The 72,089-nt window shown below is 35.7% G+C and overlaps 2 protein-coding genes across 4 annotated transcripts in view; one reads left to right on the plus strand and one right to left on the minus strand.

The window, feature by feature from the left end:
• Positions 1–2,468: 2,468 nt before the first annotated feature.
• On the minus strand, positions 2,469–44,788 carry rasef (RAS and EF-hand domain containing). 2 transcript variants are annotated; one of them, XM_056463059.1, is made up of 17 exons: positions 44,719–44,788; positions 36,550–36,696; positions 33,402–33,492; positions 29,333–29,428; positions 27,590–27,667; positions 27,383–27,498; positions 26,377–26,445; positions 23,143–23,224; positions 22,889–22,959; positions 21,341–21,605; positions 18,708–18,842; positions 15,954–16,101; positions 15,790–15,871; positions 11,860–11,974; positions 10,786–10,905; positions 6,983–7,059; positions 2,469–6,385 (listed from the first exon to the last, which is right to left on the minus strand). In XM_056463059.1, the coding sequence occupies exons 2-17, from the start codon at positions 36,642–36,644 to the stop codon at positions 6,280–6,282; spliced, it is 1,746 nt and encodes a 581-aa protein (XP_056319034.1). In that variant the 5' UTR covers positions 36,645–36,696; positions 44,719–44,788; the 3' UTR covers positions 2,469–6,279. The 2 variants fall into 2 exon arrangements, with proteins under 2 accessions (XP_056319034.1, XP_056319033.1); XM_056463058.1 differs by lacking the exon at positions 44,719–44,788 and adding an exon at positions 42,719–43,115.
• A 7,275-nt stretch (positions 44,789–52,063) lies between these two features.
• The window catches only part of opn7d (opsin 7, group member d), a 114,342-nt gene continuing 94,316 nt past the window's right edge, over positions 52,064–72,089 (plus strand). For both annotated transcript variants that reach the window (XM_056463060.1, XM_056463061.1), the window contains exon 1: positions 52,064–52,254. The gene's annotated coding sequence lies outside the window, so the exon portion shown is untranslated. The remainder of the gene's footprint in view (positions 52,255–72,089) is intronic.

Consider the following 72,089-nt stretch of genomic DNA (forward strand, 5'->3'; position numbering starts at 1 on the left):
CAGGCTAATGGCTGCCTCTGCGCTGAATCTCCGAAATTATAAATATTTTAAAATAGGCACTATCCTTATAAATAAACTGCATAGTCGCAATCTAAACAACTACAGTCATACCTTAAAAAGCCTCAAAAGTACATTATGTTGTCAAACAGCTGCAATATTTGGCAAACTGTAGTCCTCTGCTTGCCCATCATGTGAGCGAAGTAATACACAAGGGTGAAGAGGCTGTACGAGTGCTGATATTACTTTAATATCTCACGGTTATCAGCCAATCAGATTTTAGAACCAGACAGAACCATTGTATAAATTATATATAAATGTATAAATACACACATTTGAAGACAAAATTATTAGCATGCTGTAAAATTGTAATTCTTTTTTTACATATTTCCCAAAGGCTTTTTAACAGAGCAAGGATATTTTCACAGGATTTTAAAAATGTACACAGTATTTAATTAAAATAAAATGAAAATTATTATTTTAATCTAAAGAAAGTGTGTCTTAGTTTGACTAAAAGTATTTATAATTTTTTTTTATATATAATTATATTAAATATATATATATAAAATGTAAAAACTGCTACGGTCAATATAATTAGCCCTCTTAAGACTTTATTTATTTTTTTGATTGAATGACTTGGTTGACTATAGTTAACTCAATTAACTAGTAAAATATTACGCACTGTCATCACTGCGACCGCGAAATATATTCTTTATTAAAAATTATTTACTGAAAAGGGGCAGCACGGTGGCTCAGTGGTTAGCACTGTCACCTCACAGCAAGAAGGTGGCTGGTTCGAGCCTCGGCTGAGCCAGTTGGCATTTCTGTGTGGAGTTTCTCCCTGTGTTGTCGAGGGTTTCCTCCGGGTGCTCCGGTTTCCCCCACAAGTCCAAAGACATGCGGTACAGATGAATTGGGTAGGCTAAACTGTCCGTAGTGTATGAGTGTGAATGAGTGATGGGTTGCAGCTGGAAGGTCATCCGCTGCGTAAAACTTATGCTGGATAAATTGGCGGTTCATTCCGCTGTGACGACCCCAGATTAATAAAGGGACTAAGCTGAAAATAAAATAAATGAATGAGTTTACTGGAAAAGGTGGCACGGTGGCTCAGTGGTTTTCACTGTCTCCTCACAGCAAGATGGTTGCTGGTTTGAGTCCTGGCGGGGTCAGCTGGCATTTCTGTGTGGAGTTTGCATGTTCTCCCTGTGTTTGCGTTGGTTTCCATGCTCCGGTTTCCCCCACAGTCCAAACACATGCGCTATATAGGTGAATTGGATGAACTAAATTGGCCGTAGTGTATGGGTGTGCGTGAATGAGAGAGTGTATGGGTGTTTCCCAGTACTGGGTTGCGACTGGAAGGTCATCCGCTGCGTAAAACATATGCTGGAATAGTTGGCGGTTCATTCTGCTGTGGTGACCTCTGAGGAATAAGGGACTAAGGGAAATGAATGAATGAATTTACTGAAAAAACCTTTCTCTGTTAAATAAACAGCAGTTGGGAAATATTACAGTAGGTTGGGTTATTTTCATTTAATTATTAACCAACAAAATGACACCGAATGAATTATGTGTGATTAAAAAGCAAGCATATTGCCTTCAGACAAAATGATTTTTATTTGTTCTCTTAATTACAGTAATACCAATTTAATGAGCATCACAAACATGCGGATGCATTACAGCAGTGTTTCCCAACCCTGTTCCTGGAGGCACACCAACAGTACATATTTTGGATGTCTCCCTTACCTGACTAATTAACTTCAGGTTTTGGAGTCTCTTCTGATGTTCTAATTAGGTGATTCAGGTGTGTTTGATTAGGGAGACATTGAAAATGTGTACTGTTGGTGTGCCTTCAGGAACAGTGTTGAGAAACACTGCATTACAGTAATGAGGATTTGAGAGGGAAATGTCCTTCATTATCATGAGAATAACGCCACGATAAGCAAAGAAACACATCAATGGTTCTATAAATATAATATTTGATTTTCTCTTTGATATTTTTTCTGTATGAAACAACCTGGAAATATGAAATTCCCAACGATCTTGTAGCAAAAACAACTGAAAAGTTTAACCCAGATGTTTCTTGCATTGATAAACATTGTCCTCTAGAAATCCACATGTAATTATTCTGTAAAACAGGAGCATATGCAAATGAACCGATCATCTGGACAAAAAAAAAGCTTGTACATGTTTTTATTTCTTTCTTATTAGAGGTTTGAAATCTTTTAGGAGTGTTTGGTGATTTCACAGCGTGTGTGAAACGTGTTCATGCATGTTTAGCAGCTTTATAAATGAGTTTAAAACGGTCTGTCACTTCATTTGGAAAGACAACTCTGGGAGTATCAGAAGAAAAAAAAATCACGTCCCGGATTCACTGGGAATCGCCTTATTCAATTTGTAAAGTGATTTTTGATTGTTTATATGTTCCGAAAATAAAACCAATTGTTTTATATGTTAGTACTGCCACAATAAAGTTGGAGTGAAAACATTTGCCATCTTTATTTGTGCATATTCAGAGTTCAACACAGTCTTGCTGTAAATGAAAGTAAGATTTTCAGAGAAACACATTTTTGACATGGAAATAAACTTCAAGCTTGACATTAATTCTGAATAGATTTAACAAAACAGACTGCACTATATATTATTACAGCTATGCTTGGTACGAAAAAAGCCATGAAATTCAAAAAGCAATGAAAAATGCATCCGAAGGTTGTCAATCATCTCTAATCATTTTTGAAGTGTCTACTATGGTGGCTAGAGCTGCACGATTAATCGAAAAAAGATGGCGATCTCGATTTGACCCCTTCACACGATCTCAGTTCAGCATCTCTATGATTCAGCATATTATGTTTTCAAGTGGAAGCTTAAAGGCGGTATCGCAAGTCTTTGTTTTATATACGTTACTCAGCAACATGGGCACCTCCAAATGCTGTTCACCTCTTAAGGCCCAAGCTGTATTTTTACATGCATTTTTTTATTTCTCTTTGCTATTTGGGCTTATTAGAACCTAATTAGAATAAACATCTAAGTATCATCTTTTGATATGATGTACTTTTAGAGAAAAATGATGTCCATATATGTGGACTTGTGGTCCGAATTTAAATAAAACACCTTTTCCTGAAATTTTTTAATGCATATTTGATAGAGAATTTTTTGTTTTGAACTTGCTTTGACTATCAGAGAGTAAAAAACATTTTTTATTTCCATTTTGGACAGTTAAAAATAAGGTTTGGGACATTTTATATGCTGCAAAACAGTTGCAGGATGAAACTGTGTGTGTGTGTAACAAAATATAAAACAAAGTATTTTAAATAGCCACTTAAGAGCTAAAAAGTGCAGTCCACATATGTGGACGCTCAAGCCCTAGGAGGTTAAGTGTTACACTGTATTTATAAAGAATAATTCACCCAAAAATATCATTTCTGCTTAATGTAATGATGTATTCGCGGCCACGAAAATCACACACGAGCTGAAGCATTGTTTGTTTACTACCATGAGAACGAGTGCGTGCCCGCCAATGATGTCTACTTTATTGAACAGAACCTACATACATCAGGCTGTGAATAACAGGTAATAATGTTATAAATAACAGTAAAGCCCAGTATTTTTAATGGGGTTTTTTTGCGCCAACCTGTTGCTAATGACGGAGCCTGCGCCTTGCTTTAACAACCAAATGAATGCTTAAGTCTATTTAACTGAATGTATTGTAATTACATTACAACATCGATACTGAAAAAGGAACCTAATGAAATTGAAAATGGTCACCGGAACCTTTCACCAGAAGTTCATCATTGGCTGAAAAAGCTGTGCATATAACCCAGTCAGGGACACTGAATGAACTTCTAAGATTCAATCCAACCATTTGGCTCTCCATCTGATCAGCTGCTCTTCAAGAGTTTACTTGTACTTGACAAACAGAACTTTCTTTGGATTTTTTTTTCTATCATAAAAACAATTAGTAACTTAATTGTCGTCTCTCAATTCAGCCATTTCAAAATTCAGAAAGTCCGAATTTTAAAAAAGAAGACATAAAGAACCCAGATATGAATTCAGAATTCAAAGAAAGACAGAATTGATAGAAATATAAACTTAGAATTTAAAGGGCACCTATTTTACCCCTTTCATTTGTGTCTCCAGAATGTGTCTGTAAAGTTTCAGCTCAGAACACTAATCGGATTATTTATTATACCTTACAGAATGTTGTAATTTACTGCTCTGAACAGCATGTAGCTGTTTTTGTGGCCTGTGCTTTTAATGCTGGTTCTCCCCGCCCACCGTTCCCACGTGCCTATCAGAGTGTGCCTCAATCTCCACCCTCGGCTGCCTCAGATAAACAGCACAGCGACAGACGCAGAAGCAGATCTCCCTTAACGTTTGTGAGAAATACTACAGCAAGAACTTTCCCAATGAGTATTTGATGTATTTGTTGTGGAGTTAATTCAAGGCTTTCTGCAATGATGAGTCACATACAACGTCGTTACAAAGTTCACACACACACAGCGTGCACGTTTAGCTTTGCACTGTTGTCGCACGGCAAATGTGACAGGATACAGGTTAATCTCCACTGCTATATGGATATCTGTTATGTTAATGTACAAAATAAACCTGATTTAACGTCCACAAACCGGGATTGAGGCGACTTCTCTTGTACGGACACGCGGCTGTGCTGATAAAGACAGTAAGATCGCTGTAATTTATTAAAAACATGTACTGTTTTAAAAAACTTTTAAACTTGTAAAACTCACTCTTGATCACATTTAATGATGGCTGATGATCACAGAGAGCTCAACAGATCTTTTAATCCCGGTTGCTTTGCGCACGTCCTGTCTTATTGATATGATTATGCGTGTCACTATGGAGTCATGTTAATACACAGCTGTCAATCAATTCGGTGGGCGGGGAAACCGCACTCCTACATCAAGTTGTGGTGGGCATCAAAATGGGAGGGATTTGGGTCCTATTTTAACGTCAGGAAATTTTAAAAAAGAGACTTTTAAAAGAAGAGACACTCCAATATGACTGTGGACACACTTTACCTACACACAGTTCTGTCCAAACAGCGAATAAAAGATGATTTTCATCATAGGTGCCATTTAAAGTAAAAAAGGTGAGTAAAATGATAAAAGTCAGGATTGTAAGAAACTAAGAAATAAGATAATTCAAAGAAAATAAAGATTTTGGCCCTGAATTCAAACAAAAAAGACGAGTTCAGCCATAGGCGGGGGTGAACAAACTCCAGGGTAAGGCTAATATATGAGCTGCCCTTTAATGCATTTAAGATTTGCGACCGACCAAGAAGAGGTTTCCACAAAAGCACCGCCTATCAACAAATGTCTATTATATTCAACACGCACATTAAATTATTTTATCAAACTCACCCACTGATCTACACTACCGGTCAGAAGTTTGGGGTCAGTTTATTTATTTTTGTTATTACTTTCAGAATCAGAATAGCCCGCTGGCCAGCACTTTTGGTTTGGTTTTCAGAGCAGCTGCTAACTCCAGTAATAACGTGCGATGTTGGACAGTTTCATTTTTGTGCGGAGGCGGACTTTAAATTTGATTGACAAACTTACAATAGCTAAAGTGTTGTGTTAATTATCAACAATAAATTACATTCATATTACGCCTTACATGTTTACATGTCTTCAATGCAGTTTTTTTTCTTTGCTGCTATCTCCGTGGTCTCTGGCCGTCCCCCTGGCTCCGCTTATGAGTTCAGCGTAATATAAAAGGAAAAACTCACAGGAACAGACAGAACTGAGATATAAACTAAGAATTACAAGAAAAAGGAAATTGCAAGATATAAAAGTAAAAACAATCTGAACTAGTAAGACAAAAATCTGAATTGAGGCAAAAAATAATTAAATAAAAATCAGAAATGCAAGATGTAAACACACTATTTAAGAAAAAAAAAGTCAGCAATTATTTTCATCTCATGGCAGAAATTAGCTCACATTATTTAAACCTTCACATACAACAGAAACACAAATACACACACTTCCTAGATCCTGTAACACACATTACAGAACTACAACAACATCCTCTTCGTTTTACACACAATAAATAAAGGTAAGGTGCAGCACAGTAAACTCTGGGCTAATAATCAGCTGCAGTATAAAAGGTATAAGGGCTATTTAGGGCAACAATTCTCAAGACAATACTTGAAGATATTTAGCACGGTAAAAATTCTCGAACTTGGTTTCCTACATGACGCGATGAATAAATAGTTAAACAGTTAAATACTTGATCAGCTCTTTGTGAAGAAGTTGACGGGTTTATCCATCAGCCCATGCAGCAGTTTGGACTGGACATCTTCTTGGTATGATTTCCTGACAGTTTGGCCACTGATACGGGCTCTTTGTAATCGTCAGCGTGTTTGGTCACCTCTCTTTAACGTACAAGAAGAAAAAACACAGTGAAAATAATACAAGAGCTATGACTCTGCTGCCCTCTTGTGCTTTGTATTATTATTACAAATGACTCTGTATGGATCTAAAATCTGAAATTTTTTATTTTTCCTCCCGCAAAGTGCCTTTTAACGGAGCCACATTTATTTTTATTTTACAAATTTAAGGGGATTGAACAATTAAGCAAATATGTGCACCCCCCCCCCCAAAAAAAAGCTCAAGAATTGTGTTGTTTCAGCTCATTTTAATATATAATGTGAACAAGCAGTTATAAGAAGCTACTGTATATTGTCTTTCTATGCAACTGACTGTTCAACAAATGAAATACAATGTAGTTTTGTGTGTGTGTGTGTGTGAGTGTGTGTGTGTGTGTGTGTGTGTGTGTGTCTGTGTGTGTGTGTGTGTGTGTGTGTGTGTGTGTGTGTGTGCGTGTGTGTGCGTGTGCACTATTCGTTTAAATTCACATCCATTTTATGAAGAACATACATTCATCCTCTGTCTATTGCTAATTGTTTTTGCTAATCATCAGAATTATTGACTCAACACAATGTGTTTTTTTAATCAGGAGCAGGACTTACCGGGCTAAATGAAGAACAGCTTCAATGATGTTGGAGCCATCCTTTGCACTCGTCTCACAGAATAAGGCACTGTATGTCTGAATATAATGATGAGACACAGTTTAGCACACACACACACACACACAGACACACACAAATGAACTAGCCGAGTTTAGAGTAAGCATTTAAAGGGATAGTTCACCAAAAAAGAAACATGTACACACTATTTCCTCATCCTCAAGTGGTTCCAAACCTTTTCGAGTTTCTTTCTACTGTTGAACACAAAAGAAGATAGTTTGAGGAAAGCTGAAATCCGGTAACCATTGACTTCCATAGTAGGAACAACAAATACAATGGAAAGCAGGTTACAGGTTTCCAACATTCTTCAAAATATCTTCTTTTGTGTTTAACAGAAAAAAGAAGCACATAAAGGTTTGGAAACACTTGAGTGTGAGTAAATGGTTAGTAAATTTGTCATTTTTGGGTGAACTATCATTTTAACTGAGAGTATAGCTTTGGATAACTCAAGATTAAAAATAAAATCAACACCTACAGGAAATAAATATTAATAAAAGCACAGAAAAGCTTACAAAGAATGCAAGATCATCATTTACAAGAGCGGTGATGGGAATAACGGCGCTTTTAATAAACAGCGTTACTAACGTGATTTTTTTTCAATTTCAAGAGTTCCCACTTAGATATGCTTGGCGTATAAAGCAGGTTTGGCATGCTGTCCCAGGAGAGAACCCTGAGCTCGGAGATATTTGAGCCCAGGGCTCCCGCCTGGTCGATAAGCATATCAGGAGATCCGAGATCAGGTAGGTCTCGAGAGCTCCCCCTTTAGAAAAGGGAGGAAAAGGAGGAGATGGGGTGGAAGGGGGGATTCTTCCAAACGAAGATAGAAACAGTAGGGAGAAAATGATCCATTTATAGTAAACTAGGATCACTCTGATTGGATTATTACTGATTACAGATGAGCGGCCAGACGTGCTCAATCATATCACGTGCTCCTCTCGAAATTAGTTTATGAAACTTCACAACGAGTAATCAACTGAACTACTATTTCCCCCGTTACAATTTACGTTATAATTACTGACAAAAAAAATGTGCGTTATACTATAATTGAGAACAGTGAAGCGCTTTTTTAATGTGAGCAGCGTCTCTCAGCCATAGGACCTCTTTTTCATTTTCATAGGACTGCTATATAAACACGCATTACTTACAGAATTTTAAAGCAGTTTATTGATTTAAATGCTTTTTATTGGATATAACGCTATCATTCAATGTGACTACGCATGACTTTACGGAGAGCTTACGACCTACCTACCTTGGAGAGAACTGCGATTTACTTCAAATATTGACGATAATATCAAAAATAATGTAACAAGAGCTTAATTTGCTTAAAAACTGGTAAACTGAGACTGAGATAGACTATCTTCAATGATTATGCTTTGCACCATTTATTTAAAAGGACTGTCAAATGAAGTGTTTTCTTCTAAACAATAACAAGTGCTCAAAGTGCTAAAGAGCTGAACTGCTAAACTGAATATTAGAAGTGAAATCAAGGCCATTGTCATTTATTTTTTCTGGGTTGTAAGCAAAGTCCTGCAAACTCTTTCTTTATAAAGCATTTAGACCAGAAAATAGAGCAGGTCCAGCGGAGGAGGCGGAGGGTCTGCTGTTTGTCCAATCATGTTTTTTCTTCCGTCAAATAAAAATATCAGGCTACCTCAAATCGATCGCTTCACATTAAATATACATTTAAATAAAGCTCGGCTGTTATTATTGTTTCACAAAACCTGTCAACATTTTAAATTAAAAGTCATTGGATTAAAGATTATGATTATGACTTATTTCCTCTGTCTCACCAACACAATCTCACGGCAATTCATAACTTTTTGAGTTAGTGGCTAATTCGTACGAATTCGTACGATCTAATTCGTACAATTTAGTACGATTTGCTCATCCACCAATGACGGTTGGGTTTAGGGGTGGGGTTAGGTGCCACGCCTCCTTTTAAAAATCGTACAATTTCCTTCGACTGAACTCGTACGAATTCGTACGAATTAGCCACTAAACTGTTAAAACGTAAAATACTTACGTTTTCTCGTGAGATCAGGCTGGTCTCACTCACGGTTTATTTGTGCGTGCGTGCTGCATGTGATGAAAGAAAATTAAAAATACCCTCAAGGCTCATATGTTGACTTTTTGTATAACGATTTTGTTGTTTACATATGATATTGCATTAATTTGAATACATGTTTTATAAGCTGTAAACTGAAAGCCTCTAATCATTGGATCTGTTTGATTCGTAGATTATGTAGGCTATTTTAAAAACTGATATTATACTATTAATAACTGTAATTTATTAATAACTGTGTTCATAAGTATTAATAACTGTAATTTATTAATAACTGTGTTCATAAGTATTAATAACTGTAATTTATAAATAACTGTATTTATAACTATTAATAACTGTATTTTCCAAATGGAAAAAAGGTTGGTTTGTTGGTTGTACACTAAATCATCAATAGCCTGTTTGTTAAGACGCGGCTCCATGCAGTACAGAGGCCATTAGCATCAGCGCTGGTTTATGTCAACTCATCTGTGTCAAACTGACCAGAAATATCCTTCTTTCACTTTGCTTCTTTGTAGACACATGTGTTTGCACGTGTTACTGTCCTGCGAGTAACAAATATTTGTTGCACATTTAGGGGCCGATCACAAAGAGCGCGCCTTTCCGTTCCAAAAACGCGAGGCGCACCACACTGCCTTTTATGTTGACAAGAAAGCAGCGCGGTGCTCTTTTATATGTGACTATAAACGACTGAATCAGCTGACCCGTATTGTGCGCGAGTCGTGTTGCTGTATTTGTAGCTTTTAATAATATTGTGATATTCTAGATCTGTAAAGTCATACAGCTCTGGATAACTTGAAACAGCGACCACAAGTCTCTCCTCCATCATTAAAAGTTTGCCGTAGTCGCCTTGAAAACACAAACTCTGCTGTCACCTCAACGGAAACTCTGCTCTGCTTTCATTAAATTGAAGAATGAAAAAGACGCGACTGACTTAACACGCTTTTTCTGCTTGAGCACACAGCGCACAACGGCAAAACGTGAGGAGCCCGGAAGCGCGGAAAACACTCGCGGACGTTAATAAACCATTCAACAGATGCCCCCTTCAACAGATGCAAAAAGCGTGTTCGCTGTGATCGGCCCCTTATGCAGCCAAACCTTTAAAATATATTAAATAATATTTTTTTATCGTTTAACTGATACCATTAATCGGTTACAAACACAACCTTTTGGTTAATGGTTAATCAATTATTTTGAGCATCCCTAATTAAACCGCATGCGCAGGCGAAATTTTTACATTTTTTTCCCTCACGGCCGCAGTCCAGAGATCCGGCACGGTGCCGGAATACTTGTTTTCATGCCGTTTTCATTTTCAAGTACCTGTAAAAAGCAGAAAGCAAGAGCAAAGACTCGGCGAATGCAGCCACGCCTACGAGTACAGGAGCCAATCAGTGATTGCTATAGACTGAGGATTCTCAGAGAAAGAGGCTCGGACCAGATGTGCATTTCTGCTGATTTTGTGTGATTCGAACGTTTAGAAATTAAACTAAAGAGACAGTTATTGTTTAACTTTATTAGTGATTCCTTATATGACATTTAATCCTAAGCTTGACAAGCAATTTTGTAGAATTTGATGTTTCCCCATTCAAACAGAATGCCCGAGAGGCATTTCAAAGATGGCCGTCGAGTGAAATGACTTGCCTTGAAGGGACTTCGGCAAGAGTAAATGTCAGAGAAAATCACAAACCATAGCCAGTTTCTCTCCATAGCTGGTTGGAATGCAGGTGACTCCGTCATGAAGAGCCTCCTTCCTCAGGTCTGTCTTATTGCCCACGAGCATGATGGGAATGTCATCCTGAGAAACGTCCTGTCAACACAGCAACAAAATGACGATGTATGGGTGTGTGACCCTTTATTGGGTGCATGAGGAACCATGTATGCTAACTTAGTTGACTGACAAATAATGTTTTATAACTCTTTGGAGCTTTGATCCTAATTGTGTCATTTTGGTGACTGTCGCTTTAAATTCAAATGAGATTGTGCTCTTTTCAAAAGAGGGCGGAGCTACAAATGCATGTGTGTCAGCATAGTGGCAGATTCAAAAACAAGACTAACGTCCTATGCTAACGAAGGAGAGATGGTCACTAGTGGGTGGGGCTTTCCCCATTTGATGACATGTACAAAGGGAGAACATCAATCAAAGTGTTTCTCCAGACTGTTTTTATCAAGTGTGATTATAAAAAATACAATTAATTAATGTTTCCCAGTAGATGCTAGTTATATTCCCACACAGTTACCAAACAACTGTGATTAAACCCCTTATAAAAGTGATAATTGCATAATAGGTCCCCTTTAACATTCTACGGAAGAAGAAAAAAGTCGCCTACATCTTACATGCCCTCTGGGTAAGTAAATGAACAAGACGTTTTCATTTTTGTGTGAACTATCCCTTTAAGAGACAGTTACTGTTAAACTTTCAATGGTGCTTGGCAGTTTGGGAGAATTTAAAGATGGCCACCGAGTGAAATGACCCGCCTTAAAGGGACATATTCATATACATATGCAGTCACAAGATGGCGCCAAACAGTCAAGAACAGCGGCGTGAAAGATAAGTATGATCATAATGTATTTACTAAATGTAAATATGATGATTCAAAGTAGTTTCAGCGGTTATTATCTCAGAAAAACATACATTGCAATGTTGTGATTGACCAATCAGTGTCAAGTATTCCAGAAAAACATGTAACAATGTTCATTATCCCTTATGTATCGCGAGCACTATGAAAGCCAGTATTTAAATCAGACCCTGTGGAGGAAATACCTCAATGATGTCGACCCATTCTCGCACATTCAGAAAGCTCTTCTCACAGGTGACGTCATAGAGCAGAAGAACTCCATCCGCTCTCCTGAAGTATGACTTAGCAATGCTCCGAAACCTGCAAAAAGACAACAGAGGGTCCAACATTTACCTCATAGTGTACTTCAGTTAAAAATGACCTTTATAAATGATTATTCATATTTTGCTGTGTGTGTGTGTGTGTGTGTGTGTGTGTGTGTGTGTGCGTGCGTGCATGCGTGCGTGCGTGCGTGTGTGTATGTGTGTGTTTGTGTGTTTTTGTGCTGGTACCTTGTTTAGGCCTAACAAAGTTAAATAAATATAACACAATAACCTGCTTGATTTAGTATCATATTTGTTTGTTTATAATAAAACAACAAGTAATCATGTTGGTTTAAATTCAAATTGTCATTTTTTAATCATAAAGTTAACAGGACAAGTATATATTAGATTACGCAATACATTTATTTAAAAAGGGATATCGCAGTGGGAGCATTTCCACATTGGTAAAAGTGCACAAACAGCAGTTAAAAGTGTGTGTTTTACTGTGCAAATTTACTGTGTGTGTTTTATTTTTTTGTCAATTTGTTAGTAAATGTGAAAAATTTTCACTTAATGCGAATTCTGGTGTAAGCGCAACTTTTTGGTTCAGATTCATAAGATTATGAGCAGTGTTGAGTAAGTTATTTAAAACAAGTCATTATATCATTAGAATTTATTTAAATTTATTTTCTGATGAATTATTCTGAAAACTAATTACCTAACTTAAAATCCAGATAAATCTCCCTAGAAATAAAACTATATTATAATTATTTCAATTTAAAACAAAACGGAGGCTTTTAGCTTTATTAATGAAATTACTACTTAAAGAGCCCCTATTATGGGTTTTGGAAAATGACCTTCCATGTAGTGTGTAACACAACTCTAAGTGAATAAAAACATCCAGCTGAGGTGTAAATCTAAAAGTGCAGCATGTTTTAAACTTGATTCTTTAGCGAAATATTTGACTCAGAGTCTAATAAATGAATCTAGTTGGGTTCGGATCTTTTGTTTGATCACATCGACGTCGATATGGTACATCACCAAATATGTACTTCCAGTTCAACATGTGCACGCGCTTTCCCTCCACACACTAGCGGATGCACGGGGATCACAGGACTGATCATGACGCGAAGATGACGATCACCAGTGTTGCCCAATTGCGTGGTTTTGAATTTATTTTTGTGTGTGAAAATGGACATAGGCGGGTAGTGAAAATTGGCCAGGTTTGGGCTCCCCCCCCACTTAGCGTGATTCTGGCTACTGTCAATCCCCCCCACCACCACCACCACCATCACAGAGTGTGATTTTGGCCACCATCACAACCCCTCTGATGACTGGGGGGGTAGCTTTTGGGCAGCTACATCTGGCAACACTGACGATCACTGACAGATGGAGATTCGGCTGCATGGAATATAAAGTTCATTTTCACAACAGCACCACAGTATAGCCAACCAAGCGCTGTGTTTGTTCCTGTCATTTTTCTGATTTTTGATACTATAACCTACGCTGTAACGCGGGATTCGTCAGCCGTTTGCTATTGAAGGAGCAGCAGAGACTATGGGATTTGTCAGACTTTGACAGGGAGTTTGTCAGTAACTTTTACAGTTCATATGGACCAGTTTCTTCCTGTTTCGGATAATAACATGTAAGTGTCATTAAAATTGTTGCTTCATTTCCTGTTGTTTGTAATATGTGTTTAATTGTGTGTTGTGAGTTAAGTTGTAATCGCCCAGCGTGGCTTGTAATCATGTATTGTTTATAGATCAGTGCTTGTACTGTATCTCTCAGGTTAAATCTGTATGGGGCTGTTCACATATCACGTCCAAAACCACGTTACAAATTTGACACATGCTTCTTCCTTTACCGATTTTTTTATGAATACATTTTTTAAGGGGTTTTCACCTTTATTAGACAGGACAGTAGAGAGTATTGACAGGAAAGCATGGGGAGCAGATAGAGGGGAAGGATCGGCATAGGACAGGGAGGCGGGAATCAAACTCGGATCGCCGTGAGCACCAGAGTGCATGTGTCCACGCACTAACCACTACACCACTAGCGCCGACCCTATACCGATTTTAAGTGCGTTTCTGAAATGCCGATCTTCTGCTGTTTGCCTTTGCTATGTCCACCATCAGCTGTTCCTTACACACGCAGCGCGGTCAGTTTTCCAAATAGTTCAGCTGTTGCCACTGTGTGGATTAATACTGAATGTGTGTCATTGTTATTACTGGGGTTAGGGTTAAGAGTAGAGTATATGCTGGTGTTTAACTGCATTGCTTTATTGCATTCCTGCATTGGGCTCTCACATACTCTCTGGCTGCTATTTCATAGCCGTGGTGGGCTTTTCTCTCTGTCTCATGATGAACGCAGTTGTCTAATCACAACAGACTTCGTCATGAGATCAGTCATCACAGATTAGCTTTGCGCTAAGGAGGGGTTTGGGAATACATGAATCACTGAACAAATCATATGGGAGTCGCTGGGATAATTAGGTAAAAATAAATGCATATTATAAGACAATGAAAGTGTTTTTTGACCTTGCAAACATATCAGGAGATTGTTGGAGACCCCTAAAACCAAAGTATTGCCATTTTTAAAGCAAAATAGGGGCTCTTTAAGAAAACCTAGACATCATATGTATCAAAACATGATGTGTTAAAGGAATGATGCAATATTTTATGTATACTATATTTTGTCATTCATTAATTATGCTTGATGAATGTAAACTTCTTCAGTCTTTTTAGGTTCTCCTGTGATTTTTTTGTTTTCTTTTTTTTAAATATTTCCCAAATGATGTTTAACAGAGCAAGGAGTTTTTCACAGTATTTCCTATATTATTTTTGCTTCTGGGGAAAGTCTTATTTGTTTTATTTCAGCTAGAAGAAGAGCAGTTTTTAGTTTTTTAAAAACCATTTTAAGGTAAATATTATTAGCACCCTTATATTTATTTTTCGGTTGTCTACAGAACAAACCATTTTTATACAATGACTTGCCTAATTAGCCGAAATATTTGTATGCGTTTTTTTGTTTTTTTAAATATTTGTTTCGTCTGCCGATTTCTCTCTTTAATTGAATTTATCCACTACGTTTGTCATAAAGGGCCCTATCATACACTGCGCAATAAGGCGCAAGACGTGTTTGGCACGATTTGTTGCTATTTTCAGACCAGCGCAGCCCTAATTTTCATGTTGTGCGCCACGTTGTTTGAATAGCAAATCCATTTGTGCCACTCTGTGGACTCATAGGTGTGTCGGTCTAGAAAGGAGGTGTGTTAAGGCGCATTGCTATTTTGAAGAACTGAAATAGACAGCACCATTGACCAACTAAAAGCAGGTCTAAAGTCCAGTGCAGAGCGTGTTAGTTATGTGCCTATGCTGGTCCAAACGCTTACACATTGCTTAATACACAAAGGATGTACAGCAATACATAAATAACTTTACACATGAAAAAAACTAAAGGATTAAAATGTTACAAAAATTCTTATTTTCAACATAAATTTAAAATATGCAAATTTAAAATTAACCATCTTTATACAATGACTTGCCTAATTACTCTAACTTGCCTAATTAACCTAGTTAAGCCTTTGAATGTCACTTTAAGCTGTATAGAAGTGTTATAAAAATATCTAGTCAAATATTATGTGCTGTTATAATGGCAAAGATAAAATAAATCAGTTATTATAAATGAGTTATTGAAACTATTATGTTTAGAAATGTGTTAAAAAAATTATTTCCGTTAAACAGAAATTTGGGGAAAAATAAACAGGAGGGCTAATAATTCAGACTTCAACTGTATATTTGTATAATAAAATAATGCAATTTCTCTGCATTTTAATTTGTTTGCACAGAACTTTAGTCAACGCAGTGACTTTACCTTTCCTGTCCAGCCGTGTCCCATAACTGCAGCACTGTTGGAACACCATCCACAACCAGAGTTTTCATCTGGAAATCAACACCTATGGCAAACACACACACAAATGGCGTCATGTAATCTCTGTGCCAGTTAGAGATTAACTTCAAGTGTTTTAAAAGTCTCACCCAGTGTGGCGCTGGTGTTGCCTTTGAACTCATTCTTACAGAGACGGAGAAGAAAGCTGGACTTTCCCACCGCAGCGTCTCCTGCCAGCACGATCCTGTAAGCCTTCTCAGATGGAGACTGAGACACGGCCAGCTCATCCTGCTCTCTCTGCACACACACAGATCGACTTTACACTCCAGTTTCAGCACTGGGATTTGTTTGATTCAGGATTGCGAATGGAGCGGGTCAGATTTAAAGGGGACCTATTATGCCCCTTTTTTATAAGATGTATAGTAAGTCTCTGATGTCACTAGAGTGTGTGTGTAAAGTTTAGGCTCAGAATACCTCTCAAATAATGTTTTTAACTCTTTGGATCTGCCCCCCTTTAGGCTTTGGTCCTAATTGTGCCGTTTTGGTGACTGTCGCTTTAAATTCAAATGAGATTGCGCGCTTTTCAAAAGGGGGCGGAGCTAAATATGTCAAAAGAAGTGGGTCAGAAGAAGGCAGTCCATGGAGACACCAGTGTTCATTTGTGCATCCTAAAACTCCACATTTATAATCTTCTTAAGGTCTTTGCACACTGAAGTCCGAAATATTCGTATGCATTTTTTTTTTAAATTATTTGTTTCGTCTGCCGATTTCTCTCTTTAATTGAATTTATCCACTACGTTTGTCATAAAGGGCCCTATCATACACTGCGCAATAAGGCGCAAGACGTGTTTTGCACGATTTGTTGCTATTTTCAGACCAGCGCAGCCCTAATTTTCATGTTTTGCGCCACGTTGTTTGAATAGCAAATCCATTTGTGCCACTCTGTGGACTCATGGGTGTGCCGGTCTAGAAAGGAGGTGTGTTAAGGCGCATTGCTATTTTGAAGAAATGAATTAGACAGCACCATTGACCAACTAAAAGCAGGTCTAAAGTCCAGTGCAGAGCGTGTTAGTTATGTGCCTATGCGGGTCCACAAGGATGTACTGCAATACATAAATATCTTTACATATAAATAAAACTAAAGGATTAAAAGGTTACAAAAATTATTATTTTCAACATAAATGTAAAATATGCCTATGCCTTCTTCACCTCAGGTTGCTTTTTTAGTTTATTCATGACAATCTGCATTAGTATACTGTTATTATTATTAGCAGTATTATTTATTATCTGCATATTTATATTTGTTTTAATAAAAACAAGTTTAAATTTGTCCACCTGTCGGGTTTTGGAGACGTATGCATCACCATATGGGGCATAAGAAAAGGACGTGTGTTTGGATATAACTCAGTTTTTTGACCACACTTCGTTATTATTAGTAATTAGAACTGAATTAAGAAATAGTTTTGAAACAAATCTTTACACTTAACAAACAAAATTAAATATGTAGGCTAATGGATGTCTTCAGTGAAGTGTGTACAACACCGTTTCCTTACTCCACGAAAGTAAAGGAGTAAAGTAAAAAGTAAAAGTAAAGTAAAGAGAAAGTAAAGGGGCCGAATGGAGGAGGCTCATTCTTTATTCTTATGCTGCAGATGATCTGTTTAACTGTTTTCTCGCTAGTGAAGCGTTCAGTTTTTCATCCTTAAAATAGCGAAAGTGGATTCAGACATGCCCTTAATGCTATTGCGCCAAGCGCTTTAGACTTTGTGCCTAGATCATTAAAATAGAGCCCAAAGTGATCTGTGGTGGTCAAGTGACGACATTCTGGATTTTGCCTTTCGCTTGTACGGTGGCTCTGAGCTGTCAAAACACCTCTCAAACGATTTTTCAGATGCAAAAAACAAAAAATATCAAACCCGATTTAAAACAAATTTATTACGGACCAAAGTTTTGGAGGCGGTGTGTCAATACAATCGACACAATGGGAGGTCAAATTTATTATTTAAAATGTGAAGTTTATTTATAACATAATTTCGAGAGGATCACGTGCTTATGATTGCTTGCGGCAATCATTATGATTCACCAATCAGACGATTCCTAAGCCACTATAAATACCCAAAGTTCCATATAACACCCATCTTTGTTTTGAAGAATCCCCCCTTCCACCTCTACTCCTCCTCCTTTCCTAGATGGGTGGCATGGGGGCCCAAAGGTTAGCACTGTTGCCTCACAGCAAGAATGTCACTGGTTCTAGTCCTTACCAAGCCAGCCAATATTTCTGTGTGGAATTTACACGTTCTCCCCGTGCTCACGTGGGTTTCTCCAGTTTCTTCCCACCGTCCAAAAACATGCAACTTAAGCTAAGTGACTAATCCAAATCGGCACTATAGACATGCTCCTAGTAAGTAGTTATCTCTTAAGAGCAATCCCTATCTGTTCATTAGCTACTACAGCAGGGGAGTTCTCGAGATCTACCTGAGCTCGAACTCCCCTCTCGCCTTGCAAAGGGGACAGCAAGCCAAACACGCTTTATAATCAATCATCAGCTAAGTGTGAACTCTTAAAGCAAACATTACGGATGTAAAGACATTCGGAGTTTGCAGTCTTCGGCTCATGCTTATGGCTAGGAAACTCCAATGGCGGATGGCTGCTTCTCACTCAGGACTGTCTATGCTAATGAAGGAGATTGTGACTAGTGGGCGGGGCTTTCCCCTCTGATGACATGTACAAAAGGACAATGTCAATCAAAGTGTTTCTGCAGACTCGAGTGTGATTATAAAAAATAAAGGCTGGCTATTTACACACACACTGTTGCCACAAAGCTGTGTTTAAACCCCTTATAAAAGTGATATTTGCATAATAGGTCCCCCTTTAAGACAGCTTTTGTCAGTTGAATCCAGTACCTCTGTGAAGATTGCAGAAAGGCATTTCTTTCCTGAAGCAGAAACGTCTTCTTTCTGAACAGGCTTTGATGGCATCCAGCTCTGAACGGATTCGCTGTCCGACCCTGGCGCAGCCTCTTCTTGCATTTCCACAACCTGTGATCACACAAAACTTATTTTATGACAGGAGACCAAATACATGCCTCAGCCTACATTTTGGTGTAATATGTAAAATACGTTGCTTCGGGGATATTTTGTTACATGTTTCAGATGACAAATCCACTAGAGGGCGCTGTTTATATTGATGCGTATATTCACTCATTCATTCATTTTCCTTCGGCTTTAGTCTCTATTTCAGAGGTCACCACAGCAGAATGAACCGACAACTACTCCAGCAAATGTTTTTATGCAGCAGATGCCCTTCCAGCTGCAACCCGGTACTGGGAAACACCCTTACACTCTCACATTCACACACACACATACACTATGGCCAATTTTGTTTTCCTATAGAGCATGTCTTTAGACTGTGGGGGAAACCGGAGTACCCGGAAGAAACCCATGCCAACACGGGGACAACATGCAAACTCCACACAGAAACGTCAACTGGTCCAGCCGGGACTCAAACCAGTGACCTTGTAGCTGTGAGGCGACCACTGTGCCGCCCTTATGTGTATATAAAATATGCTATTTAGGGCACATTTGTTGCACGTTTCATAAGACGGAGCTTGTCGCATAGATCAGCTTGACCAGCATATCACTGACCTAAGCCCTTCCCTAAACTCAACCAATGTTTTCAAAAGCAGATAAAAGTGCACTGCGACCATGTAGTTTTACCTTGATTTTACATTGCTCTCTTTATTAATACATTTAATATTAAATCCCCTGATTATTAAAGGGACCAAGCCGAAAAGAAAATGAATGAAAAACACTGGAAATCTGTAACTATTGATCATTGGTTACAGGTTTCCAACATTCTTCAAAATATCTTCTTTTGTGTCCAACAGAACCAAGAAAATGAGACCAAATTGGTTTGCAACAAGTCAAGGGTGAATAAATGGTTTTTCATATTTTGGGCAGAGGTGGAGGGAGTAATAAAATATTCTACTCAAGTAAAAGTACTGTTACTTCCAAAATATTTTACTTAAGTAAAAGTAAAGCTACATGTCTATAAATCTACTCAAGTACAAGTAAAAATGAACTCATTAAAAATGTACTCATGAGTAAAGAGTAAAGAGTAACTATTTCTCAAAAGGGAAAAGGGGATAATACATCTCCAATTAGTTGTTTTTATTTAAACAAACAACTTTTAAAATGATATAATTATTTAAAATATTTGACAGATTATCCTATTTAACAATTTATACAAATTCTAATGCAACGTCTGCTATGTTAGCTAAATTGTGCATAGACAATTTTGCTCCAAGTCCCTGTTAATATCTAATCCTGGTGCTAACGAAAATTAGCAATTTTACGAACACAGATATTACATATCACTAGTTACTGTCATTTTTATAATTTACGTTACAATATTAATGTTTCAGAAATGTGTTACACTACTTTTTTATTACTTTTAGGTTACTTTCAATAATTATGTTTTCAAATATATTTTGCTATTAATTGTAATTATTCAGAGATTTTTGTTTGCACAAGGAGTCCGACAACAGCCAGTGCTCCACACAGAGATCTGATCATTTGACATATTTTCTTTTAAATATTATATGTATATATCTATATATATATATATATATATATATATATATATATATATCTTTGCATGTATGGCTATGACTGTGTACTAACCTTAATCACTTCTGGGTATGAAGTCTTATTTACAGTAAAATGTAGCAGTTTTATTTTACCCAATAAATGCATTGATAATTTCCACAGATTTTTATATAGTCAATCAAATGGACTTAAACTATTAAAAACGCAACAAATATTTGTTTGGGTCCGAACGACAAAACCAAATTTAAAACAGATTTTGCATCGGTTTTGCTTAATTTGCATACTAGTTTGATCATGTATAAATATCATTCATTCATTCATTCATTTCCTTTCCAGCTTAGTCCCTTTATTAATCCGGGGTCGCCACTGCGCAATGAACCGCCAACTCATCCAGCACATGTTTTACGCAGCAGATGCCCTTTCAGCCGCAACCCATCTCTGGGAAACATCCATACACACTCATTCACACTCATACACTACGGACAATTTAGCCTACTCAATTCACCTGTACCGCATATCTTTGAACTGTGGGGGAAACCGGAGCAGGGAGAACATGCAAACGCCACACAGAAACGCCAACTGACCCAGCCAACTTATCAGGTTCGAGTCCCGGTTGGCTCAGTTGGCATTTCTGTGTAGAGTTTGCATGTTCTCCCTGTCTTGGCGTGGGTTTCCTCCAGGTGCTTCGGTTTCACCCACAAGTCCAAAGACATGTGCTGTAGGTGAATTGGGTAAGCTAAATTGCCCATAGTGTATGAGTGTATGTCCTGGTCCTCCAGGTTGGGGGTTGAGCGTTAGGCTAATGACCCACCTCGTAAAAATGAGATATTACAAAACACCAACATGGTACGGCTAAATATCCACTTCAATATTAACGGCCCTTGGAGTAAGTAAGTAAGTAAGTTTTCTTTTTAATGAGATCATCATACCTCTGTATCAGACGTGTCTCCAGACACTGTGGTGTTGCTGTCTTCTGCCTCCACAGGACTGGACGTTCTCTCGTGCTCGTAATCATATCCGATATTGGAGCGCAGGGTAGACATGCCGCTGTCCGGCAGACTGTCCTCCTCGCAGCTGCGTCTGCGCATCGGGTCACACAGAGCCAGAGCCAGAGAATCACAGCTCTGTCTGCGCATTCCCGCCATCAGCCGAAACTGATCGTAATCTTCCTCATCCACACACGTGTTGCAGCATCTGCAGACATCACTGTTACTCAAAACGCAGAACTTACTGTAAAAAGCCATTAGTTTAAAAATGAGTAAACTTGCTGCCTTAAAAGCAATAAGCTGATTTTTCTTAAAATAGTTGATTAAATCTGTTGCTTTTACAATGATTAGTTAAATTTACTTAAAATACATGAGTAAATCTTTTGCTTTAAAAACGATTAGTTGACTGTACTTAAAATTTGTGAGTAAACCTGTTGCTTTTAAAGCGATTAGTTGACTGTACTTAAAATAAGTGAGTAAACCTGTAGCTTTTAAAACGATTAGTTGACTGTACTTACAATTGGTGAGTAAACCTGTTGCTTTTAAAGCGATTAGTTGACTGTACTTAAAATAAGTGAGTAAACCTGTTGCTTTTAAAGCGATTAGTTGACTGTACTTAAAATTTGTGAGTAAACCTGTTGCTTTTAAAGCGATTAGTTGACTGTACTTAAAATAAGTGAGTAAACCTGTTGCTTTTAAAACGATTAGTTGACTGTACTTAAAATAAGTGAGTAAACCTGTTGCTTTTAAAGCGATTAGTTGACTGTACTTAAAATAAGTGAGTAAACCTGTTGCTTCTAAAGCGATTAGTTGATTTTACTTAAAAATAGGTGAGTAAATCTGTTGCTTTTAAAACGATTAGTTGACTGTACTTAAAATAAATGAGTAAATCTGTTGCTTTTAAAACGATTAGTTGACTGTACTTAAAATAAATGAGTAAATCTGTTGCTTTTAAAGCAATTAGTTGTTTTTACTTAAAATAAATGAGTTTACTTAAAATGAGTAAACCAGTTGCCTTCAAATTTTTAAGTAAATGAACTATGTTAATCAACTTAACAGTTCTAAGTTTCAACGGCTTTACTTACTTTTTTATGTAAAGTCAACTTGTCGCTTTTAAGGCATGAGTACTCACTTTTTTAATCAAACTAGATATACCTTAAGAACTATTAATAAGCAGCAAATTAGAAGTTTATTAAGCTAAAAGTCTCAGTTAATGGTTTATTAGTAACGAGAATTGTACAAGTATGTTTGGGATATACTTGTAAAAGTATAACCAAACACTTTTGAACAAAATCTTTGGTCATTTTTAAGTGAGATGCTAATGGTCTAATCCGTTCATCTATGCTAAGATAAGCTAAAAGTGCTCCCTGAAATCAGCTAAATGGATTAAATATGGTAAAACTCTACTGTTTAACTCTAGGGTTGTGGTAAAATGAGCATTTGTTCTGGAAGAAAATTGGATTTTTCATTAACAGCAATCACATGACTTACCGATCAAAATAAGAGGGGCAGACATTCTTTCTGGTGTTCACGTAAACTCCAGGTGAGAGTCCACTAACACGCTGTGAGAGAAAAAATGTCAGGCCTGTCTCAATGGATATGCAGAAATGTTAACACAGCTAACAAGAAGCTTAATCCATGCACCTTAAAGAACACACATAGCCATCAAAGTATTAGCCTGATCAGCAAACATTGTTCTCAAAGAGCTTAATCCATCTACATTGCAGAAAGGTTTTTTTTTTCACCTGAGTCTTGCTCTTGCTCTGACTGCTCTCCAGCGCCGTACGCAGACTGTCATTACTGTCGTGGAGCTTTCTGTTTGCTGCCCTGGATATGGAGAAATGCCAGGTACAGTATATCACTTCACAGTGGAAAACACCTTGAACTACTTTAACAGCATAAATTCAAAACTATCCACCTTATACTGCACACCTTATATGCATGTCACACTATGGGTTGAACTTCAGTCTTTGTGAACTTCCATTTCAATGAACTAAAACATATCATTTTTGAATGAGATGCTAATGGTCTAATCTGATTCAACGATCTATGCTAAGCTAAGCTAAAAGTGCTCCTGTCAGACGTGGAAATCAGTTGAATGATTTGAAAAGGATTTTCAAAAAAGTGGAGTGTTCTTTAAAGCTCCTTTGAGTTCACTGAGTTTTGTTTCCTGCGCTCCCTGCGTCTCCCATTTTCAAAATAAGAGTCCCACATAATGGTACGTTTAATATGAGCTTAGATAAACTTAAAAATAAGGGAGAAATGATCATTGTCATTAATTCACTAGAAAACATTGTGTCCAATCAAATGTTTTGTTCCAGTTGACCTCATCTTGGACTAGGCGCAGTGGATTTTAGTCTCCCTGCATCTCCTATTTTCAAAGTAAGAGTGTCATATGCATAGTAAGTTAAATATAAGCTTAGATAAACTTAAACATAAGGGTGGAAATGATCATTGTTGTAATCTCACTGGGAAACTTGTATCCAAACACAGGCTGCAGGCTTTAGTCTGCCTGTGTCTCATATTTTCAAAATAAGAGTCCCACATTCATAGTAAGTTTAATATATGCTTCGATAAAGTAAAAAAAAAAGGGGAAAGGTGTTATTATTGTTGTAATCTCACTAGGAAACGTTGTGTCCAATCAAATGCAGGCTGTATTTTGCTCCAGTTGGCCTGATATCTGACTAGGCGCAGGGGGCTTTGGTCTTTATGTGTCTCCTATTTTCAAAATATACATTTCAAAATATATATTTTCCACATACTTAGAGATCATTGTTGTAATCTCATTAGGACACTTGTGTCCAATCAAACGCAGACTGTGTTTTGTTCCAGTTGGCCTAATTTTTACAGAGATAAACTTAAGGCATTTAGATGAGAATGAGGATACACAAGACTCAGTATATGTCCTTTCCGTGTACTAAGCTCTTATTGTTCAACATCATCAGACGTTAATATTAGGTTAGATTTAGGTCATGACGTCAGGTGACCAAAATGCAATAGGTGCGTTCGACTTGAACCATGGCTGCAGCCGGAGATCAACGACTTTAGCCAAGGGCAGGCGGGGGCGGAGTTGAAAATGGAGCTGTCAAGCCGGACAGCCAGACACTTCGGGGCTCAAAGTTGCGGCAGTCATGATGACCAATCATATGGCGTCATCATCATTTATTGTTTTTATTTATAACAACAAAAGATTTACAGTACAAATAAAACAGAATACAGTCTCTACAAACTAGTTCATTTTTAAACAATAAGGGAATTATGCATTAAATATATAACAAATGCATGAGATAAGTAAAGGGAAACGAGAGGGTACTATAAACATAAAAATGAATAGGCCTATTAAAAACAAAGCAATAAGCACAAATTCTAGGAGTTTAAACATCCCTCTTTAGGCTAAAACTTCTTGTTTGAATATGCTAAAAGGGGGTTTACATTTATTTACATTTACAGATATAAAACTTTCCAATATATATTAATGTAAAACTTAAAACAAGGTGTTTTGATTAAGTCTTAAACAATGATTAAGATTATTTTGGATAGAAAGCATTCTAAAAAAGCACTTTAATCCAAAAAGATTAAACAAAAGGACAGTCCTAAAATAAGTGAGCTACACTTTAAATAGAAGTTTCCCAGAAAGAGCAAAGTACATCAAATTCACTTTTAAAACTTGTGCATAATGGCTTGACAGGTAATAAAAATATTTTGTAATCATAATAAATCATTTTATGATAAGTTAATAAAATAGTTATTTAACTTAATTTAAGAAACCTTTAGGGTGGCAGGATCAATGATAATAATTATTTTATTACACGTCTTTCAGACTTATTTCAGTTAATATTTAGGTTACTCACTAAAATTTATAATTTAAATAATTCATGGAGCTGAATACAGTATAAAAAAGGTCGATAATAAACCTTTGCAAACAATCTAGTCATTATGAACAAATAATTTAACAAAAGATGATTCTACAGTAAAATATTTGTATTCTTTTAATAAGCATGATATTTACAAGATAGAGATGGTATAAAAGATAATTGTTTGTTTTGAAATTTGTGAGATGGAATTTGTCCAATAATAAACCCGAAACACACATGGTTGTTGTCATGGGGTGAATCCAGCCAATCGCGTAATATCGGTGTCGTCATCACAGCTCCAGCAGTCGCTCTTCGGATGCTGCATCGGCTGAATCAGTAGTCTGATATCGGAGCTGATTCCACATGTGACAGTGGTGTCAGCGCAGCATCAATCCGCACAACATTTCTGACCAGCATGCACCTCTTTAAGACAGATTTTGATTGATCTGCGCAGTGCTGCATGAAGTCGAACGCACCTAGTGTCTAGGCAGCGTCTAAGAACAACGTTATTTGGACGTCCAATAATGACGTCAAATTATGTTGATATTTGGTTGATTTTAGGTTGTGTTGGAAAGTGGCCAAAATCCAATGTCTGATTGATGCCACAGTGGTAACGTCCACACAATGTCAAGGTGGAACAGGATTAGACATTGATATTTGGTTGATTTTAGGTAGGATATTGACGTCAGTGTGACATTGTGTTCTGACATCCACCCGATTTTCATTTCCAAACAAAATCCAAGGTCCCCACAACGTTGGGGTACAACGTCAATATGATGTCATGTGCCTGCAGGCAGGTATATTAAGGTTTTTATTAAATGCCACCTTTTTTTTTCAGATTTATTTTTGGCCTTTATTAGATAGGACGGTATTGAGACAGGAAGCAAAGTGGGGGAAAGATAGAGGGGTAGGGAAATGTCCTTGAGCCAGGATTTGAACTCGGGACACCCTGACGTGCTACTGCACCATATGTCGGCACACTAACCACTACGCTATTGCGCTGACTAAACGTCACCTTTAAAGACAAAAACAAAAGGTATATTCAGCCTCAGAATGCTAAGTTTCTGTCTGTGCTGGAGTGTGATTTGCAGTGTTTTCATGTAGTGCGGTGTGTGTTCAACTCACTGAAGCATCTCGATCTGTCTCTCCAGGTTATCTCTCTCCTCAGAAAAGCACTTCATAAGAGCCTCGTCTCTGTACAAACACACACACACACCCACACCATGAATGAATTTATAGTTTGTCTGGCTTTGTTGGAATTCAAGGTAAACAAAAACAAAAGAAATGGTGAGGAGCGCTCTTACATTACACAGAGTAAAAAGTGCAGCTGTTGCCTCTTAAAGGGATAGTTCACCCAAAAATCTTAAATGATCACTGTTTAGTGGTTTATCAGTTTCTTTTTTCTGTTAAACACAAAAGAAGATATTTTGAAAAATGTTGAAAACCTGTAACCATAGCCTTCCCTACTAGGAAAAACGAAATACTATGGAAGTCAATGGTTACAGCTTTTCATTTGTCTTCAAATTACTTTCTTTTGGCTTCAAAGAAAGAAACTCATAAAGGTTTGAAACAAGTAAAGTGTGGGTAAATGATGACAAAATTAAAATATTTTGGTGAACTATCCCTTTCTGTTTTAATACAGTTCAGGTCTGGTTGTTCAAAATGCCTTTCGTTGTTTTAACTTAATGTAGTCAAATATTTGGACTACCAGGCAACCGAAATATTTTACACTGTTATGCTCATTATACTATTGCTAGGCCACTGATGTTCACACACACACACACACACACACACTGAGCTCTGTTTTGTAGTTACTATGTAACAAGGTTCAGACATTCCTGCGCAGCGTGACGTGTAACACCAGGATATCCTGCTCTCATGACGTCACACTGCAAACAGCCACAAAACCTGTTTTTACAGCCACTCACAGCCATCATATGGGAAACGAGAGTCTTTTTCATTGTTGACATTTATCTATCTCTTCTGGAGTGTGAGAGTGAGTCAGAAGAGATCTTTCACGATACATATTTGATGGACTTCTTAAAAATTCCTGGCTTGAAGATCCAAATCCAAAGAGTCTATTACATATTCATCAATAACTAAGTTGACTCGAGCACTGACACACACACACCGTTCACAGTTGATGCTCTGGTCTGTCAGATCGCTCTTCAGAGAGTCCAGCTCGCTTTGCAAGAACGCAACATTAGTGTGGGACTCCAACAGCTCCTGCTTCAGCTTCTGGTTTTGCTAAAATAAAAAGACAAAACAAAATGACACACATTATGTAATTTCGCCAACAATACGCCATTTTTGATTCATATTGGAGCAGGAGCCATACCAGCATGAGCTCGTTGTTCTGCCGTTTGAGTGCCGATGTTTCCTCTTTCAGGCTCACACTCCTGTTCTGGTTCTCCATCTAAAATATAAAACAAACTAATAAACATAATATAGATTTACTAAAATATGCTCTTTTTATAGAAATAAAAATATTCTATAACATTTTCTGAAAATATTTGTTTCTTACACAGTGTTCTTGTGTTATTTTTCTGCATAAATATCCAAACCATAGGTCTCAAACTGGATTCCTGGAAGGCTGCAGCTCTGCACTGTTTTGCTCCAACCCTAATCAAACACAGCCGATCTAACTAATCAAGGTGTTCAAGACTACTAGAGATTAAGCAGGTGTGAGTTGGAGGTGGTTGGAGCTAAACTATGCAGAGCTGCGGCCCTCCAGGAATTGAGTTTGAGACCACTGATCTAAACCTTCTTAAATCACGATAGATGTTCTTCAGACGAATACTGTATCTAAAACTATACAAAAAAAATAAGCTTTTGTTTTCTGTCGGCTGCACATCAATGATGCGAATCTCCTGATCCACCGCATCCCAAAGGTGCTCTATTGGAATGATTTCTGGTGACTCTGGAGGCCATTTGAGTACAGTGAACACATTGTCATGTTCATGAAACCAGTCTGAGATGATTCACTCTTTATGACATGGCCTGTTATCCTGCTGGAAGTAGCCATCAGAAGATGGGTACACTGTGGTCATAAAGAGCTGGACATGGTCAGCAACAATAGTCAGGTAGGCTGTGGCGTTGACATGATGCTCAATTGGTACTAATGGGCCAAAAGTGTGTCAAGAAAATATCCCCCACACCATTACACCACCACCAGCAGCCTGAACCGTTGATACAAGGCAGGATGGATCCATGCTTTCATGTTGCTGACGCCAAATTCTGACCCGAACATCCAAATGTCGCAGCATAAATGGAGACTCATCAGACAAGGCAACGTTTTTCAATCGTCTATTGTCCAATTTTGGTGAGCCTGTGAGAATTGTAGCCTCAGTTTCCTGTTCTTAGCTGACAGGAGTGACACCCGGTGTGGTCCTCTGCTGCTGTAGCCCATCCGCCTCAAGATTGGACATGTTGTGCATTCAGAGATGCTCGTCTGCAGACCTCGGTTGTAACGAGTGGTTATTTGAGTTATAGTTGACTTTCTATCAGCCCGAACCAGTCTGGCCATTCTCCTCTGACCACTGGTATCAACAAGGCATTTGCGTCCATAGAATTGCTGCTCTCTGTGATATTTTCTCTTTTTCGGACCATTCTTTCTGAAATACTCAGACCAGCCCGTCTGGCACCAACAACCATGCCACGTTCAAAGTCACTTAAATCACCTTTCTTCTCCATTCTGATGCTCGATTTGAACTGCAGCAGATCAGCTTGACCATGTCTACATGCCTAAATGCATTGAGATTGGCTGATTATAACTTTGCATCAACGAGCAGTTGAATGGGTGTGCCTAATAAAGTGGCCGATAAGTTTAGTTCACCGATATTTCATATTCCACATTTTATTTTCCTAGATGTTAATGAAACATTAAAGCAGACACTTTATATGCATTTAGTGTGCTTTCTATGCATTTTGCTTTTGTAAATTTAATTTGATGAAGACACCTAAACATCCCAAATGCATCTGAATTGAACAATGTTCAATATGTTCATTATGAGTGATATCACTGAATATTAACTCTCCTTTAAACCTCTTTTTAAAATTTGTACAGGTAGAAGTTAGTCACCATCTGCAGAGTCTGAATCTTCTGCTGGAGTTCACAAATCTGAGAGTCATACTGGTGTTTCATACTGCTCAGAGTCGCCTCGGCCTTTTTAGACTCCTGTAGAACAATAAAAGAGGGAAAAGTTAAGGAAGCCATATGCTAGAGTTCAAAATACTTGAAATACCACTCTAGACACCATCACTTTCCCTTTGGTGTTGAGAAATCTTCCAAACCTTGCCTATGGAGAGACTAACTGCTGTGGTCAGAGGTGATGCTGCTGTGTTTGAAGAGATATGGGCGCCTTTTATGGACAATCTGAGTCTCAATTTACATGAGATTATATTTAAGGGAAGATTTGTATTCAAATAAGCATTTCTTTAATTGAAATATTGCTTAAATCACAAAACATTAAACAGATCGAGATGAGGGGCAAATAGCTTGATCAAGAGTAGATTTAATGTACGCTATTGTATTTACATAATAAATAAATAACACATTTAAAAATAAATAAAACAAAAAAATCTACATTTGACAACAAAACTAACCACTCACAAACTAATAAAGTAAACAAAGAAAAATATGAAAAAGAAAATGTACAAAAATCCAAATGTGTTAATTGCATTAATGCAAATAAGTAAACATTTTTTATATGTGTTGATAGGAAACATTGAAATGAGCGAACTAAGACAAAAATAAACAAACAATCAAATAAAACAGATCAAGACAATTAAAGTAACAAAAGTTTTTGGTCATATTTTATTTTAACATACAGTTATCCTTATTAACAAACCATTAACTAAGATTTTTAGCTTAACAAATTCCTGAGTTTCTGCTTATTGATAGCTAGTAAGTTATACTATTTACTTTACTTAAAAACTGAATAAAGCCATTGCAACTTGGAACTGTTAACTTTATTTAACTTTAATTAACTGTAATGCACATACTGTAGTTCGTTTACTCACAAATTTGAAGGCAACTGGTTAACTCACTATAAGTGAACTCATTTATTTTAAGTCCAGTCAACTAATCGCTTTAAAAGCAACAGGTTTACTCATTTATTTTAAGTAAAGTCAACTAATCGCTTTAAAAGCAACAGGTTTACTCATTTATTTTAAGTAAAGTCAACTAATTGCTTTAAAAGCAACAGGTTTACTCATTTATTTTAAGTAACGTCAGCTAATCGCTTTAAAAGCAACAGGTTTACTAATTTATTTTAAGTAAAGTCAACTAATCGCTTTAAAAGCAACAGGTTTACTCATTTATTATAAGTAAAGTCAACTAATCGCTTTAATAGCAACAGGTTTACTCATTTATTTTAAGTAAAGTCAACTAATCGCTTTTAAAGCAACAGGTTTACTCATTTATTTTAGGTAAAGTCCACTAATCGCTTTAAAAGTAACAGGTTTACTCATTTATTTTAAGTAAAGTCAACTAATCGCTTTAAAAGTAACAGGTTTACTCATTTATTTTAAGTAAACTAATCACTTTTAAAGCAACAGGTTTACTTACCTATTTTAAGTCAAATCAACTAATCGTTTTAAAAGCAACAGGTTTACTCACTTATTTTAATTAAAGTCAACTAATCACTTTAAAAGCAACAGGTTTACTCATTTATTTTAAGTAAAGTCAACTAATAATTTTTTACAGTGTGTTGGGTGGGATTAGGGATGTAGAATAAGATCATATTTTATAAGTACTAATAAACAGTCAATATCTTAATAAAAAGCAGGTAATAAGCTAGTAGTTGGTATATTATGGTATATGGTATAATATGGTATGGTACAACATTTTTTAGAATGCATTAGTAGATGCAAAACAATCGCAATTGACTTTTATTTTGTGGAACTTAAACAGGTGCAGTTAAACAAACAGTCAGTTCATTTTACATTACATAACGTGATAAGTCGAGGAACACAGGACTAAGATAAAGCACAGGGCGAGGAACAAGAACACATGCGATACTGCTGAAAACTGACTGCACTATAATGTGACGTCATGGATAAATGAAGCCTTGAACGAGATCCAAAACCCTCACATGATCTGACTGGAACACCTGTGCCAATTCATTTACAGTATCATAACTCACAATAAACATGGTGCTGTATCCATGTAAATGCTACAAATATGACACTTAACAAGTGATGCTGTCATTTAACATTTTAATATTTGATAGCAACTATGATGAAAATACTATTTATGGACTTTTAATGCATGTAAAAAGCCATTAAAATATTTTAACAATATTTCATGTCAGTCCTTTTGGGTTTAGCAATCACTATTCATACGTATGTCATCACACTGATGTGCACATAATTTTGAGAAGATATATTTGATATTAAAATATTGGGTAATATTTTAAAAGGAGATTACATTATTTAATGTTAGTTAATGTAAATACTAGCATGAACAAACAATGACTGGTACAGTGTTTGCGGTATTTGTTACTGTATTTGTTGCTTTACACATCTTTGTTAACTTTAGATCCTTAAAATAAAGTTGTTTGCTGTTAATTCTTAAAAGGTACATTAACTAAAGTTAAACAGCACACTTTTAGATTTTAATAATGCATCAGTAATAATTGTAAATTAGTATATAATAAATACTAATATACATTAACCAATATTAACTAATGTAACTCTATTGTATATAGTAACCAAACTCTTCAAATACACTGGAAAAATAAAAAAATAAATTTAATAAAGTGGAACTTTAGTGTAAGTGTGACCAAACTGGGTGTTAGATCAATAATCTAATAATCTAAAAAAAAAAAAAAAAATAGAATGAATAAATTATCAATTAATAATTAATAAAAATAGTAAAACAATTAAAAAATAAAATTGAATTAATTAATAAAATAAAAATATATCAAATAATAATAATAATAATAATAATAATAATAATAATAATAATAATAACTATATATAAATAAATAAATAAATAAAATAATTAAATTAAATTAATTTAAATTAAAAAATAGAATTAATTAATGAATTAATTAATATTTAATAAAAACATTAAAATAAAAAAAAATTAAAAAAATGGAAAATAAAATAGAATTATTTAATTAATAACAAAAAAAAAGGTTCTTCAGAAAACGAAGATAAGATAGTAGTTTTAGCCGGGCTACTTATAGTGAGTTTGGATTAATCTGATTGGCTAACTAATGATTATAGACAAGAGACCAGCTGCGATCAATCATATCACGTGCTCCTCTCACAATTAGTTTGTGAAACTTCACTAAGATTTAACTTATTTTAACTCAACGGTTGGATTTCTCCATATTTCACACAACATTACAACAATCCAGCATTTTTTAGAGTACACATAATATAATTAATTCACAATAATAAGCAGAATATTGTTACAAAACAAATTTAGATTTATTTATCATTAAAAATATACTCCTGGTCTACAAAAATGTTGAATACTGCTAGCCATACAGTACTACTTGAAACATACAGTTGAAGTCAAAATGATTCGCCCTTCTGTGAAGTTTTCAAATATTTCCAAAATGATGTTTAACAGAGCCAGGAAATTTTCACAGTATGTCTGATCATATTTTTTCTTCTGGAGAAAGTCTGATTTGTTTTATTTCGGCTAAAATAAAAGCAGTTTTTATTTTTTTTAAACCATTTTAAGGTCAATATTATTAGCCCCCTTAAGCATGATTTGTTTTCAGTTATCTACAGAACAAACCATCATTATACAATGACTTGCCTAATTACCCTAACTTGCCTAATTAACCTAGTTAAGCCTTTAACTGTCACTTTAAGCTGAATACCAGTATCTTGAAAAATATCTAGTCAAATATTATGTACTGTCATCATGGCAAAGATAAAATAAATCAGTTATTAGAAATGAGTTATTAAAACTATTATGTTTAGAAATGTGTCGAAAAAAAATCATTGAAATTGGGGGAAAAATATACAGAGCGCTAATAATTCTGACTTCAACTGTACATACACACAGAATGTGTAGGCAAAACACATTAAATGCCAATGCATACGGTGAATATTTGCTTGTTGGCTAATAATTTGGACTTTAACTGTACATCACACCTCATGTCAGATCTGTGTGCTAGTCTGCTCACCTGCAGACGTGTGTTTCTCTCTGCGGTGTGGATTCGGTGATCCATCTCTTCCTCCATCTCACTCAGCTGTATAGACATCTGATCCTGAGCTCTGAACAAACAGCACATCAGTCATCATCACACATGGACAGGACTTTGCATAAAATCGTTCAGTCAAACGTACTATCTTCCTATAGAACAATGTTTTTAAACAATGCTGATACCAAACAGCTTGTTGATATAACTGTATAACTATTGCTTGTTGATATAACTTGCTGATAAGTTTCCCAGACAAAAGAATGTCATTCAGATTCAAGGAAAACTCCACTTGTTTGTGAAAATAGTGTCATTTAAGAATTGAACAGTTGACTTTTACCATTTTTGATTCCATTTGTCAAGAAAACAGTTTCTATGTGTTTCTCTATAAGAAACAGGCCTGTACGGGATACATTTGAGGTGCTCATTAAAAATAAAGTTATTAAAGAAGTCAATGAATTTAAGTATCTTGGCATAACTCTAGACATTCGTTTAAAAGTTGATAGCCATGTTAAAAATTTTAAGGAAGAAAGTTAAGCCAAGTCTAAACTTATTTCGTTTTATTAGAAGGTTTTTAACCAGAGATGTATAGTAACTAAGTAGAACTACTTCACTGCTGTACTTAAGTACTAAAAGGCTGTATCTGTACTCTACTGGAGTTTTGTTTTGTTCTCCTACTTCCACTTTTACATCAGTACATATTTTCGAGAAGTTTAATACTTTTACTCTGATAGATTTTTTATGTGCTGTATAGTTACTCGTTACAATTATAAAAATGTTACGAATCATTCCAAACCCACATTACCACTGCCAGAGCAGCAGATGGCGCTGTCACAGGTTTGAATAAGCTGGCTTGTCATCATTCAGACGATCAAAGAAGACAGCGCTGCCTGCATGCATTGAAAACCATGGAAAACCAACACACCTCACGGCATTTCGTAACTTTTTTTTTAGTGGCTAATTCGTACGAATTCGTACGATCTAATTCGTACAATTTACTCATCCTCCAATGACGGTTGGGTTTAGGGGCAGGGTTAGGTGCCACGCCTCCTTTTTAAAATCGTACCATTTCGTATGACTAAACTCGTACGAATTCGTACGAATTAGCCACTAAACTGTCAAAACGTAAAATACTTACGTTTTCTCATGAGATCAGGCTGGGAAAACCCAAAAATTCCACCTTCAACTCCTTCACTTTCAACTGTTTGTGGTGATGAGGAAAAAGACCACCTGAGGCCCTATTTAGAGTCCATGTTTGCATTTGTCGGAGTGAAAGACAGTTCATATAGAATGAAGTGCATACTCTGCCTCCCGAAAGATTGCGAAATAATGGCCTTAAAAAATTCACCAATTGAATTTGAAGAAACATATCAAGATAAGTTAAAAACAATATAATACACAAAACACAGCTGTTTGAGCTATCCGTAAGTGCTACCGTTAGATAAGTTAACGGTTCATAACATGCTGTGATGTTCACTTAACATTAACTAGCTGGCTATCACAAAGGCTGTGTCACACTCAATGGTGCTTTTGGCCCATCATATATATATATATATATATATAGTTATTTTCGTTTTTTTCGTCCTGCTTAATTACGTGCCTCAAAAAAGATAGATTGATAGATTGAAAATAAACAAAACAATATGATGTCTTTGCTTTTTTTAATAACTACATAACTACATTACACAATACCTATACTTTTACTTTCAGTACTTGAGTAGTACGTTTTAGAATAAACTACACTGAAACAAATTATTCAAGGTTGATTCCTTGGATTTACAACATTGAACATTGCTCAATTTAATTTGTTTGTTTAAATTCAACACAAATAAATTGTTTGCAAGTTTTGCATGCAACACTTTTTTCACTTAAGTACAAAAAATGTTGAATACTTTAGTATTTCCACTTAAGTATGGTGCTTAAAGAGCAATTCAACTTCTACTCAAGTCACTTTTTTCATAGAGCACTTATACTTCTACTTAAGTCTGCAAACGTCTGCAAAGTGGCAGGCAGTGAAAATGGGGTCACGCAGAATTATTAAAATCACGTTTGATGAACAGACCTGCACACATCGACAGCTGCTCTAATAAATTGTCTGTGTCAACTCACTTTTATAACATTTATTCTACACAATAACCACATACAAAAAATCTACTCAAATAAATTGCATTAGTTATATTCAAAATATACTGTTATATAAAACTGATCTATTTTAAGTAAAGAAGAAGCAAATTGATATTTTTTGGTATAAAACAAATATAATTAACTAGATTGCAATTATTTAAAGTATATAAAACCAACTTTGTGAGTGTAGCACTTTTTACAGTGTAGCACTTTATCCATCTCTGTTTTTAACATATCAAACTGCAAAATTATACATGCACACTATGATATTCTCTCACTTAACATATTGCATTACATCATGGTCACAAGCCTTTTTAACTACATTAAAGCCTATCGACTCAATATATAAACAAGCAGTTAAAATGATGGACTTAAAGCCTATGCGATGGCATCATTGCGAAGTTTGATGTAAACATAAGCTTTTAAGTTTTGATAGTTTTATTAAATTTAATTATCTTAAATTGGTTTTGAGAGGGGAAAATGAGAGGGGAAAATTACCCTATTTTCAACAAAGCTGGAGTGTTCCTTTAAGAATGACAGGTGGGTAAACAAAGTCATTTTTTGATATACAGATATACAGCAACACACAAATATCTTTACAGATGAAAAAAATGAAGGATTTAAAGGATTAAAATGTTACAAAAATGATTATTTTCTATTTAAAAACCACTGTCTTCATGCCTTCTTCATCTAAGGGGGCTTTTTTAGTTTATTTATGACAATTTGGCATTATTCATTCATTCATTCATTCATTTTCTTTTCGGCTTAGTCCCTTTATTAATCTGCGATTCCCACAGTGGAATGAGCCGACAACTTATCCAGCATATGCTTTATGCAGCGGATGCCCTTATAGCTGCAACCCATCACTGGGAAACATCCAGTAATGCCAGTAAAGTTTGTACATCACTACATCTATGGGAAGTCCATATAAAGATAGCTGTACAAGCATGTGTGTGTGTGTGTGTGTGTGTGCGCGTGTGTGTGTGTGTGTGTGTGTGTGTGTGTGTACCTCTTGACAGCCAGTGCCAGATGTTCCATTTCTGTGTTCAGTATCCGGATCTCCTTGATGAAACTGACAAGAACCCTTTCGTACTGAGGGACCATTCTGGGCTCCGTCAAACTGATGTTCTGGTACAGAGTTGCTACCTGGTCAATCCTACACACACAAAAAACAAGACCAAGCTATTAATGCACAGTGTTGTGAACTTGGGGTTTGGGCTATATTGCAAGTCCCAAATTTAAAGACTCGATTTGACACAATCAAAGACTCTGGACTCAAATTTGTCAATGATCTGGGACTTAATTTGGACTCGATGCTTCTCAATAGAAACGTCTTTATTCCTTATAAAGCTAAAGAACATCAGAGTTGTGATCGATCTATCTCAATGTCTGATCATACTGGTGTTATTAAGGCCAGGACACACCAAGCAAGTTGTCTGCCATTGGTTAGTGTTGGGTCTTCTGTCAGTTGTTGCTAGAAGGAATACTGCTGGAGCTTGAAGTTAATGAGAATTATTTAAATTATTTATTAAATTGTCTATTAATTGTATTTAATTAACGTCTACCACCACCTCAACCCTAAAACCAACCATCACAGTAATGTAAAAACAGTAATTATACCAAGCATTATTCATATTATTTATTAAATTACCTATTAAATTGTATTTTATTAAGGGCTACCCCTAGCTCAAACCTTAACCCAACTATCAGTAATGTAAAAACAGTAATTATACCAAGTATTATTTGTATTATTTATTAAAACACCCATTACATTGTAGTTACTAAGGCTTAGCCCAAACTTAAACCCAACTATCACAGAAATGTAAAAACAGTAATTATACAGAGCATTATTCATATTATTTATTAAATTACCGATTAAATTGTATTTTATTAAGGCCTACCCCTAGCCCAAACCTAAACCCTACTATCAGTAATGTAAAAACTGTAATTATACCAAGTGTTATTCATATTATTTATTAAATTACCCATTAAATTGTATTTTACAAAGGCCTACCCCTAGCCCAAACCTAAACCCTACTATCAGTAATGTAAAAACTGTAATTATACCAAGTGTTATTCATATTATTTATTAAATTACCCATTAAATTGTATTTTACAAAGGCCTACCCCTAGCCCAGGGCTTAATTTGTGCCAGAACACGCCAGATCCGTAACCTCTGAAATCAGATCCGGCACCTCATTTTACCGATCCACCTCCTCACCCGCCCTCCTCCCCCATCCGCTGTTCTCTTTCACTTTGTTCCGCGACTCCTCAATCCTTTTCACTTTCATCCGCGACAACCAACCCCTGCCCCGGCTTTTTACTTATGTCCGCGACACCCCTCCGTTATCCAGCACCTTGCTACCCCCCCCCCCTTCCTTGGGTAATATGCTGGATTCGTTACCCCGATCTGTTCCGGGACCTTGCGATTTTACAAATTAAGCAGTGCCCTAGCCCAAACCTAAACCCAACTATCACAGTAATGTAAAAACAGTAATTATACAGAGTATTATTCATATTATATGATAAATGACCTATTAAATTGTATTTTACTAAGGCCTACCCCTAGCCCAAACCTAAACCCAACTATCACAGTAATGTAAAAACAGCAATTATACACAGTATTATTCATATTATTTAATAAACTACCTATTCAATTGTATTTTACTAAGGCCTACCCCAGGCCCAAACCTAAACCCAACTATCACAGTAATGTAAAAACAGCAATTATACAGGGTATTATTCATATTATTTAATAAATGACCTATTAAATTGTATTTTACTAAGGCCTACCCCAAGCCTAAATCTAAACCCAACTATCACAGTAATGTAAAAATATTAATTATCAGTGTACAGTGTCACAAAAATAATGCTATATTAACTTGAGTATCCACAGCTGTATCCTGTTTAGAATTTACCCCATTGGTCAGCTTCGATTCTAGTCAGCTTAATGTCAGATTGAGTTGGCCTGATTCCGCAGGCTGAAGAGAGTGCTGGAGTGATTGGTTATTTAGCGACGAATCAGAGCGCAAGAACAAAAACTGAAGTGCCTTCACCAAGTAAACAATCTTGTTTATTCATTTAGATGTCACTGAAACTGAATCCCTTTTATTGTTCAGTAAGTGATTTAAAGATATAGTTCACCCATTTTCTCACCATTTACATTCAAGTGGGTCTAAATGTTTATTGATTTCTTTCTTCTGTGGAACACAAAACAAGGTATTCTGATGAATGAACCTGCAGCTATTGACTTCACAGAAGGAACAAACAGGCAAGGGCTGCTGCTTCCCAACATTCTTCAAAATATCTTTCTTTGTGTTCAACAGAAGAAAGAAACTCATGAATGTTTGGAGGGTGAGTAAATGATTTTGGCGATTTAAGCACATGTCGCTTTAAGCACATAAATGTTTATTCAAATAACATCAGTACATATCACATATTCCCACACTCTAAAAAAATACTGGGTTGGAAAGGGCTAATAATTTTGACTTTAACTGTACTGTATATGTAAAATGTTTCCTAGTTCATACTTTTCAAGGTTCAAGCTAAACAGCGTTCAGCTTTATGACAATCATGTGTTTTTCAGTCCTAACACAATCTAATACATCGCTAACATGACCCTAAAAAGCTGGTGCCAGGTTGTTAGTATATCTGCATGGGTTTGAGCCTCATGACTTTTTAAAGTAACACTTGTGGCATCAGAAGTTATGAGCGAAAGAAGAGAAGTATTGATAGTCCACGGCTAATCGATGTTCTGTCGACATTAGCATGGCGTGACGGAGAACTGTCTCATGTCAAGCTTCAGGCGAGATCAACTCCACCGTCCTGTCATAAGATACAGCGAACTGCACTTTTAAAAATGACGACTCACATCAACCAAACCGAAGCTAAAACCTCATGACTTGAAGACTGCAAGTTATACAACTAAAGAGACTGGAGGTCTGGGACGAACAAAATGTTTTAATGAGCAACATCTGAGGGAATAATTTCACTTTTTTTTAAAGCTGTGCACATATGGGTACAGTATACCTTATGGTAAAAGTGCGGCAGTGTACATTATCAGGTATTTGCTAAGGCTGATAATCATAACTAGGTCAGATATTTTTAGTTATCGAGATATCACTTTCATTTTGATATTTGGTACTGTAGTATTTTGACATTTCATTTTGACTTCTATCTATCTGTCTATCAATCAATCAATCAATGTGTGTGTGTGTGTGTGTGTGTGTGTGTGTGTGCGTGTGTGTGTGTGTGTGTGTTTGTGTAAGTATGTATGTATGTATGTATGTATGTATGTATGTATGTATGTATGTATGTATCTATCTATCTATCTATCTATCTATCTATCTATCTATCTATCTATCTATCTATCTATCTATCTTTAAATAAATCAACCTATCTATCTATCTATCTATCTATCTATCTATCTATCTATCTATCTATCTATCTATCTATCTATCTATCTATCTATCTATCTATCTATCTATCTATCTATCTATCTATCTATCTTTAAATAAATCAACCTATCTATCTATCTATCTATCAACCTATCTATCTATCTATCTATCTATCTATCTATCTATCTATCTATCTATCTATCTATCTATCTATCTATCTATCTATCTATCTATCTATCTATCTATCTATCTATCTATCTATCTATAAAACAATCATCCTATCTATCTATCTATCTATCTATCTATCTATCTATCTATCTATCTATCTATCTATCTATCTATCTATCTATCTATCTATCTATCTATCTATCTATCTATCTATCTATCTTTAAATCAATCAACCTATCTATCTATCTATCTATCTATCTATCTATCTATCTATCTATCTATCTATCTATCTATCTATCTATCTATCTATCTATCTATCTATCTATCTATCTATCTATCTATCTTTAAATCAATCAACCTATCTATCTATCTATCTATCTATCTATCTATCTATCTATCTATCTATCTATCTATCTATCTATCTATCTATCTATCTATCTATCTATCTATCTATCTATCTATCTATCTATCTATCTATCTATCTATCTATCTATCTATCTATAAATCTGTCTGTCTGTCTAGTAGGATGGCATAAACTTTTATATATCTTAATAATTACCAGTCAGACTATTTTCCATTTTCCAACATGTTATGCTGACAATGAATGACAACGGCACATTATTTTACCCATATTTTAGTTTGAAACATTAAAGTAGAAGCCTTAGTTAAATGTTCAATTGTACATAAAAACAACTTTGTAAATGTAATTTGATTACATACAATTGTCATTTAAATATATAGACTTACATTAATAATAAACAGTAATTATGAATAATATTTGCCTTATTCTTTGTTTGTGTCGTGTTAGAAAAAATCTTATAAGCAAATCCATTATTTTTAACAATAAATCTAAAATTGAATAGAAATTCCAGTGAGAAATTCTAATCAAGTCAAAATTTCTCATTATTTTTTATGAGATTAATGACTAAACAGCAATAAGCAATAATGTACACATAGAGGCATAGGCTATGTCTTTTTTAAACCCTCTTTTGTATCATTACAGTTAAACTGATGTCCTAATTAAAGTAAAACAAAAATAACCTAAAGTAGCTGTGTTAAATTAAAGGGCTATAGTTCACCCAAAAATTTAAATTTAGTCCTAATTTACTCACCCTTTTACTTGTTTCGAACCTAAATGAGTTTCTTTCTGTTGCTAAAAATGAAAAATGTTGGAAGCCTGTAACACATTGACTTCCATACTTTCTTTTGTTATTGTTCTTGACAGTTATTCGGCTGTCTTCAAATCCTTTGGTAACACTTTATTTTGATGGTCCATTTGAGTATTAGTAGACTGTCTGCTTAATATCTGCTGATACTGCTCCATCAACAGACATTTAACTGACTATAAGAAACTTTGCAAGTTCATATCAACTTACACTAGCCCTAAACCCAACTCTAACCCCAACCTAACAGTCTACTTATAATCCAATGAGAATTAGTTGGCATGTAGATGCAATGTAACGTAAATTCAACAAACGGCCCATCAAAATAAAGTGTGACCAAAACTTTTTGTGTTAAACAAAGGAAGAAAATTATAAAAGTTTGTTTTCACTTGAGGAAACATAAAAAATATCTTTACATTTTTAGATGAACTAACACTTTGCATATTAAAATCAATAAAGGATACATTTAAATAATTGAAGTTTTGTGCAAACTTAGTTGATTTAATTTGGTTCACTGTAAAAAACAATCTTGCTGACTTAATTTTTTTAGTTGAATCAAATAATTTTCTAATCATCTCAACTTATATTAGTCAAACTGACTAACAATATTAAGTTAAACTTTTTATAACTTAAAATATGTGGTTGAAACCTGATTATCTTAATAAAATAGATTAAATCAACATGTTGTCTTGACTGTTTGTCATTATTTTATGTTTTGTCATGACTGGGCTAATTTGACATTTATAATTTAATATACTATTTATTTAATTATATATATAAATTTCATGTGAAAGTGAATGACGTTTTTTTTTTACTTTTTTATTACCCAAACAAAACATACCAAGTTCAATACTACTAAAAATAACATCTTATGGTTTATCTTCACATTTATGTGAAATTTTTTCCTTGCTCGTGTGTAAAGGATTAAGCTAAACAGAGTTCTGCTTAATGATAGTCATGTGTTTTAACTTCAGTCAAAACTCAAACTAATGAATCAGGAAAAAAAATCTTGCAAAAAAGGTTGAAACCTAATTAACGTATTTTACGTATTTTATACGTATTTTAACGTATGGATTTGCCACTTTCCATTAGATAGGCACCACCTCTGTCCGTTTTTAAACCTAAAAACTTAACTGTTTGAAAAAGCTTAACACTTAAATTTTATTTTATCTTTTACTGGCTTTGAGCTGGTAAATGTTTTCATTTGCTTTTTTTTTTTTTTTTTTTTTTTACTTGTTTTTGTCTTTGACTTACTCTTGTTTGTGGTTTTTAGTATTTCTGAAACACATTTGTAAGATTGGTTTGTTTTTAACTGTGCTTTAAAATAAACTGCCGCCATCATATGCTAAATCAACATAAAAAATGTTGTCTTGATATTTTATCATTACATTTTTTACAGTGTTAACTGTGCTAAGTTGACAGTCATACAAAGCGCAGCCAGGTGTTTTACCTGGGGATGAATTTGAGCTGATCCCCCAGGCGCGATTTAAAGTCTTCCCAGGCGGCAGAGAACGTTTCCCCCGCCGGCTCTCCGCTCATCTCCGGCTCCTTCAGCAGGTGCGACTCCTGAAAGCCCTCCATGAACTCTTCCAAGTTTATCGCCCCGTCCTCGTCGGTGTCAAGTCTGGAGAAAAGCGAATCGATCTCGCTGGACTGGACGTGAAGCTCCGAGCATATTTTCTCAAACTCCCATTTCTCGATTCGTCCTGAATGATCCACATCACAGGCGTGAAAGAGCTCGCGGAGTCTCTCCATCTGCGCCTCAGAGCCCATGACTGTCCCACAGACGACTTGTTTAGCAAATATTGTGTGCCTTCTTGTTTCAAACAGTGTTGACCTTGTGTTATCGTGCCTGTGCACTTTGCAGAATGAGTGAAATAAACGCCCCTTACACAAACTACACTGAGTAAACAAACTGTTTGAAAAGAGCTCGCGCAGGAGGTATTTACGAAATGCTTCATTATACAATATATTCCTATCCTATTATGAAACAGTGAATTCTATCAGTAAATCAAACTATTCTAAAGTAGAAGTAGTAATTCTAGAATTGCGGGTACATTTTGCGTCCCAAATAATTATTGTTTTCAAAATATGGATACTTTGATGAAACAGTTGTGAATAATTCGCCTGCACAAAGTATGTGAAGTTAGGTCAAATTTGTGTATAAATATATATATATATATATATATATATATATATATATATATATATATATATATATATATATATTATAAATTACCAATATCACACAAGTAGCAGTGTCATGTGGCTGTATACATCTGCTACGAGTGTGATATTACGTTTATACAACAGTTCGAGGGCATCATCGTGTAAAAAAAAAGAAAAGAAAATCAAACACGGAGAGTCTCAAAACCCTTTTGTAAGTAGAACTACTTTCTTCCGCCATTCATCTGCAGTTGACATCAAAACAGCAGAAGCCATTACTAATAGACAAATTACCAATTTGTAAACATTCAGGATGCGCGCGCAGCAAGGTTGCAGAAAAAACATGGAGCGCTAGCATTTATATTGATTATATATTATACATATTGACATAATGCTTTCAGCGTATTATAACAGTTGTCACCCAGTGATAAGCACAGTTATTTGGCAAAATTAACATTCAAGTGAGCGGCATTCGTCAGACAGGTCCGTTTGCGATATCACCCTCCCAAAGGACATTGGATAAACCGAGGTTTTGCCTATAAAGACAAGGAAAGAAGACGGAGCTATACAAGGCCTGGGTAATCATCAACAAGCAAAACAACTCCATTCTGACGGTGAACTGCACCTTTACGGCAGGGTATGTGAATGTGCATGTTTATATTTCATTCTAAGCATTCAGTGTCCGCAATTTAATTCACCATACTTAACTGTTTTTGCAGAAATTTGCTGCAATCAAAAAACGAGTTATGTGTATGATTCAGCACAGTGTGAACTTACCTGGTATGAAAGGAGAACTGCAGATTCGAGCATTTTCAATTAGGTCCTCATTCCATTCAGCTCCCTTTTAGCCAAAAACGTCTGCGGTTGGCATTAAAAGCGGTGTGGTGTACGGTAAAAGTGAAGTTTTCTATTTTTGGACTTTTAGAATTTAGCATCCTACCACACAACACGACATGTTTGCTATTGCAACCAGTCTTTTTTTGCAACCCGGGGACCCGTGTGACATCATGTGTGACGTAGGTTGGTAATTCCTCTATTCACCAATGTCATTTTAGTGCTAAAGTAAATATTTGAATGATTCTCTAGCATAATGTCTAAAGTGATGACAGAACAGGTTCTCACATTTTAAGATTATAAGGCTGAACGGCATGAAATGCCATCTCAGTCTACAGAGATTTCCCAGTATTTCTCTGTTACAATCAGGAGATCACAATATTACTATGGTATAAATACAGCACTATAAACATACACAAGAGAGAGAGATCAACTTAGAAAGTCATTTACCTGTTTAATAACGATTTGATCAGCTGAAATTACGCTGTTTTCTCTTAGGGCTTATTATGCTGTCCCTGCCGCCATCTTGTGGATGAACATCGTCAACCATATTCGCTCAAAGACAGGCTAATGGCCGTCGTCGCGCTGTGTCTCTGAAATTCTAAATATTTAAAAAAAAGAATTAAGGCACAATCCTTATAAACAAACTGCATAGAAAAAAAACTCAAAAAAAAAAAAAAAACTAAAAAAGCCTCAAAAGTAAATTATGTTGCCCAACAGCTGCAATACTTGTCCAACTGTATAATACACAAAGCTGTAGGGTGAAGAGGCGGTACGAGTGCTGTTAATCAAAGAAAAAAATGCTAAGTTGATGTAACTCAAATTTGGCTAAAATATGGTCAAACTCAACTGTTACAGTAGGTTAAATTTGTACAAAAAATTACATTAAAAAGCAGAATATTTGGGTTTGTCCAAGTTTTACCTAAAGTTGGGTTAAAACAACCCATTATGTGTTAGTGTGAGAATATATGTCCTATGATGAGGAAGTTCAACCTCCCAAAGAAGCTGCTAAAACAGTTCTACACCTCCATCATTGAATCAGTCATCTGCACATCAATAACTGTCTGGTTCAGCTCAGCTACTAAATACGATCTCCAAAGACTACGTTCGGACTGCTGAGCGAATCACTGGTACAACCCTTCCTACTCCCTAAGAACTGTACTTATCCAGAGCGAGCAAAAGGGCTTCCAAAATTACTCTGGACCCCTCACACCCAGCACACTGCCTCTTTGAACTTTTACCTTCTGGTCGACGCTACAGAGCACTGCGCACCAGAACAGCCCGACACAGAAACAGTTTCTTCCCTCAGGCAATCCATCTCATGAACACTTGATGATAATAACTGTGGAACCAACATCACTACTTGCTATACACTTTTATACATATATACACTTATTTAACCACACACTTTACATGCCAATTTGCACATAACAGCTGCACGTATAACGTTGTATATAGTAATATACCTGTACATACACTTGTCAGTTTTACTTGTCATTTATTATCTGTTTTTTGTCCTGTCTCTGTAATCCTGTTGCACTGTAGAAGCTCTGTCACGAAAACAAATTCCTTGTATGTGTGAACATACCTGGCAATAAAGCGCTTTCTGATTCTGATTGTGATTTGAATAAACATTTATGTGCTTAAAGTGACAGTTCACCCCAAAAATATACATTGTGTCATCATTTACTCACCCTTCAACTGCTCCATGAAGAGAAAAAAACCTTCATGAGCTTCTTCATTCTGTTGAACACAAAGGAAGATTAGCTAGGTAGAGGGCTAGGGGTAGACCTTAATAAAATACATATTTATTTAACAGATACATATATATTTAACAGGTAATTTAATAAATAATATATATAATACTTGTGTATTATATATAATACTATAATTACTGTTTTTTACATTACTGTGAGGGTTGGGTTTAGATTTGGGCTAGGGGCAGACCTTAATAAAATACAATTTAATAGGTAATTTAATAAATAATATGAATAATACTCTGCATAATTATGGTTTTTACATTACTGTAAGGGTTGGGTTTAGGTTGGGTTTAGGTTAAGGTTTTATATTTGACTGTCATTGCCTCCTGAATCAATTAAGCTTCAATTATCATGAAATAATAAAATATATTTTTAATACAGGATATATATTTTGCGTGTTCTAAGTTAAACAAACAGGGGCAACGCAGTGGCGCAGTAGGTAGTGCTGTCACCTCACAGCAAGAAGGTCGCTGGTTTGAGCCTCGGCTGGGTCAGTTGGCGTTTCTGTGTGGAGTTTGCATGTGGGTTTCCTGCGTTTGCGTGGGTTTCCTCCGGGTGCTCCGGTTTCCCCCACAGTCCAAAGACATGCGTTACAGGTGAATTGGGTAAGCTGAATTGTTCATAGTGAATGAGTGTGTATGGGTTTCCCAGTGATGAATTGCGGCTGGAAGGGCATCCGCTGTGTGGAACATATGCTGCATAAGTTGGCGGTTCATTCCGCTGTGGCGACCCTGGATTAATAACTAAGCCAAAATGAATGAAGTTAAATAAACATTTTCATGAATTTGCATCTATGTTCTGCATTTGTAATCAGTGATGGGAGTAACATATTGCAAGTAACACCAGTTCTGTAATAATATCACTTTTCTAAGTAATGAGTAAAGTAACGCATTACTTTAAAAAAGTAATAATATTTGAGTTACTTTTTAAAAAATGTAAGGCGCTGTACTTTTCATTTTTAATTAATTATCTTTTTAAAAATATATTTCTGAACATTTCTTTAAGGTAGTCATGGCACTCAGTGAGAGAATGTTCATTGTTTTGAAGAAAAAGAAAAGGTGATTAACTCAATGGACAGTGATTGTATAAGATGAAGTCTTTACTCAGTAACGCAACTAGTTACTTTTTTGGGGAGAGTAACTTAATATTGTAATGAATTACTTTCCCCAGTAACTTTCCCCAACTTCAATTTAATTTCAGTGATGATAAAATGCATATCTGTTCCCACGTTAACAGAATTATGGTCAACTGTGTTACATTGTTTATTAAAAGGCATAACAATCTGTAAGGCGCTGATAGAAAAATCATGTGACTTGCTCCACGTGATGTCACTTCAACTGGGGTGAAACTCTAGAAGGCATTGGAGCATTATTAATCTATATTATTCATTCATTATTCATTCATTCATTCATTTTCCTTCATATTCATCAGGGGTACCACAGCGGAATGAACCACCTCTATATTATTAATTTGTTAAAAAATTTCAAGATACAATAAAATCATAGGCCATGTCAGCTCTGTTATTGTGAGGCTAGACTTATAGGAGAGTCAGTTTACACCGAGACACTTTTGTAGCTTGTTTACCTCAAGCTTGTCATATTAGCAATGTACAATTTAATTTTTATCACAGTTTCAATGTAATTTAATGTGAAAAATGAATTATTTGATTAATTAATTCATTTCAAAGTTCAAAGAAGTTGTTTAGTAAAGGTTTAGTGATTTGGTTTAGTTAATGGTTTAAAAATATTTTAGGATACACTAAAAGTAGCTTGATTATAGGCTATGTCTGCTTTGTTATTGTGATGCTAGACTGATCATAGAGTCAGTATACACTGGGACACTTTTGTAGCTTGTTTTCTTCTGGAATGTATTTGGTAACTAAATGGTACACATAACTAGAGACCATCTGGATGAGGAGCACCGCTGGGTATTCTGCAGATTTAATACTCTGTAGATAATAAGAGATGGGTTGTTTTTGTGCTTTATAGCTTTATTCTGACCCCATTCCAACACAACCTAAAATCGACCAAATATCAACGTCATTTGACGTCAGTATTGGATATCAAAATAACGTTGTCCTTAGACGCAGGATAGACATTGAATTTTGGTCACCTGACATCACAACCTAAATCTAACCTGATATTAACGTCTTATAATGTTGTGTGTCTGCTGGGCAATAACTAAATGCACTACATAATGTTACGTTTACACACATATACAAATGAAAAGTGCATCAGCTTTTTACAGCGCAATACTCACTACTCACCACTCTTGAGTACTTTTAAAAGGGCTACTTTTTACTCATACTTTGAGTAATATTTACAACAGATACTTTTACTCTACTTGCACTACATTTGAGCAAGTAATAGTACTTTTACATAAGTATAATTTTTCAGTGCTCTTTCCATCACTGGTGATTTTCATGCCATGAACATTAGTTTTTATAGCCTCTCTTGTAAAAAGTAATCATGGATAACAATAGCCAAAAACGTATTCAAATGAATCTTAATATGGGTCGTTGTTTGTTTCAAGAGTAAGGTCCAAGATTTAGAATAAAAGTTACTTGTAAAATGTTACAATCTCTATTGTAAAACAATACAGTAGTGAAAGATGACTTCACTTACGTCAGACTGTGTGTTTTCTTGCACAGCTGGATGTTGGACTCATTATGAAAATTAATTAGTTGGATTGGACAAAACGGATTAGCTGAAGTCACACCAAAGCTACAGCCAACAGATGATTCTGCTTGGTCTTAAAGCCGTAATCGATGGGTATTTTCATTACTTATGATGGCATAGCAGTCATAATAGGACAAATGAGCTCATGTACAGTATGGGACAAATCTGAACCTTTGTCAGTGAGTGGGTTTTTCGAACCACCCTGACTATTGGCCTGATTTTTAAATGCTCATATGCAACTTGGAAGACATTACTGTAACGAGGAGACTGACACGGAGGGATCCATTATGCAGTATTTATTAGTCACAGTCAAACATCCAATACGCACTAAAGTGTGAACACACATCAACGGCAATCAATAATGATCTTGGGGCTGGCGGCTGACAGACACAGAGTGATTTACCAGGCATAGATCAGTGGCAGGCGGTGTGGTTCAGAATCCGTTAGACAGGCTTGGGTCGAGGACAGGCAGCGTGGTTCAGAGTCCATGTATAAAGCAAGGGTCGTGGGCAGGCAGACGGCAACTCAGAATCAGAAACAGTCCGGGGTTATTCTCAGAAAATCAGCCAGGAAAGATCGCTCAGTAATGCTGGCCGGGGCTAAACAAGACTTCACAATGAGCTGGTGTTTGAGTGTGGCTTATATAGGAAGCGTGGGTCGTTAACTAGATTCAGTTCAGGTGTGTGCACAATCAGTTTAGATGGATGATGTAATGCTTAAAAGTCTGGGGATGGTGACCTCTGCTGGCCAGCGAGGGGAATGACTGAGACCGAATCGGTAACAATTACATTATAATTTTTGATTAGCAATATACATTGCTAATATGTCAATTTGGAGCATTTTAAATGCGCTTTTTTATTTCGATTTGAACTTTTAGATTTTAAAATACTTGTATTTCAGCCAAATTGCTTTTTTATTGATGCATACATTTAATTAGTAAAATATTTCCCTTTATTACTCATTTTGGATCTAAGGTCTCCAACATCTGACACACACACATTTTCCTTCTTCATGTGTGGCCATAATTAAGGTTATCATAAGGTTTTCATCATCTAATTACAGTGACATCACAATAAATTTGGCTGAAAAGAATTGTAAGCAAATGTTAAACTTATGTTCATAAAATGATGCTAAATAAGAAACTAAACTAGTGTTAGTGATTCAAAATAAGGATTTCAGAATGTGCAAATCCTATAAATGAATATAGTTCACTCAAAAATGAACATTTCTGTCACTATTTTCTCACCCTCAAGTGTGTTTCCTTTCTCTGTTGAACACAAAAAAAGATATTTTGAGCAATGTTGTAAACCTGTAGGCGACACGGTGGCGCAGTGGGTAGCGCTGTTGCTTCGCAGCAAAAAGGTCGATGGTTTGAGCCACGGCTGGGTCAGTTGGCATTTCTGTGTGGAGTGTGCATGTTCTCCCCGTGTTTGCGTGAGTTTCCAGGTGCTCCGGTTTCCCCAGAGTCCAAAGACATGCGGTATAGTTAATTGAATAAGCTAAATTGGCCGAAGTGTATGTGTGGGTGTGAATGCAAGAGTGTACAGGTATGGCTGTTTCTCATTGATGGGTTGTAGCTGGAAGGGCATCCGCTGCGTAAAACACATGCTGGATAAGTTGGCGGTTCATTCCTCTGTGGTGACCCCTGATTAATAAAGGGACTAAGCCAAAAAGAAAATGAATGAATGAATGAATAAAAGTAAACCTGTTATATATAGCGGTATATAGAAAATCAAATACTGAGGAAGTCAATAGTTACAGGTTTCCAACATTTTTAAAAATATCTTCTCTTGTGTAAATTAGAAGAAAGAGACTCAAACAGTAACGTGATTAGTCAAGGGTGAGTAAATAATGACAGAACTTTTTGTTCATTTTTGGGTGAACTATCCCTTTAATTAAAAAAGAAAGTAAAATAATGCAGTTTAATGCCCGAAACACTAGATGGAGACAAATCATGTAAGACGATTATATCTCAGCAATTCTGCTTCATGCAGAATTTACATTCCAAAAACTAGGTAAAATGTGGAAATATATATATATCCTTGAATATCCTATATATAAAAAGAATATCCCTGGTTGGAATTTGGGTATGGAATTTCATCCTTGTATAATAAACAATAATAATAAAAATATATGAATTAATAGAAACAACCAGCAGAATTTATTAGAATTTAGCCACATATACTGTATGAAAACCTATATAAGCTCTTGTACATGGATATCCTGTCAAATCATGTTACAAAATCATAACAGTGAGTCAAAAGTGTGATCTGGTGGTTCATTCCTGGGTCTAAGGAATAAGAGACTAAGCCGAAAAGAAAATTCATTCATTCATTTTCTTTTTGGCTTAGTCCCTTTATTAATCTGGAGTCGCCACAGCTGAATGAACCACTAACTTATACAGCATACGTTTTACGCAGCGGATGCCCACAACCCATCACTGGGAAACAGGACATCCATACACACTCATTCACACACATACACTACGGAGAATTTAGCCTACCCAATTCACCTGTACCGCATGTCTTTGGACTGTGGGGGTAACCGGAGCACCCGGAGGAAGCCCACGGCAACAACATGCAAACTCCACACAGAAACGTCAACTGACCCAGCCGAGGCTCGAACCAGCGACCTTCTTGCTGTAAGGCGAACGTGCTACAGTCCCCACTGCGCCACCGTGCAACCTATTATTATTATTATTATTATTATTATTATTATTATTGTTGTTGTTGTTGTTGTTGTTGTTATTATTGTAGTAATAAAAGCAATAATGACCGGAGTAATAATTTCATTTAAAACTACAAACAATCAGTTATAAATACATTTTAATAATTATTTAAATTTTTTTACATTTAATAAATGCCGACTTGATGAACAGAATGATTTTATTTAAATAATTAAATAAAATTAATATAAAAAATTACACCAAACTTTTGACTGGTAGTGTATTTTAAAATTAAAGCATTTTCAGGAGTCTCCAGCATCCGTACGAACCCTGGATATGATGGTCCTTTTTTATGACTCTCTTGCAAACTATGACAACAAAGACAAAAGCTAAGAAAAAGAAGTGGAGAAACAAGGAAAGGTGTTCAGGATAAAAAAGCACCTCTCTCAACCCTGCAGAAAAAGCAGGAGGGAAAGCAAAGCCACATGAAATCAGGGGTGGAGAGAGAGAGGGGCATCATGTATAACTGTAACAAAAAAAGAGGAGAGAATAACAGAGACCACAACAAACCTCAGAGTGAGCCGCTCTTCATAACATCTGTCTGTGTGTGTATCTGTGTTCAGGCTGAATTAACCCACGTGTCCAGCACGCCTCTGCTCTGTGACTGTCTGAAGTGTCAGCCAGTGGTGTGTGTGTGTGTATCGGTATGTGTGTGAGTCTCGCTCCGCGCCGGGTCTCTCGGAGCTCCAGTCTGCCCGACGCGGCGCTCGCTCTTCCTGCGCCCGTGGACGGACTCTCCCCGGCGCGTCCCGCTGCTGCTCTGCCCCGCGACACCATTGGTCTCCATGAGTGCAGCTGAGGCGATCCAGACTCTCCCTGGAAGGTAAGACAAAGCTGTGTTGTCGATTGCTTTATTGATGTCCGAAGCTCAAAGTTCCTCTGGGAGCAATTGGATACGGGATGGCTGGATGGATGATGTACCACCTTTAAGAATTTAACTTACATGGTTTTATTTGATTTATGTGTACAGGAGGAATATCACGAAATATACTTAGGTTGATTTCTTGCACCAAATACATGGGTTATTTCAACCCACATTCGGGTAAAACATGGACAAAACACAGGCTAGTCTTTTGGGTTGATTTTTTATTTATTTAAAAATGTAAACAAAATTAATAAAAATTTTTAATTCAAATTTAACCCAATTTCTGAGGTTGTCCATATTTTACCCAAATTTGGCTAAAATGACCCAGCATCTAGTTTGTGGGTGATTGTTTTTTATGGTTTTAAAATACAGGCATGTGTTTGTAAGAGTGTATTTTAAAAATACATAATTTTACTGAATTAAATCATAGTACTGTATGAATTTGTTGTTGCTGATGAAATGTATAGTAAAAAGCAGAAACTACAGTTTTAAAGGGGTATTATGGTAACACGTTACAATGAGGTTGTGGTTATTACTGTTAATGTATTTATAACACGAACAAACAATGAACAATACAATTATTACAGTATATGGTCATCTTTAGTAATGTTAGTTATTGAAAATAAAGTCTTAGTAACTCACAGTAACTAATGTCAACACGCATGAATTATGTAGATATTATTAGTAAATGCTGAACTATGATTAATAAATGCTGTATAAGTATTGTAGGGAAGGTTAAATTCTTGCACCAAATACCTATTTTTGTTGTTGTTGTTGTTGAAATGTATAGTGAAAAGCAGCAATTACAGTTTAGAAGGACGATTTTCTATTTGAATTTTCAGGGGTTTTTTTTAAATGTCATTACACGTTACAATAAGGATGTAGTTATTACTGTTAATGTATTTACTAACATGAACAAAAAACAAACTATACGTTTATTACAGTATTTGGTCATCTTTATCATTGAAAATAAAGCCTAAGTAGCTCACAGCAACTAATATCAACACGCATGAATTATGTAGATATTATTAGTAAACGCTGAACTATGATTAATAAATGCTGTATAAGTATTGTAGGGAAGGTTAAATTCTTGCACCAAATACCTATTTTTTGTTGTTGTTGTTGTTGTTGTTGTTGTTGTTGAAATGTACAGTGAAATTACAGTTTTGAAGGAGGGTTTTCTATTTGAATGTACGGATTTTTTTAAAATGTCACTACACATTACAATAAGGATGTAGTTATTACTGTTAATGTATTTACTAACATGAACAAACAACAAACTGTACGTTTATTACAGTATTTGGTCATCTTTGTTAACATTAGGTATTGAAAGTAAAATCTTAGTAACTCACAGTACATTAAACAATGTTAACACGCATGAATTACATGTAGATATTATTAGTAAATGCTGAACCATAATTAATAAATGCTGTACAATGTAGAGGAGGTTGAATTCTTACACCAGCTACTTATTTTTGTTGTTGTTGTTGTTGAAATGTACAGTAAGAAGCAGAAATTACAGATTTAGAAGGACTTCTATTTGAATATACTTTTTGTATTCTACTGGTAACACATTACATTAAGGTGGTACTTGTTGCTAGTAACGTTGACTAATAATATCTACAGATAATTCATGCATGTTAACATTAGTTAATGCATTGTGAGTTCCTAAGACTTTATTTTCAATAACTGACTTTGACAAAGATGGATAAATACTGTAATAAATCTATAGTTAGTTGTTTGTTCATGTTATAAATACATTCACAGTAACTACAACTTTACTGTAACGTTTTACCAGTGACATGTTAAAAATCTCTATATTCAAATAGAGAACAGTTCATATTTATGCTTTTTACTATAAATGTATTTAAACTAATATGAACAAAACAACCAATAATGTATTTATTACAGTATTTATTCATCTTTGTTAATGTTAGGTATTGAAAATAAAGTCTCAGTAACTCACAGTACATTAACTAATGTCAACACGCATGAATTATGGAGATATTATTAGTAAATGCTGAACTATGATTAATAAATGATGTACAAGGATTGTAGACAAGGATGAATTCTTGCACCAAATACCTATTTTTTGTTGTTTTTGTTGTTGAAATGTAAAGTAAAAATCGTAAATATGGACTTTTCTATTTGAATATACAGGTATTTTTTTTACATGTCACTGGTAACACGTTACAATAAGGTTGTAGTTACTGGTAATGTATTTATAACATTAACAAACAACGAACTTCACATTAATTACAGTATTTGGTCATCTTTGTTATGGTTGTTTAATGAAAATAAAGTCTTAGTAACTAACAGTATATTAACTAATGTTAACACGGATGAATTACATACACTGAACTATTGATTAATAAATGATGTACAAGTATTGTAGAGAAGGTTATAGTTTAGCACCAAATATTTATTTTTGTGTTGTTGAAATGTATAACAGCAGAAATGACAGTTTAGAAGGAATGTTTTCTATATAAATATACAGGCTTTTTTTTTTTTTTAAAAAGATCACATTACAATAACACATTACAATAAGGTTGTGGTTATTACTGTAAATGTATTTACTAACATGAACAAACAACGAACTTTACATTTATTACAGTATTTATTCATCTTTGTTAACATTAGTTAACGGAAATAAAGCCTTAGTAACTCACAGTACATTACCTAATGTTAAAACACATGAATTACATGTAGATATTATTAGTAAATGCTGAACCATGATTAATAAATGATGTACAATAGAGAGAAGGTTGAATTCTTGCACCAAACACCTATTTTGTTGTTGTCGTTGAAATGTACAGTAAAAGGAGGAATGTTAGAAGGACTGATTTCTATTTGAATATGCAGGTATTTGTTTAAATGTCACTGGTAACACGTTACAATAAGGTTGTAGTTACTGTAAATGTATTTCTAACATAACAACAAACTATTTAGTCATCTTTGTTAACATTAGTTAAAGAAATAAAGCCGCAGTAACTCACAGTACATTAACTGATGTTAAGATGCATTAATAATGTAGATATTATTAGTAAATGCTGAACTATGATTAATAAATAATGTACAAGTATTGTAGAGAAGGTTAAATTCTTGCACCAAATACTTTGTTGTTGTTGCAACGTATAGTAAAAATCAGAAATTACAGTTTTCTATTTAATATACATGTTTTTTTTAAATGTCATTAGTAAAATGGTATATAAGATGGTAGATACGTTAATGTATTTAGTATCATGAACAAACAACAAACTATACATTTATTACAGTATTTATTCATATTTATTAACATTAACTAATGAAAATAAGAAAATAACTAATGTTAACACGCATGAATTAGATATTATCAGTAAATTATAAACTATGATTAATAAATACTGTACAATTACTGTTCATTTGTTAGTAAATATATTATTTAAACTATTATAAACTGTGACTTATTCTTATGATGACTTGCAATCATCAGTGCTATTGTATGGTGCATATAAAGTGGAATAAAACCATCATGTGAATTAAGTTAAGTTTAAAATGAATTATATGAAGTCTAATAGTTATTTTCTAGATACCACCAGCCTGACTCAGTACAGTAAAATATATTATTTTAGTGTTCAAAGTTGTTATAAGCTTTGTTTAATTTCCTAGACAAATGTTGTGGCTTGTATTGCTCTTTTTCCCACTTTTTTATTTTTTTGGTGCAATGACTTGCACATGACATGTTCCTTCAGTCGAATGGACATCTTGGCATGCAGCCTGGACTTTGTGACACAAACAATGATAGCAAACTGCTTCCTGACTGCTGACGTGCGCCACCAACTCTTATACCAATATACTTTCAGTGCTATATATTAAGCCAGTTTTCCAACACAAATTCCTGCCTATGTCCCGACCTTAATGTTAATGAGTGTGAAGATGGATGTTATAGGAAAAGCAAATCTTTGCTATTGAAAGTCAGAAGACTAATTTAAAGGTAATTGGCTGTATTGGCTGTGCTGGAATGCAATTCCTTACATTACTAAATCTAGTTTGTAGGTGATGTCGCTTATTTTCTATGTTTTGAAATACTGGCAGTGTTTGCAAGAGTGTTCATGTAATAATTACTTTAAAAATAATCTAATTTTACTGAATTAAATCTTAGGATTTGTTTGTTGTTGCCTGTTGTTCAAAGGCATTTTCAAGCAATATTTACTTCTGGCTATCATACTTTTTTTTTTAAAATACAGAACACATCCAGTTTTAACAATAACAATAGTTTGTATTTTGTAATAACAAAAGTTTTTTGTCAGATTTAGAACAGGTTATAGACCAATTTGTTAATAAAAAATATATTGTTTGAAATATAACACTACTTAGAATGATCACTTGCTATTTTGTATAATGCATATTAATACACTACCTGACAAACGTCTTGTCGTTGATCCCAGTGGTAAGAGCAACAAATAATAACTTGACTTGTAGTTAATCATCTGGAAAAGTGGCAGAAGATAGATTTTTCAGTTGAACTGCATCCCAATCATCACAAATACTGCAGAAGACCTATTGGAACCCACATGGAGTCAAGATTCTCATGGTTTGGGGTTGCATTCAGTATGGGGGCGTGCGAGAGATCTGCAGAGTGGATGGTAACATCAACAGCCTGAGGTATCAAGACATTTGTGCTGCCCATTGCATTACAAACCACGGGAGAGGGCAAATTCTTCAGCAGGATAGCGCTCCTTATCATTCTTCAGCCTCCACATCAAAGTTCCTGAAAGCAAAGAAGGTCAAGGTGCTCCAGGATTGGCCAGCCCAGTCACCAGCCATGAACATTATTGAGCATGTCTGGAGTAAGATGATGGAGGAGGCATTGAAGATGAATCTAAAGAATCTTGATGAACTCTGGGAGTCCTGCTTGAATGCTTTCTTTGCCATTTCAGATGACTTTATTAATAAGTGATTTGAGTCACTGCAGAGATGTATGGATGCAGTCCTCCAGGCTCATGGGAGTCAGACACAATATTCATTCTTTTTCCACTGCAGCATGACTTTATATTCTATACTGGACATTATTTCTGTTAAGTGACAAAACATTTGTCCAATTAAAGTCAGACCTTACTGTCCTTATTAAATCATTAAAAATCAAGACATGATCATATTTTATTTTGGTAAAATAAGCATAATCTAGAGGCCTTTGCCTTTCATATCAGCCACTTCTGATACCAAACGATCAACTAGAATTCAAATTATTATTTGTTGTTCTCAAAACTTAAGACTTAGGTAAGACAAGACTTTTGTCAGTGTACATGCCGATCAGAATAAGTTTGTTGATCCATATTTATTTATTTACATATTTTTACACCCAAGTTATTTTAAACATTATTTAAAACATTAAAGTAGACGTTTGAGAAATGCCAATTCAGCTATATGGTATTTTGTTGCAAAATATTGTTCATTATTTAAATTTGAATGAGCACATTCACAGCTAAATCTCCAGTGTTAAATTAACACTGCTTATTAAGTGTTTATATAATCAACTCTCAAGGTGTCAAAAAACAATAATACTGAGGTAGTTTATGTGCTGTATTTAGTCAAATAGTTGAGTGGTGTATCAAATGTTGTATTTAATAATTAAAAAATCTATATAAATATTTTAAAAGTTTACATCAAAAGATGTTCTTAAAAAGTTTTTAATTGATAAAAAAAGCACAGTAATGATATAATAATAATTACTAACATATTAATATGCTTTAGTTTACTTCTGTAATGGCAAAGTGCGTTTAAAAAGTAATCCAGTGCTCAGAAAATATTTCTTTGCATTATTATCCATGGGGCAGCGTGGTGGCTCAGTGGTTAGCACTGCAAGAAGGTTGCTGGTTCGAGTACAGGCTGGGCCAGTTGGCGTTTCTGTGTGGAGTTTGTATGTTCTCCCTGTGTTGGCGTGGGTTTCCTCCGGGTGCTCCGGTTTCCCCCACAGTCCAAACATATGCCGGAGAATAGTTGACGGTTCACTCAGCTGTGGTGACCCCTGATAAATTAGGAACTAAGCCGAAGGAAAATGAATGAATGAATTATTATTTTACATAGATTATAATTATACACAGATTATACAATGTAATTTGAGTGCTGTTTGACTGGGAGATTTATTCATTGCATTTTTAAACAAGATTTTTTATAATTATTAAACTATTTGTCTTTGTCATGATGACATTTTGACTATAAAATCAGAAATATACGCCCTCCTGAAACATAAGCCCCCCTGTTTATTTTTTTTCCTCAATTTCTGTTTAACGGAAAGAAGATTTTCAACACATTTCTGAACATAATAGTTTGAATAACTCATTTCTAATAACTGATTTCTTTTATTTTTGCCATGATGACAGTACATAATATTTCACTAGATATTTTTCAAGATCCTAGTATTCAGCTTAGACATATAAAGGCTTAACTAGGTTAATTAGGCAAGTTAGGGTAATTAGGCATGTCATTGTATAACGATAGTTTGTTCTGTAGACAATCAAAAAAATATATATTGCTTAAGGGGGCTAATAATATTGACCTTAAAATGATTTTTAAAAGTTTAAAACTGCTTTTATTTTAGCCGAAATAAAAGAAATAAGACTTTCTCCAGAAGAAAAAATATTATAGGAAATACTGTGAACATTTCCTTGCTCTGTTAAACATAATTTGGGAAATTTTTGAAAAAGAAACAGTGTGTATTTGTGTATTTTCTTTTTATTCGATGAACTGGCACATGAGCAGAGCAGCATTTGTTTCTGACCACATGACTGAATGACAGAATGAGTTTATTATGAGGATGCGGCTTCAGGAGTGACCCCAGGCTGAGCGGACACTCGAGGGTCAGTGATGTGGACTTGATGGCTCACTTTATGGGGCATTAATTCAGAAACCTTCCCATCTCCATCCCTAATGTCACGATCACAAGCGATCTAAACACCATAGATTGCTGGAAAACATTCACATTCACACAAACTACAAATCTGCCGGTTTATAGACTACAGATCCCGGTCATGCAACACATCCCTGCTCCAAGTCACCTTTGGTTGGACACTCACAGCTGAAGCTGCTTTTGGACTGATTACTGCATTACAAATACAGCACACTAACACACAGTTGTTGCTGAGTCTTGTTTACTGTTTAGTGACAATACAACACGTTTCCTTTGTCTTGCTTTGCCGTGTTTTGATCCTTGCCTTGTTTATCTGTTTATCCCTGTCTGCTGCCTGCCTTCTGACCATCTGCCTGTGTATCTGATTATGACTCTGGATTGCCCATTTACATCTGTTTGCCCCTGTGTTGACCATTGCTTACCTGACCTCTCTAATGAATCTGCATTTGAATCCGCACCCCTGTTGTCAGTGTCACCTAAACACACTGCAGCTGTGTGGTCAAAATCTGTGAGACTGTGTATTTAGAATGAGCTGAAACAACAAGATTTTTAAGAGACAACTTAATTGTGTTGTGTTCAGTCTGCTTAAATTTGTTACATTGAATTAATCGATTTGTGTTGGGACAGCATGAATGAATTGTGTGGAACCTTGCATATTGTAAAAAATGCTGGGTTCCACACAATCAATTTGTGTTGGGACAACATGAAGGAATTAAGTTAACTTATTAGTTTTTACAAATTTAAGTGAATTGAACACAAAATTAAGTCGTCTCAATGAAATGTCAAGAATTGGGTTGTTTCAGCTCATTTTAAATAAGTAGTTTGAACAAGCAACAATGAAATTTGCTGTTTGTTGAAACTATATTCTTGATTTAGGAATTTTTAGACATTTGAACTAGAAACAAAACAAAAACTCTTAGTAAGAGAAGCATTTTAGAAGTGTATAATTGATTATAAATACAGGCTTTATAGAAAGTGTCATAAAAAGCATCTCCACTTGAGGTTTTGCAGTTCATGACACTCTCACACACTGTATTAAATTTGAGATGAAAACCACTTTGTTCTATCGAACCATAAAATCTTTTCCTGAATAGATCATTATTATGCTTTTTGGTGAGCACCAGATGTGTTTTCACATGATTATTTTAATGTTGATTGTGCAATACTTACTGACTGCGTTCACACACTGTGTCAAACTACTGTGTCTTTGTTCTGTTGTCTAATGAACTCGGTACACTTTAATAAAAGTGTTTTAGGAAAGATGTCATTAAAGAACCACTGAAGAACCCAAAAATATTAATTTATAAATCATTTTAATTATTTAATGAACATTTTGTGGAACAGAAATGTCCTGTCAATGTTCTTTACCGAACAAATTAGCTTTTTTAGGGTCACTTAAAAGACAAAAATATGTAATATGATTTTAAAGGGTTAGTTCACCCAAAAAACGAAAATTATGTTATTATTTCCATACCCTCATGTCGTCACAAATCCCAGAGACCTTCGTTCATTTTTAAAACACAAATTAAGATATTTTAGATTAAATCTGAGAGCTCCCTCATCCTCTACAACCAGGAAGATTCCAGCGAGATTTCTTAAAAGTCCAGAAAAAAAAAAACATCTTCAAATCTGAATATTATCAAGCGATGAGAATATTTTTGTGTACACCTAAATTAAAAATAATGACTTTATTCAATAGTTTATTCTCTTCAGTGTCAGTATAGGGCACGCTAATGCTAATGAACTCGGTACACTTAAAAAAAAATAAATAAAAGTGTTTTAGCAAAGATGTCATTAAGGAACTATTTCAGTTCCTAATAATGTTAAATTTTGAAATCATTTTAATTATTTTATAAGCTTCTGGGGAATAAAAGTGTTCTATCAATCCTCTTCATCAAACAACTTTGCTTTTTGGGGGTACTTTTAGGCAGTAAAAGCAAAAATATATGATTTTTATCATCTAATTATTAATTTAAAGGGTTAGTTCACCCAAAAAATTTAAATTATGTTATTTCCTCACCCTCATGTCGTTCCAAACCTCTGAAACCTTTGTTCATCTTCCAAACAAAAATTAGGATAAATCAGATTGAATTTGAGAGCTCTCTCATCCACAAACAGCACGATTTCTTCAAAGTCCAGAAAAAATCTTCAAAACAGTGACTTCAGTGGTTCAATCTTTCAGTGGTTCAATATTATCAAGCGACGAGAATACTTTTGTGCGCACATAAAATCAAAAATAATGACTTTATTCAACAGTTTCTTCTTCTCAGTGCCAGTATAGGGCGCGCTAATGCTAATGATCTCGGTAATAAAAGTGTTTAGTGAAGGGCTCATTGAAGAACCATTTCAGTTCCTAATAATATTTATTTTTTAAACAATTTAAATGACTTAATGAACCTTTTGAATAAATAGAAATGTTATATAAAAGTTCTTCATTGAGCAACTTTGCTTTTTTGGGCTCACTTTAGGCTGTAAAAAAGACCAAAATATATGATTTTTGTCATATAATTATGAATTTAAAGGGTTAGTTCACCCACTAAATGAGAATTATGTTATTATTTCCACACCCTCATGTCGTTCCTAAGACCTTCGTTCACCTTCAAAATACTAATGAAGGTATTACATATTAAATTTGAGAGCTCCCTCATCCTCCACAAACAGCAAAATTCCAGCAAGATTTCTTCAAAGTCCAGAAAAAAATCTTCAAAACTGAGGAATCAGTGGCAAAAATAATGACTTTATTCAACAGTTTCTTCTTCTCAGTGTCAGTATAGGGTGCACTAATGCTAATGAACTTGGTACACTTAAAAAAATAAGTGTTTTAGCAAAGATGTCAAAGATAGCAAAGAACCGTTTCATTTTGCTAATAATATTTATTTTTTAAACAATTTAAATGACTTATTGAACCTTTTGTGGAATAGAAATATTCTATCAATGTGCTTCTTTGGAAATTTTTTGTGTCTAGCTTTTTTCAATGTGACAGTGAGTCTCTTGGTAGTTTCTCTCATACGAGTTCCTCTTGTTTATGTTGAGAAATCTGAAGGACAAACTCTTTAGGCGGCATCAATCTATTGGATAAATTGTGACGTGAGGAATACTGTTTTTTGATATTGTTTTCAGTTGAGGATACTGTCTCAACAGCTGCTTATGAGCACAATGTATTCATATCACACTTTCAGGCTTAAAGCTGCAGTCTCCAGACACTATTATTATAACTATTCTTAGGCTAAAGGTTTACATGACAATGATGTAGCCAAAGCAATTTTCTAAACAATTTCACAACATGCTTTATAAGAATATTTTGTGTAGAAAGTATTATCTGTTTTATTTCGGCTAGAATAAATGCAGTTTTTCATTATTTTAAAATCATTTTAAGGTTCATTTTAAGGTTATTCAGGACAATACAATTCTAAATTAGACTATTATTCACTATTATCAAACTCCAAAATCGAGGTACAGCATGAACCAAACCGTGACTTTGAACTTGTGACCCCAGTGCACAAAGCAAGCTCTATAAAAGCATGGGTGAGTGAGTTTGGTGTGGAGGAACCTGACTGGCCTGCACAGAGTCCTGACCTCAATGCAAATGAACATCTTTGCAATCCATTAATATTATTTTTATTAATTAGTGGTCGACTGACATATAATCAAGGCCGATAAGCTTTTCTGTTTTGCCAGTTTGTTTGAGGCAGGACTTTTATTTTGACAGGGCAAGTATTGATAATGAAAAAAATTGAAACGGATTATAAATTTCCTATCATTGTTACTTACCTTATGGAAAAGATGTATCCTAGACAATTTAAGAACAAACAGACTTATTGACAGTCTGAGTAGTTGATGGTTGAGCTCCAGTAATGAGCTGCTTTGTCACAAAAAAGGGGGAAATGAAGAGCCCTAAACTCCCCACAAAAAACGTTTCATTATTAAATGTTTCTTCAGGATGATACAATTTCAAATAAGACTATTATTATCGAACCATGATCCCAAATCGAGGTACAGCATGTGCCGAACCATGACTCTGAACTTGTGACCCCAGTGCACAAAGCAAGCTCTGTAAAAGCAGTTGAGTGAGTTTGGTATGGGATTTGACTAGCCTGCACAGAATCCTGACCTCAACCCAAATGAACACTTTGCCCAGATCTTCTCGTCTCACATCAGTGTCTGAGCTCAAAAAAGTATTTCTAGAAGAATGGTCAAAAAAATCCCATAAACACACACTTAATCTTCGTGAATAGCCTTCCTAGAAGAGTTGAATCTTTTATAGCAGCGAAAGACGGGCCAACTTCATATTAAACTTGACAGTGTAACATTGGGATGTCATTAACGTTCATGCGCATGTAATGGCAGATGTCCCAAAACTTTTGGCAGTATAGTGGATAAGCAAAGACAGGTGAATGCAATTAACCAATGAGTAACCTTGCAAGCAAATACTGGCAGGAAAATAAGAACGAAAAAGGTCAAAGTATACTGAGAAACTAAGGAATACAAGAACAAAACAGCGACTGAACAAAGTGAATGTACATTTGGACATTGCTAATTCAATTAATTCTAAATATCAAAATGTGTCTTAAATAAATTTTGAATAACATTAACATTAACATTAAATAATGTTTCCTTTAAATTCAAGAGAATAGAAATGAGGAACATTGCCGTTAAATAGAAATAGAAATTGATGCTGCTGTTATTATTAAAACATGATAAGCATAGATTGCAAAGGGAAGGAATATTTGTTGAATATTTATTATTTGTTAATAAAATAAAAGGATAACATTCACACCTGAGACCTTTGTTCATTTTCAAAACACAAGTTAAGATATTTTAGATTAAGTCTGAGCGCTCCCTCATCCTCCACAAACAGGAAGATTCCAGAAAGATTTCTTCAATGTCCAGAAAAAAAAAAAACATCTTCAAATCTGAATATCATCAAGCTATGAGAATATTTTTGTGTGCACATAAATAAAAAATAATGACTTTATTTAACAGTTTCTTCTTCTCTGTGTCAGTACTGTGTCGGTACTTATTATAATTAATAAGTAATTAAAGAATAATTAAAGTTTTAGTAAAGATGTCATTGAAAAACCATTTCAGTTCCTAAAAATATTTACTTTTAAACCATTTAAATGACTTATCGAACATTTTGAGGAATAGAAATGTTATATTAAAGTTCTTCATTGAGCAACTTTTTTGGGCTCACTTTAGGCTGTAAAAGACCAAAATAAATTAATTTTATCATATAATTATGAATTTAAAGGGTTAGTTCACCCACAAAATGAGAATTATGTCATTTTTCCACACCCTCATGTCGTTCCTAAGACCTTCGTTCACCTTCAAAATACTAATGAAGGTATTTCATATTAAATTTGAGCACTCCCTCATCCTCCACAAACAGCAAAATTCCAGCAAGATTTCTTCAAAGTCCAGAAAAAAAATCTTCAAAACTGAGGAATCAGTAGTTCAACCTGAATATTATCAAACGACAAGAATGTGTGCACATAAATCAAAAATAATGACTATTCAACATCATCTTCTCAGTGTCAGTATAGGGTGCTCTAATGCTAATGAACTCGGTACACTTAAAAAAATACATATAAGGGTTTTAGCAAAGATGTCATTGAAGAACCATTTCAGTTTCTTTAAGTTCAAGAGAATAGAAATTTATGAACTCGTTAACAATAAATCACATTACTTGCTGACAAAATAATGTGTCACTTTGTGCAACTTTAGGCCAAACTGCAAAGTGTTTCTCTAACTGTTTACTTTTAAAGGGCACCTATTTTACCCCTTTTACAAGATGTAAGATAATCTTTTGGTGTCTCCAAAATGTGTCTGTTAAGTTTCAGCTCAAAATACCCTTTAGATTATTTATTATAGCCTCCAGAATTTACCCATTTTGGTGTCTGAGTACAGCTGTTTTTGTAGCCTGTGTCTTTAAATGTAAATGAGCTGCTTCTCCCCGCCCACCACTCCCACATGCGTGTCTGCTTCTAATGCGTTACGTCAGATATACAGCAGTCAGTGATGGAGACAGACATGGATGAAACTGAAATAGCTCATTAGTCAAAAATACTAAGTAAGTTTATTCCATGTATTCGTGGTGGAGTTTATTCAAGCCTTTCTGAAATGAGTGTCACACAAATGCTGTTTGCACTACACACATACACGCACACATTAGCATTTTCTGACACCATGCGGCCATGGTGATTACAGTGGTTAAGGATTTTAAAGTGATTTTACTGTCTTTATTACAAACATGCTCTGTTATAAAAATGTTTTAAACTTGTAAAACTCACAGAGATTTGGAACAGATATTTTAATCCTAGTTTATTTGCAAAAAATGTTCTGTGGACATGTGTATACACAGTGTTGGGTAAGCTACGTGGGCAAACATGCTGTACCCTGATTTTGTGGTTCGATAATAGTGAATAATAGTCTTATTTAGACTTGAATTGTCCTGAAGATCCTGTTAAAATGAAATGGGTTCTCTTCATTTTCCACTTTTTTTCTTCTTCAAATCTGTAACTGCCAAAAATGTAGTGAGCTAAGCTATTAGCTACACTACTTAAAATGTAGCTTACACTAAAAGCTACACCCTTGGAAATGTAGAAAGCTAAGCTAAAAGCTACTTTGCAACATTTAACCTATTTTTGCAATTTTCATTTTTAAGTCAAAGCAACTTAAATTATCATTCATATCTTAGCGATCACTAAAACCAGCCTGATCTCACGAGAAAACGTAAGTATTTTACGTTTTGACAATTTAGTGGCTAATTCATATGAATTCGTACGAGTTCAGTCGTACGAAATTGTACAATTTTAAAAAGGAGGCGTGGCATCTAACCCCACCCCTAAACCCAACCGTCATTGCCGGATGAGCAAATCGTACTAAATTGTACGAATTAGATCGTACGAGTTCGTACGAATTAGCCACTAAATCAAAAAGTTACGAATTGCCGTGAGATTGTGTTGCTAAAACTGTCAATGAATCACATCAGGCAGAATTGTTCAGTTCAGTTATTTACTGTTAATAATATTGTACAAAACAGAAACAAATTATAGTATATAACAGCAAAAACAACAAATCCAATAAAACCAGGTGTTATGAATTTAAAATACTATAGTAATGTATAGTAAAAGGAAATATTTATGAATAAGCATTAAATTACACTAACTTACATATTATAGTATCATTAATAACTATCATTAAATAATAGTAATTACCATAGTATATTTTAGCCTTTACTGCAGTAAACTATATATATATATATATATATATATATATATAGCTCCACTACCTCAGTCATCTTTCCATCATGCAAGTTTCTCGTGTCAGTTCAATGACTTATTTGCGACGTCACCGACCAGAGCAAGAGGAGGCAGTAACGCACCAAAAAGTTTGTTGTCAACCATCGTAAAACAGGAAGAAGAAGAAATCGTCATTCTCACCATCATATGGATTGACCTTCATCGGCTAGACACCGGCCTCACAGCTCAGTGAATGTAGCTGCTGTCACTTATTGATCTGCGATCGGTAAATGTAGCTTGTGTGGACGCTACTGCACTACTTGACTAAAAAAATTGCTTCGCTATTGAAAAGCTATTGGATTTATAAAAATTGATTTGATATATAGAAATATCTAGTAAAATATTATTTACTAATTACTTATTTATCTAATCTAAAATGGTAAATAGTATTTAAAACACTTAAAGTGGCAGTATTTTATTCTAAATGTAGCCTTTGAGTGTTGTTGTGTCTGAGCTCAGCAAACACTTTTATATCCTGTCTTGATTTTAACTACTGTTTATGTCATATGATTGTAATTCACTCTTACTGGACCCAATGCATGTTGTTCTCTTAAGAAATTTCTAAAAAAGGTTAAAAGTCCATGAACAAAACTGGTACTGACTGTTATGAGACCTTCAGGGATGAAGAGTTCTGCTTGAGTCGGTTCATCTCTGTTACTCCTCCAGGCTTGATTTGCTAAGATTGCGGGAGATTGTAGAGCTCAGAGATATGCAGATATCTATACAAAGCACAGGTCAGCAAGAAATATATCAGTACACAGTCACCAGTACACTTGAATCTTTTTCTGCTTTGTGGATCTCAAGAGGAGATTTTTAGCAGAATGTTCATGCTGCATTTTTCAGTACGTTTTTTTTTTTTTTTTATTAAGCACGTATAAGTAGCGTGATAAACACTTTGTAGCCTTTTATTTACGTGAAATATGTTTCAAAATACATTTTTGTGATATTTTAGCATACCTAAAGGCTGATTTATACTTCTGCATAAAGTGATTGGCGTTTTTGCTTGACGCAGATGTATAAATAAGCCTTTAGACTGCGGTTTCTAGGTAAAATGAACACTAGGGGTCATTATGACAACAAAAACTTTGGTTCCTTTTCACACTAATAATATTTACTGGGACATATTATTAACGAATAAAGGATTATTTTCATACCACATATTTACCACCTCATATTTTCACACCAAAAGTTTCGCAACACAACTTAACAGTGTCTATGATTTGTCGAGTACATTTGTCTCTCCTATCTACATGTATCTCCCTATCGACATGTTTTCTAGCTAGTCAGTGTGCTCAGTTCTTCACTTTATACATTGTTGTATTTTTTTGCGGTGTGCTCAGGTTTGAGTCTGGTGAAGCACGGTTCCACAAAATAGATGAAAGTAATGTAAAATCAAGGTAAATCTGTGTAATTACAGTGCACTCTTCTCTTAAGTTTGCTTTTGAAAACACTGGATCTTCTCTTATGTTTGCTTTTGAAAACACAGTGGATCGCTAGGTGATCTGTATGACAAGCCCTGCCTTCTTGTGGGCGTAAACGTTAAAGACGTATATCTAAAACATACTACAAATGTACGTTAAGTGTCAAATTTCAGATTTGCAAAAGTATACACAGCGGCCTCTAGTGGATTTGCAATCTGAAACCTGCAAGCATTGAATTATATTTCCAGATTCCAGGGAACAAACATTCATTCATTCATTCATTTATTCATTTTCCTTTGGCTTGGTCCTTTATTTATCAGGGATCACCACAGCGGAATGAACCACCAACTATTCCAGCATACGGTTTATGCAGCAGTAATGGGAAACACTCATACACTGAACATGCAAACTCCACAGAAATGCCAACTGGCCCAGCCGGGACTCAAACCAGCAACCTTCTTGTTGTGAGGCGACAGTGTTAACCACTGAGCCCCCGTAATGCCAGGGAACAAACAATAGATAGTAAATTATGCTCCAAAGCTTCTGGGAAATGTTAATTTTGTGAATGAAGCTGCGGTCACACCAGAGTTTGTGTGTGCGAAATTCTGTTGTGCGGCGCTGCAAAAAGGGGCGGGATTAAACAAGATGATTAGACATTTAAAAAAGCCAGCGATTGCTCCATGTTTTAAATTTCTATCCAGAGAGGTTGTGTTTTAATCCTCGATTGGTCTCATGCAGTCAAGTGATGCGATTTCACAGGTCAGAGTTCACCAAGCTTGAACTTTGCACCGCATGACCCTGCATTTCCGGTCTGATGCATTCGAGTGCGTATGAATGGAAGTCTATGGGAGGAAAAACCCAGTTTGACCGCAGCTTTAGACATGGGAAAAGCAGTGGGTAAGGGACCACATAAATAGTTTGCACATTGCATTTAAACAACCCTGCATTTTGATTAGTAACAGTGGTCATTGGTTTTAGGCCTGCGAGGAAATATTGAAGGTTATAATGAGCTAATTGCAAAAACACATTATTTGGTTGCTTTTTAAGAGGGGGAAACTCCCTTTGAAGGGGTGTAGTGCAAAATGCGCAAGGATTATTGATGGGGGCCACAGGCGAAGAACAGGGACGGGGATGGAATGGAAGTGCTTGTAAAACTGAAAAGTAGGGGTGGGGGGTTGGCGGCGATTGCAAACTGAAGAGCGGCGGTGGTGGTGGGTTGACCACACAGGGCCGCCCAGTCCGCTTTACTGTTTAAGCACAAAGAGATGTGAACTTTTTAAGCAATAATGGCACAAAAATTCATTCATTCATTTTTCTTTGGCCACAGTTGAATGTACCGCCAACTTATCCAGCACATGTTTTACACAGCGGATGCTGCAACCCAGTACTGGGAAACACCTATACACACTCATTCACACACACTCATACACTACAGCCAATTTAGTTTACCCAATCCGCCTATAGCACATGTCTTTGGACTCCACGCAGAAATGCCAACTGGCCCAGCTGGAACTCAAATCAGCAACCTTCTTGCTGTGAGGTGAGAGTGCTAACCACTGAGCCACCGTGCCACCCTAAAAAAATCATTCATTTTTTTTCAACCCAGGCTCATTCTGAAAACGTAGTCTGGAGACCGCGAAATACGTAGCCGGGGATACGTATGGCTGCATTTAATTTTTTTAAGCGAACGCTGCGGGGCGGTGCGACGCATTTCCTTTCGACACTTGCCGGACAGCCGCTCGCCTCCGTGTGGAGAGCTTTCCCGCCGCAACCAGTTTGTCCGGTTAGCTCTTCGTGTACGTCGGCAGATTCGAGGCGCAGAGAGGGGCTGACCACGATGACCGAGTTCGAGTCCGGGGAAGAGCGGTTCCAGAAATCAGGTAAGAAACAAAAAAAAAATCCATAAAATAAAGCGAACAAGTTCATCACAGGGTGAGAATGTGGTCAAAATCCGAAAACGTGGTAAAAATCAGACGAGGGCTTTTCATTTTCTGGATGGCTTTTGTGAATCGTCGTTGGTTGGGTTGGGGGAAGGAGGAGGTCAGCCGATTGGCCGGTCGCACGGTCAATCATTCTGTCAACCAGGCAGTCAGGCGGAAGGTCGTTCGACAGCACCCTCTGGCGGGTTTACGCGAGAACGGCGCGGGCGCTAAAGGCGCTCGCGAGAGACGTTCAAGACGCGGAAAAAGCGCACACAGCGGCCTCTCACGAATTCGCGAAAACAAAAACTGCAAAAATACGTGCCTCCCGGGACGTATTCCGCGATCTCTAGAAACGTCCACAGGACTACGTTCTCAGAATGAGCCTGGGTTGTTTTTTTTCGGCTTAGTCCTTTTATTAATCTGGGGTCGCCACAGCGGAAGGAACTGCCAACTTATCCAGCATATGTTCTACTCACCGGATGCCCTTCCAGCTGCAACCCATCCCTGGGAAACATCCATACACACTCATTCACACACATACACTATGGCCAATTTAGCCTACCCAATTCACCTATACCACATGTCTTTGGACTGTGGGGGAAACCAGAGCACCCGGAGGAAACCCACACAAACACAGAGAGAACATGCAAACTCCACACAGAAACGCCAGCTGAATCAGCCGAGGCTCGAACCAGCGATCTTTCATACTGAAAAGTAGCCCTATATACATTTCTGAAGATCGCGAATTATGTAGGCAGAAGTATGTATAGCTGCATTACGTCTTTAAAACGAACGCTACAGGGTGGTATGATGCCGTTCTTTTTCATGCTTACCAGCTGACCGTTTACCTTCATATGGACGACTTTCCTGCTGTTACCAGATTTTCCAGTTAGCTAGCCATGTACATCGGCAGACTTGAGACACAGAGAGGAGTTGACCACGATGACGGGGTTCGGTTCCAGAAAGCTCAATCTGTGCTTTTGAAAACACTATTGCTTGGGTTTAGTCAGTCGACAGTGGTGACTTTATGTGAGAACATGTTCAAATGGCACTCGCAAGAGAAATTTGAGATCTCAAAAAGTGAACAGAGCAGCCTCTGGTGGATTCGCCAAAACAAAAACTGCAAAGTATCTACTGGGATGTATTTGGTGATTTCCAGAAATGTATAAAGAGGTACGTAATCAACAGAATGAGCCTGTGTTGAAAAAAAACTGCATACACTGCATGGTTTCCGCTACATTCATTCGTCCATGGCGGGGCGCCACACCAAAATTAATCCCGCCACAGCTACATTACAGCTTCTCATTCAAAATATTCAGTTGTTTTTTTAAATAACAGGTTATAATCGCACCAAAAACGTATTAAAAGGTAAGTAAATTATAACAGTGCAAACTTCTGTAACAGTAGTGCTGTGCGTTTTGTTTAACCCTTTAAGGTGACGTGCTGACTGACTGACTGACTGACTGACTGGCAGACAGGTGCGTGATGCATCAGGCCAGCAAACACGGCGTAGCTTTCAGTTATGATGAACACAGTTTCCATAATTATATTTTATTTATAGATAAAGGTCTGTGGTTCTGCATACAATGACTTTATCTTGCTGGAATTTATAGCCGTTTTACTTTACTTCAGGATGCATTAATGCCGCTCTGTAGTTCTGTTAGAGACATTCATAAATATTTCTAGGAAATCTAATAAATGTTGGAGACATACTCATTACATAAACACGCTAAATCAAACTTCAGCAGCGTTTATTTGAGGGCGCGCAAGAAAATCTGCACTTGAGCAGCGTGTAGTTAAGGGTGCGCAAGAAGTTTTGTGCACGAGCAGAGGAAATCGGCGCTCGAGCACAGAGATTGACATGCTCGTAGGCATGAATGCAATCTCGACTTAATACTGCACTCACAACATTTGTCAATGAAATCACGCCACATGTAGTTGGTAGATCTGGGTAAAATGCCCAACAGAGTCTGCCGCCACAGCTGGAATAAATCCTAGAGGAAACACTGCACTGTAAAAACACTGAGTACAACACAATTTCGTCATGTTGTCTCAACACAAATTGAATAAGTTAACTAATAAGTTTTTACAAATTTAAGTGGATTGAACATAAAACAATTAAATTGTCCCAAAAATACCTTAAGAATTGTGTTATTTCAACTCACTTTAAATAAGTAGTTTGAACAAGCAGCAAAAGTCATTATTTCAGTGTATATAGATATAAATATCTTCTCTCTGATTCACGTAGTTGCTTTTCCTC

The sequence above is a fragment of the Danio aesculapii genome, chromosome 8 (genome assembly GCF_903798145.1).
Source record: "Danio aesculapii chromosome 8, fDanAes4.1, whole genome shotgun sequence".
Classification (NCBI taxonomy): domain Eukaryota; kingdom Metazoa; phylum Chordata; class Actinopteri; order Cypriniformes; family Danionidae; genus Danio; species Danio aesculapii.

Excerpts from the sequence above, each read along its gene's own strand:
- rasef (XM_056463058.1), bottom strand. The coding sequence starts at position 43,041 with ATGGGCTCTGAGGCGCAGATGGAGAGACTCCGCGAGCTCTTTCACGCC. Across the intron at positions 11,975-15,789 it reads GACACGGCTGGACAGGAAAG|GTTTCGGAGCATTGCTAAGT; the intron begins GTAAAGTCACTG and ends GTCTTTTTGCAG. Across the intron at positions 7,060-10,785 it reads ATGGAGAGAAACTGGCTATG|ACATACAGTGCCTTATTCTG; the intron begins GTTTGTGATTTT and ends CATTATATTCAG.